Raw genomic sequence first — 70,815 nt, 5'->3', positions numbered from 1 at the left:
TGGGAAGCAGAGACAGGAGGATCGCGCAGGTTCGAAGCCAGCCACGCGCGCTGGCTTAGGAGACCCTGTTTCCAAAAAAAAATGTAAAAATAGGTCTGGGAGTGTAGCCCGGAGGTAGAAGGACTTCCAGGAACCCCAGTACCACCAAAAAAAAAAATTATTTTGTAAGAGGGTCTCACTAGGTTGCTAAGTATCTCACTATTGACGCTGAAACTGCTCTTGTTGTTGAACTCTCCTTGAGCCTGCGATCCCCCTGGCTCAGCCTCCCAAATACTGGGGTTACAAGAGTGCTCCATCATGCCCAGCTATGGTCTTGGGAAAGTTCTTCAGCATACTTTGAGAAGCAAAGAGAAACAAGGAGCAGAGACGAATGATTGAGACCATCCCTGTCTCAGACAGCTTGTGTTCACACCAGACAAGCAGAAGGTGAGGTGGGGCGGGGGGGGAGCATGATTTTGATGGTATCGATTCCTGGCCTAGGAGTTTTGAACCACTTTTTTTTTTTTTTTTTTTTTGGTGGTGCTGGGGGTGGAACCCAGAGGCTTTCTACCTCCGGACTATACTCCCAGACCTATTTTATATTTTTTATTTGGAAACAGGGTTTCACTAAGTTGCTGAGAGCCTCACTCAGTAGCTGAGGCTGGCTTCGAACCTGTGCGATCCTCCTGTCTCAGCCTCCCAAGTGCAGGGATTACAAGTGTGTGCCACCATGCCTGCCTTGAACCACTTAATTTCCCATGTAAGAGAGAGAGAGAGGGAGGGCATGGAGGAAAGGTGGGTCTGGGGGAGGAGGGAGAGAAGGAAGAAGGCTCCCTGGGGCAGGTGTGTCTGTCGTCAGCCCAGACATTTTCCCCTACAACCTTAGATCAGTCAAATGAAGAGGTGGGCCTGTGCTTCAAGCCTGGCAGGTTTAAAGAGTAAAATTTTTTTTTCAGTACTGAGGATGGAACCCAGGATGCATTCTACCTCCAAGCTACACCCTCAGCCCTATTTTTTATTCTTTATTTTGAAACAGGGTCTCACCGAGTTGCAAAGGGCCTAAGTAGCTGAGGCTGTCTGTGAACCGTGACCCTCCTGTCTCAGCCTCCCAAATGCTGGGATTACAAGTGAATTTTTTATTTTTTTATTTTTTTATTTTTTTGGTGGTACTGGGAGTGGAACCCAGAGGCTTTCTACCTCCAGGCTATACTCCTAGACCTATTTTCTATTTTATTTGGAAACAGGGTCTCACTAAGTTGCTGAGAGCCTCACTAAGTAGCTGAGGCTGGCTTTGAACCTGTGCGATCCTCCTGTCTCAGCCTCCCAAGCGTGCGCCACCATGCCCAGCTACAAGTGAATTTTTTTTTAATTTATTTTTTAAATTGGTGCATTGTAGTCATATATCAATAACATTGGAGTACAAGACTTGAGAGGATATACAAGCACACATCATCTGATTAGCCCTCCTCCAGCCCCCATCCCATTCCCTCCCCCTCCCTCCATCCCATGCTTCTTTGGTGATATACTTTGATACATTTTTTTATGTACCTCCTGCGTTTTAAAGAGGCTCCATCCTCCAGTATTGCATACCCTCTGATTGGTCACGTTAGTTGCTTCACTATAGGGCCCTTTCTATAGCTCAACCTCTTCCTGTTGCCCTTTTCCTCCTAGTTATTGCTGATTAAGAGAAGCGTCTGATTTATATTTTCTGCGGTATTTCTCTGTGCATGCTGTGTTGCAAGTACCGATCCCACTCTTGATGGTCCCAGTAGCGGCCTGGCTACTCAGTGGACTGATCCATACCTCGCTGGCTCAAGCTGCGGCCTTGCCTCATGGGAGGCCCCAGTTCTGGTCTCGTTGGCCCCTGCACCGGTCTAACCCCTAAGCTGCCTTTGGTCCCGGCCTAGGAGGCTGCAGGAGTGAACTTGCCTCACGCCAGGCTCCGATGCTGGCCATTGGCCCCTGCACCAGCCTAACCCCTTGGCAGGATTCCAATCCCGTCCTTGGAGGCCCCAGCACCAGCCTAGCCTCACGGCAGGCTCCAATGCCAGCCTCGTTGGCCCCAGCACCGGCCTAACCCCTAGGCAGGTTCCGTTCCCGGGTTAGGAGGCCCCAGCACTGGCCATGTCTCACGGCAGGCTCTGATGCTGGCCTCTCCTCACGACAGGGTCTGATGCCGGCCTTGCTGGCCCCAGCACCGGTCTAGACCTTCGTCAGGTTGTTATCCTGGCCTCGGAGGCCCCAGTAACGGCCTTGCCTCACAGCAGGCTCCGATGCCGGCCTCACTGGCCCCAGCACCGGCCTAAACCCTCGGCAGGCTCTTATCCTGGCCTCGGAGGCCCCAGTACCGGCCTTGCCTCAAGGCAGGCTCCAATCCCGGTCTTGGAGGCCTCAGTACCGGCCTTGCCTCACGGCAGGCTCCAATGCCGGCCTCGCTGGCCCCAGCATCGGCCTCACCCCTCGGCAGGCTCCAATCCTGGCCTCGGAGGCCCCAGTACCGGCCTTGCCTCACGGCAGGCTCTGGTGACGGCCTCGCTGGCCCCAGCACCGGCCTAACCCCTCGGCAGGCTCCGATCCCGGCCTTGGAAGCCCCAGCACTGGTCATGCCTTACGGCAGGCTCCGATGCCGGCCTCGCTGGCCCCAGCACCGGCCTAAACCCTCGGCAGGTTCTTATCTTGGCCTTGAAGGCCCCAGTACCGGCCTTGCCTCACGGCAGGCTCCAATGCCGGCCTCACTGGCCCCAGCACCGGCCTAACCCCTCGGCAGGCTCCGATTCCGGCCTTGGAAGCCCCAGCACTGGTCATGCCTCACGGCAGGCTCCGATGCCGGCCTCGCTGGCCCCAGCACCGGCCTAACCCCTCGGCAGGCTCTTATCTTGGCCTTGAAGGCCCCAGTACCGGCCTTGCCTCACGGCAGGCTCCAATGCCGGCCTCACTGGCCCCAGCACCGGCCTAACCCCTCGGCAGGCTCTTATCTTGGCCTTGAAGGCCCCAGTACCGGCCTTGCCTCACGGCAGGCTCCAATGCCGGCCTCGCTGGCCCCAGCACCGGCCTAACCCCTCGGCAGGCTCTTATCTTGGCCTTGAAGGACCCAGTACCGGCCTTGCCTCACGGCAGGCTCCAATGCCGGCCTCACTGGCCCCAGCACCGGCCTAACCCCTCGGCAGGCTCCGATCCCGGCCTCGGAGGCCCCATCACTGGTCATGCCTCATGGCAGGCTCCGATGCCGGCCTCGCTGGCCCCAGCACCGGCCTAACCCCTCGGCAGGCTCTTGTCTTGGCCTCGGAGGCCCCAGTACCGGCCTTGCCTCAAGGCAGGCTCCGATGCCGGCCTCGCTGGCCCCAGCACCGGCCTAACCCCTCGGCAGGCTCCGATCCCGGCCTCGGAGGCCCTAGCACTGGTCGTGCCTCATTGCAGGCTCCGATGCCGGCCTCGCTGGCCCCAGCACCGGCCTAACCCCTCGGCAGGCTCTTATCCTGGCCTCGAGGCCCCAGTACCGGCCTTGCCTCAAGGCAGGCTCCGATGCCGGCCTCACTGGCCCCAGCACCGGCCTAACCCCTCGGCAGGCTCCGATCCCGGCCTCGGAGGCCCTAGCACTGGTCATGCCTCATTGCAGGCTCCGATGCCGGCCTCGCTGGCCCCAGCACCGGCCTAACCCCTCGGCAGGCTCTTATCTTGGCCTCAGAGGCCCCAGTACCGGCCTTGCCTCACGGCAGGCTCCAATGCCGGCCTCGCTGGCCCCAGCACCGGCCTAACCCCTCGGCAGGCTCTGATCCCGTCCTCGGAGGCCCCAGCACCGGTCTAACTCCTCGGCAGGTTCCAATCCCGACCACAGAGGCCTCAGTAGTGGCCTTGCCTCACAGCAAGCTCCGATGTCGGCCACTGGCCCCTGCGCCCGCCTAACCCCTCAGCAGGTTCCGATCACTGTCTCTGTGGTTATTATTTCAAAGGTTCCAGGTGTAATGTATCAGATCTCTGCCTCCCCTGAGTATTGGCCACTGGCATTGCCACTGCCTCCACCGTTTCAAATCCTTCCCAGGCTCTTTTTCCACTCTGAATGTTGTCCAGTGTTCCTAAGCATGCGTGATGGTAGCATTCGACATTTGGTGCAATTTCTCCAAAAAAATAAAGTTGGTAAGATCCGGTTTCTGCTTCTCCTGAATATAAGTCTCCACCACCATCGCGGAGAACTCTTTCAACTCCGCATTTCTCCTTGGTCTCCGCTAAACTCTCTCCTTACAGGTGATGTCTGAGATTCGTAACAATATAGAGAAATAGCAGTCCTCTTTCACGGTGAATTTTTCCATAAGTTCCAGTGCATTTAGATAAGTTTTGTCTGCATCTCCAGTGTCCTGGCATCCATAACGGCTTTCTTACCTCCTCTCCGATATTTTTCTTTATCTTTTTCTGTTCTGGGTCCAGTTTCTCCAGGGGTCTGGCGTGCTACGTGCAGTTCTGCCCGGGGCCCAGAGTCCCGCAACCCGGGCCCCGCCTGGTGTGCGCCGCGCGCGACCCCCGCCCAGATCCCAGCGTCTTACTGGGTCCGGTTTCTCCAGGGGTCTGGCGTGCTACGCGCAGTTCTGCCCGGGGCCCAGAGTCCCGCGACCCGGGCCCCGCCTGGTGTGCGCCGCGCGCGACCCCCACCCAGATCCCAGCGTCTTACTGGGCCCGGTTTCTCCAGGGGTCTGGCGTGCTATGCGCAGTTCGGCCTGGGGCCCAGAGTCCCGCGACCCGGGCCCCATCTGGCGTGCCCCGCGCGCGACCCCCGCCCAGATCCCAGCGTCTTACTGGGCCCGGTTTCTCCAGGGGTCTGGCGTGCTATGCGCAGTTCGGCCTGGGGCCCAGAGTCCCGCGACCCGGGCCCCATCTGGCGTGCCCCGCGTGCGACCCCCGCCCAGATCCCAGCGTCTTACTGGGTCTGGTTTCTCCAGGGGTCTTACAAGTGAATTTTTAATAACTAAAATCCCATCCGGTGTGGCCAGAAGCCTGAACGTGGCCAGTTCTCGGGTCTGAGGGAGCCGAGGGTCCCCAGCTCCCAGCTTTCCGCTCAGTCCGCATGGGTGCAGCGTGGCCAGCTGCGCCCTCCCCGTGCAGCGCAGAGGCTTCTTGTTGGAAGGCTTCAAGTCCGGTCGAGCAGTTGTGCTACGGCCAAGCTGGGCGGCTTCTGGCTAGTCATTTAACCTCTCTGTGCCTCAGTTTCCTTATTTGTATATAAAATAATACTTTCTCAGCGTGCCCTTAGGAGGGTGCTACAAAAGTACATTTGCCCAGCACAAAGCAAATGCCACCCAGCCATCGTCGTCACCAGGGGCATCGCCACCGCCAACCTGTGGGGATGAGGCAGTGGCTGACCTCTGGCCATAGACTCCCTGAGGGCAAGCGCCACGGGGCCGTCGGATGGCGGGGACAAGAAATCAACAGGCAAAAGGAAACAGACTGGAACCGAAAGGAAAAGCAAAATATAACTTTAACATAAGAACCTGTGGCTAAAGTGCTTCAACCTTTACTCCCCCCAAAACAGTTCTCTTTCCCAGGCCTGTCTCTCTCAACTTTCTGGGAAATCTGTAGATCCTAGAGTTAACGGAAAGAGACTGTCATCGCCCTGTGCATTGTTAACAAGACCGATATGATACCTCGAGAAACACGGAATTTAGAACACCTCCCGGCCTATTAGTTGGATAATAAAGACCTTGATCAGCCTGAGAGGACCCTAAGGATGACCAGGCTGCCAGAAACCTCCTCAGGGCCACCAGCCTGGGATCCCCCCCCCCCCGCACACCTCCCCCGCCCACCCCTCGTGAGAGCCACCTGTAAGAAATGAGCCCTGCACTCCCCAGAATGTCTCTCTCCCTCGGAGGTGGCCCGCGTTCTCCCTTGAGTGTGTATTTCCTACTTTACTAAATAAAACTCTATGTCTCTGGCGCATCCTGAAATTCTTTTCTGCCACGTGAGCCCAGGAAGCCGCTGATGCTGAGTTGCTGAGATGAGAATGGACCCAGGGGAGGAAGGCCCTGGACCGAGGGGGAGGAGCCACATTCTAGAAGAAAGGGTCTGGGACAGGCCATTTGCTGGGATTAAAAAATATTTTAGGACAAAGTTTCTAAATTCACTCCCAATGAATCCTTTCTGTACCCCAGAGCCCGGCACACAGCCTGGCTCTGTGTGGGTGCCCCAGCAGTGACCCATTCTACCCCTGAGCCCATCAACCCAGAGTCCAGTGGGTGTCAGTGCTGTTGGTGGGCAGACGGGCCCGTGTCTCCAAGCCCAGAGCTCGGCAGGGCTCTGGCGGCGCAGGGACAGGGACGGCTCCCCACTGGACGTGCCTTGGTCGATGCACAGACTCTGAGGGCGGACGGCCTGTGTTTCACCTCAGTGTCAGGGAGCTGTTGGACATTAGCAGAGAGGGTCAGCTGGGACTGACAGAAGCAGAGATATGGAGAGGCCAAGCCCACCCGCAGCGGCTCACTTAGACCTCTCCCGGGGGGAAGGGGCAGAGACGACGCGGGCTCACTAAGGGGCGACGCGCAAAAGGCGGTCAACACCCTATGAGGTACGTGTGGGGAAGGAGGTGTCCAGAGGGACAAACCCTGACATGAGGGAAACTCCTGGCCGCTTCCCCAGCTCCAGCGGCTCTAGAGTCCCTCTCTGGAGCGTAACCTTTATCTTAAAGCTTTTTTTTTTTTTTTTTTTTTTTTGGTGGTACTGGGGGTGGAACCCAGGGGCTTTTCTACCTCCGGGCTATACTCCCAGACCTATTTTATATTTTATTTGGAAACAGGGTCTCACTAAATTGCTGAGAGCCTCACTAAGTAGCTGAGGCTGGCTTCGAACCTGTGCGATCCTCCTGTCTCAGCCTCCCAAGCGCGGGGATTACAAGCGTGAGCCACCACGCCCGGCTCCTAAAGCATTTTTCAATAGCAGAAAATGGCCTGTCCCAGACCCCTTCTTCTGGAATGTGGCTCCTCCCCCTTGGCCCAGGGCCTTCCTCCCCTAGTGCCTGTACTTCTCAAAATAAACCTCGTGTATTCCCCACTCCTGCTTTCTGTTTGAATGCTTTTCTTGCAAAAAAGCAAGAATCGAGGTGCTGAAGAATAATATTAAAACCTCCTACCTGGTAACACCAGCAACCATCCCTGTTCAGCTGTGCGGCCTTCTGTGTTTTACTTAACCTCTCTGAGCCTTTTAGTTCACCAGTAAAACAGGGTTAAGGTGAGAGTTGACCATCCCCGGCCTCGGGTTTCTTGTTCTGTCTGCTCAGGCCACTCCCCAGTCTTGGAATAGCTTTCCCTGTCCACACCCCTGCTAACGCCCCTCAGCCTTCAGGACCAGCCTGGGCATGGCCTTCCTCCAGTGGGGTGGGCTCGCCGCCCCTCTCTCTCGATCTATCTCTATCTCTATCTCTATCTCTCTCTCCCTTTCTCTCCCTTTCTCTCTCTCTTTCTTTCTCTCTCTCTCTCTCTCTCTCTCTCTCTCTCTCTCTCTCACACACACACACACACAGTGTTTCTGGAAAGAGGATTCAGCCCCCACTTGTTCTTGCAACGCCTTTGAAGCCTGTTGTAGCTCCAGGTCTCCTGAGAGCTGGCGGTCAGGACACCAGCCTCTCACCCCTCCATCTGGGCTTCCGGGTTGCAGCACCAGCCAGGCGCATGCGGGCTCAGTCAGGAACGGGTCCAGGTCCAAGGGGGTAAACATGGAGATGGGGATGCCGCCGGGCGTGGTGGCGCACGCTGTAATCCCCGCGCTTGGAGGCTGAGACAGGAGGATGGCACAGGTTCGAAGCCAGCCTCAGCTACTTAGTGAGGCTCTCAGCAACTTAGTGAGACCCTGTTTCCAAATAAAGTATTAAAAAAATGGAGAAAGGGAAAGGGCTGTCTGTGAGCTGCCCCCATCGTGGTCCCCAGGCTTGTGGAGCCCTCTGGACGTGAGTCCCCATCACCATGGGGAGCACCTCGTTCTGTGCTGCTCAGGGATCCAGAGGGGCAGAGAGATATGAAACGCTTCTCATCTCCCAGGAGAGAGAGAGAGAGAGAGAGAGAGAGAGAGTGTGTGTGTGTGTGTGTGTGTGTGTGTGTGTGTGTGTGCATAGAGGACCTGGGTGAAAGTGGCAGCTCCGGAGAAATAAGGACTCAGGAATGTCCAGGTCTGTCGCCCAAGGGGTGGGGATGTAACCAATGTGGCTCTGCTAGTAAACTCTCTCAGTGACCTTCAACCAGTCCTTTCCATCTGGGGCCTCGGGTGACCCCCTCTTCAGCCCTGACTCCTCCCTTTTTTGGTGGTACTGGGGATGGAACCCAGGGGCATTCTACCTCCAAGCTACGCCCCCAGCCCTATTTTTATTCTTTATTTGGAAATAGGCTCTCACTGAGTTGCAAAGGACCTAAATAGTAACTGAGGCTGGCCACGAACTGAGATCCTCCTGTCTCAGCCTCCCAAGCACTGGGGTAAGTGTACGCCACAACACCCGACTTCCTTTTTTTTTTTTTTTTTTTTTTTGCAGGCCTGGGGATGGAACCCAGGGGTATTTGACCTCTGAGCTACACCTCCTGCCCTATTTTTTATTCTTTATTTTGAAACCGGGTCTTACTGAGTTGCAGAGGGCCTCCCTAAGTAGCTGAGACTGTCCGCAAACCGCGATCCTCCGGTTTCAGCCTCTCAAATGCTGGGATTACAAGCGTGAGCCACCACGCTTGGCTGACTTCCTTTTTTTTTAAATTTATTTATTTTTTGGTACAAGGGATTGAACCCATGGGGGTATTCTAAATGAGCTGCAGCCCCAGCCCTTTTTATGTTTTCTTTTGAAACAGAGTCTCGCTAAGCTGCTGAAGCTGGCCTCTTGTCTCAGCCTCCCAAGTACCAGGATGACAGGCCTGTGCCTTGGCCGCAACCCTTCTTCCTTTCAAGGCGGTTTCTTACACTAATCAATCGGCCCATGGTAGGAAACTCATTGCCAAGCCTCGGACCTTTGCCACTGTAGGCGAGTTGCATCTACAAATGACAGCTAGCAGAGGCCCAGAGACGCTGAGTAGCCACACAGGCGGATGGATAGCCGCCTGGAGTTGAACGCAGGCTGTGCACACTGAAGGGTTTCACACTCTAAACTGATGACCCCGCCCCGCTCCTCTGCCAAGGCCCCGCCCCCTCAACAAGGGCCCCGCCCCTCTGCCCTGGTCCCGCCCCTAGGAATCCCCCGCTCCGGGGGTGGGTTCCGAGGCCGCCGGGGCCTTCACAGGCCACCACATCCTGTGACGGTTTTCTGGGGAGAGCCGCCTGCTTTCTTCCACCGCTGGGACCCAACGGAAAGCAGCCCCGCCCAGCCCCTCCGCACCCCGAATGGCCAGGCAGGGGCCCCAGATGCCCAGGTGACCCCCTGTCTACCTGCCTCGCCTGCAGCTCCTCCCCGCCCTGCGCAGCGCCCCAACGGGCAGCTCTGAACCCAGGTCCCCGCGATTATCCTGCCTCCAAGCTTTAGGGGCTCAGGTGGGACCCCGTTCCGCGCAGCGCCAGGCCCGTGTGCAGCAGAGCAGGAAGGCTGCACCTGCTGAATACCTGGGGCTCTGGGACTGCAGCTCCGGGTCTCTTTTGCCCGTGTCCCCTGCATTTTTAACAGTGTTGGGCCATAGTAGGTTTTCAAGTTCACTCTGATTGGTGTGCCTAAATGGATAAAAGCCAGCATCTCCATCTCTCTCTCTCTCTCTCTCTCTCTCTCTCTCTCTCTCTCTCTCTCTCTCTCTCACACACACACACACACACACACACACACACACACACACCAGGCCCTGTTGGCGCTCCTCCTGGGCCAATCCCATGGAGACGCTTCTCCTGTTTGCGGCCCCTTCCTCTGGGGTGTGCTCAGCCCCCTTCAAGACAGCTGGAGAGTGCTGGGGATGGGCATGAGGGGCTGGGTGCCCCCCAACCAATGACAGGCAGAGTCAGGTGGACCACTGTCCCAGCTCCCTAGCCCCTGGGGACAATTCTGAGGTGTGTTTCCCAGGGGTCCTGTCCCCTGCAGGACATCGCCCTTTGCCCACAACAGCAGCCTGCTCAACACCAGGCCCGGTCTTGTCCTCCTTGCCCTCTCGTCCTCATTCCCTGCTGCTGTCCCCGGGAGCTTCCCAAATGAAGGGTGTGGGCTTGGCTCCAGGCTGCTGCTGCTGCTGCTGAGGGAACCCGCTCATCGCCTGCACACAGGCATGCAGCCCGGGGCCTATCCGAGTTCAAGGATCTGCTACTCCACGCCCCGGTTTCACTCAGCAATTCAGTTTAATCCTAGGATACCCAGAACAGGACACCCAAGCCTGGCCTGCCCCCGGGTGTCTCTGAGGCTGCACGGACACATTTATGGCTCTGGGTCACATCACAGATTCACACAGTAATCCCTGAAGTGTCCTCATTAATCCCAGGAGACCTTCAGGGACTGGAGGGGGTAGTGAGGCCTCTGGGCTCTTCTTGGCAGATGCCTTTGTACCCTTGCCCCCACAGGGCCTGGCCCTCCAAATCTTTGTAAACCACTACACACTCAGAAGAAAGGCCAGCTGTCCAGGGCTGGTGTCGGCAGAGCAAGTGTGCTCCGTGGTGGGTGGGCTCAGAGGGTCTCTAGGGCAGGACTGGGCTCAGATCCGCTCCTTGGTGGGTGGCTGGCTTGTGCTGGCTGAGAGCTGGTGACCCCCAGGAGGGACAGCCTGGCTCAGTCCACACGGCTTCAGTCGTGGCCTCTCCACATCCCAGCCTGGGACTCTCTGGCAGCGTAGGGATGGACCCCATCTGAGCCTCTCAGTAGCTCTGGACCCCGAGCTGCCTGAGACACCCAAGGGTGGCGGCAGCTTAGGGATCATCCAGGTGACCCCCCGCGGCTGGGGAGGTGGCCCAGGCCCTGGCCGCTCATCTGGGAGAGCGCACATCCTCAGGGCCAGCGCGGCGCTGTTGTTCACCGTGGTGCGGCTGGAGACTGAGGGGCTCCCGGAGAATTTCCTCTGGCTCTCAGAGGGAGGCATCAGCCCCAGGAGGGATGGTGGGACACAGAGAATAGGAAGAACGGGAGGGCAGAGAGAGAGGGAGCCCCCGGGAGCCTTGGCCGGCCCAGGCTAGGCTGCTCCGATGTCGTCATAGTCCTCTTCGCTGGTGGAGTCTGGCTGGGGGCCAGGGGACCCTGTGGGGCCAGGAGCTCGGGTCAGCAGGAGGCTCAGGCCAGCACCCTCCTTGCTCCGTGGAGTGAAGAGGGGGTTCTGAGTCCACACCCCTCTCCCCTGTTTGGAAACCTTATGATGCCAGCCGTCTCAAGGACCGAGTGTCAGCCCTGAGGGCAGGCCCTTGCCCATCTAATTCAGGGCTGTGCCTCCCCACAGCGGCCCAGCCAAGAACCCCTCGGCGACCACTCTCTCCCAGGGGAACTCACTCCTCTCCCAGCAACCTCTTTGGATATTTCTCTATCCCAACTACATCCATTTTTTCATCTTTTTTTTTTGTGTGTGTGTGGTCCTGGGGATGGAACTCAGCGGCCTTCTACCTCTGAGCTATACCCCTAGCCTGACTTTTTTTTTTCTTTCTTTCTTTCTTTCTTTCTTTCTTTCTTTCTTTCTTTCTTTCTTTCTATCTTTCTTTTCTTTCTCCTTCTCCTTTTTGCAGTACTGGGGATGGAACCCAGGAACATTTTACCTCTGAGCTACACCCCAGCCCTACTTTTTTATTATTCTTTTTTTTTTTTTGTGTGTGTGTGTGTGGTACTAGGGGTGGAACCCAGGGGCTTTCTACCTCCGGGCTATACTTCCAGACCTATTTTATACTTTATTTGGAAACAAGGTCTCACTAAGTTGCTGAGAGCCTCACTCAGTAGCTGAGGCTGGCTCTGAACCTGTGCGATCCTCCTGTCCCAGCCTCCCAAGCGCTGGGATTACAAGCATGCACCACCATGCCTGGCATTATTCTTTATTTTGAAACAGGGTCTCACTGAGTTGCAAAGGACCTCACTAAATAGCTGAGGCTGTCCACAAACTGTGATCCTCCTGTCTCAGACTCCCAAATGCTGGAATTACAAGCATGCGCCAACACATCCGGCTAACTTTCCACCTCTTCATAGTCTTTTTTAAAAATTCCTTTCTCCCTTGCTGGGCGTGGTGGCGCACGCTTGTAATCTTCGTGCTTGGGAGGTGGAGACAGGAGGATCACGCAGGTTCAAAGCCAGCCACTCTGGCTTCAGAGACCCTGTTTCCAAATAAAAAGTATAAAAAAAATAGGTCTGGGAGTGTACCCCGGGAGTAGAAGGGCTTCCAGGAACCCCAGTACCATCCAAAAAATTAAAAAAATAAATAAATTCCTTTCTCCCTTTTCACTTGGGGCTCATTATCCAATGAATCCAGAGCCCCCCACCCACTCCCCAGTCACTCTGTCCCTCCTCCCAAGACCCCCTCCCCTGCCCCTGGCACCTGGACATTGGAACTGCTCCCCCGAAGGGAGAGGGGGTGGTGGCTGGAAGTTCTGGTACCAGTCCCCCGACCACTCCCCGGACGAGGTGCTAGAGCTGTGGTCAGCATCAGCCGAGGGCCCCGCTGAAGGCTCCCGGGGCCAGTCACCCTCTGCAGGAAACAGCGGAGCATGAACTGCAGGAGCCCGGAGGCTCTCCGGCCCCCCGCCCCGGCCCACAAATGAAGAAATGAAGGTGGTGGTGGGGAGGACACTTGTCCAAGATCATATTGCGAGTGGCTGCTGATCTGGGATTAGAATCCTGGCTCGGGAGATGCGGGGGCACATCGCTACCTGAAAATGTGGCCTGCGAGCCAGCGAGCTCCAGGTTGGGGGGCTGCTCCAGGAGGGGGCTCCTCTGGGAGTTCCACGGAGGGGGCTTGCTGCTGGGGCTGTTGCAGTAGTCCTCCCCAGAAGATGTGCTGGACCCACTGTTGTTCCTCGGGTGAGACTGGGGACCCAGAGAAGGGGTGTGTGCAATGCAGCGTCCGGGGTTGGCAGCTGGGACATGGGAAGGAGGCGGCTCTTCAGATCCTGGGCCAGGAAAGAAAGAATGGCGAGAGAAACAGAAAGGAGAGGCGACGTGGCCAGAGGGCGTCCAATCAGACTCCAGAAAGAACTTAGCGCCTATAAGAATTGTCAAAGTTAGGAAGTGCCCATTGAGGGAGGTTGCTGCCTGAAGGTCTCAAGGTGAGCAGAGCGATCAAGTCCAGAGGCTGGGCTACATAGCGCATGAGCACCGCACCACCTTATCCACGACCCTCTGGCCTGACTCACCTTCCTCCAAGGGGGGCATCTGGAACCTGCTCTGCTGGACCTCCTCCTCTGTGACCCGGTGCCGCTGAGAATCTGCAAGAAGCAGAGATGGCAGGGTGGGGTAAGGGTCACCTCCCTGGCCTGGGAGCTGGAGGAGAGGGTTGGGGTCTCATCAGATCCCAGGATCCTGTCCTGATCCAGGCAGACTCCTGCACCCCGGAACCAGCACTGAGGCAGGCTGCCCCAGGCCGGGAACCCTAGCGCCCTGCCCCACTGCCACTCCTGCCTCTGAAAGACCTTTGAAGCCTGGGTTCCTGCCTCCTGCCTCACAACCCTGGAAACAGGCTTGTGTTTCCAACATGTTGGCCCATTGTAGGGGCCTTCCCAGAGCGGACTGGAATCGCTGTGTCGTAGGCCCTGTGGCACCGCCAAGTTCCAGAATCAGAGAGACCAAGATTCACAGAGTTGTGAGAATTCGAGTGTCTGGGACCTTGGAGTCAGCTCTGTGGAACCCGGCACCACTGACTCTTGGGTCTCAGTGTCATAGAACTTTGAACTCAGTGTCTCATTTTACATGCTTGGGCTCAGATCCTCAGGTTCTAAGGACTCTTATCTTCATGGCAACCAAACACCGGCACCTGGACCAGCAGAAGTGGAATCCCTGAATCTCACCCCCAGAGGCAGTTGGGGCAGGGCTAGCCAGCTGCTGCCAATATCAGTTCTCCCAATGGCCTGCATCTGGACGCACAGCTGCCCGCCTCCCTTGCAGCTAGCGGGCTTGCTGGGGACACGGAGCGGGAGCGGGAAGGGTGTGGGTATCTCGGTCTCCCACCTCTTCTTCCTGCTGGCTACAATGTGGACATTGGCTGTGAGCCATTGTGGACCATGTGGACCGGGGCAGCATCTTAGAGACTTCACAGCAGCAAGAAAGAACGGGCCCATGGCCCCAGCAACTTCTCAGGACCCTCTCCTATGGGGTCTCTGTCCCATGCAACCAAACTCCAGTTGTACTAGCTATCTAGTAGGTGTGTGTGAGGCTCAGGAATTTTCAACAAGCTCCCAGGTGATTCTGCAAGAGGTGTGGCCTTCCCTGGTCTAGTCCCACCCCTCGGCATTGCCTGGGCTCTGTATATTTTTGTGTGGTACTGGGGATTGAACCCAGAGGCATTCTACCCGAGCCACACTCATACACACACCTTTTTTTTATTTTTTATTTTTGGCAGTACTGGGGATGGAACCCAGCTGCACAAGTCGGCTAAGAGGCTGGAGCTGGCCTGACCATGGAGTGTGCAGGGCGGTGTTGGACACCGAGGTACGAGTGTGCAAGAAACTACCTCACTGGGCACAATGTCACACACTTATAACCTCAGTATTTGGAAGGCTGAGATAGGAGGGTCGCAGGTTCATGGCCAGCCTCAGCAACTTAGCGAGGGTCTGTTTCAAAATAATAATAAAAAAATAATAAACTAGGCATGGTGACACATGTTTGTAATCTCAGTACTTGGGAGGCTGAGACAGGAGGGTCACAGGTTCACGGCCAGCCTCAGCTACTTAGGCCCTCTAAAACTTAGTGAGACCCTGTTTCAAAATAAAGAATAAAAAATAGAGCTGGGGATGTAGCTCAGAGGTAGAATGCCTCTGGTTTCAATCCCCAGTACTACAAATAAATAATAAATAAACAAATAGTTCTGGGGTGTAGTTCAGAGGTAGAATGCTCCTGGGTTTAATCTCCAGTACCATAAAACAACAAAGAATCCTAACTGTCTCTAACCTGGACACCCTCATCTCTTAAGCACACAGTCCTTCCCGGTGAATGTCAAGGGTCTGGTTATGGGCTAAGACCCCACATGGCCAGAGAGAAGCATGGAAGAGCCTGGGGTTAGAGAGAAATGTCTCCAGGGTCACCAAGCGCTTTGAAAACTTCAGTGGAGAGCCTTTTATAGCAGGTCACAAGGGTGGTTCTGCCCGGCCATGGAGAGCAACCTACTGAAGGTCCCTGCCGGCTGGGCCTCCTCTCTGATTTTGGCGGATGGGCCCTGGGGAGCCCGGGCCCGGCACTCACTGTAGAAGGTGGTCAGGGCCACAGGAGGCTGGGCGCTGAAGTCGTAGTGCTCATAGTCTGAGTCTGAGCTGGAGTCCGAGTCGGTGGCGGGTGGGGCCCCCACCTGGATGGGCAGCTGGGGAACTGGGGAGAGAAGTGAGTGGGCCGGGGGTGGGGCAGAAAGATCTAGAGAGGGGGGCCCCAGAGCCTGGGTGGCGCATCTTGTACAGGACCCCCACCCTGGATTTCCAAGATTCTCCCACCCATTTCAAATACAGGGAGCTAAACATTGTTAATTTATGCGGCCAGTGCTATGTGCCAGGCACTATTTTAACATTTCCAAGTATTTTCTCACTTAAGCCTCATAATACCATCTGTGAGCTAGGTACATTATTAGTCCCTTGCTGAGCCTTGGGCAAGACGCTGCATTCCTATCCCCTTCCCACATGCGTGGATGCTGTCTGCAAAGACTTTCTAACGTCTGGCTGAGTTTTGTGTTGGTTTCCATGTCACGGAGCTCTTCTCCATACAGGTGACTGGATATATTCAGGATGCAATGTGATTAAACTCCTTTGCAAGACTTTCAAGAGGTATAAATCCAGCCACCCTCAGGGATGGATGGCTGATGAGACTTTTTTTTTTTTTAACTTTAGAAAACATAAAATTAGGTTCCAGGAGACTCCTGATGGGGCTCTGCAGGGCAGCCGAGTGGGCAGGTCATTGAAAGAGGTGCCAGTAGCATCAACCTGCCGGCCAATTAGCAGGACAGAGCTCTCCTCTGAGAACCAAGGTCCAGAATGCCCTTGGCCTAGATTTGCCTGGAATCCTAGACAGCTGCCCTGGAAGGTCATCTGCCCTTCAGGCCAGACAGGGTCATAGTCTGCTCAAGGTCACAATGCCCAGCTCAGGCTGGCCCAGGTCTCCTCGACAGCCAGGAACTACCGACCCCACAGAAAGCGTACCCCTGTGGTCCTCCCGTCCCTTCCTTCCTTTCCAAGGAAGGATGCTGTCCTACCTTCTTCTTTGGGGATGGTGATGGGGACGGCTTGGTAGCTATTGATTCCCACTGGGATGGTGACAGGAAGGTGCTGGTGGTTCGCAGTAATGGGGAGGGCTGAGGGAGGGCAGGCAGAGATGCCTCAAGTCATATATATATATATATATATATATATATATATATATATATATATATATATTTTTTTTCCTGAGTCTCAGACTACTAGGTTCTGGTCTCCTTGGACCTCCCTCTTCATTCTCCCAACATAACATACACATGTCAGAGTCTGGTCCTCCCAGGGGACCAGACTTGCGCTGGGCATGCTGGGAGAATCCTTCCCATCAGGACATGCTCCCGGGGACCAGGCCTGGTTGGCTACTGCTGGATCATACCATTCCTGCCGGGGCCTGCTGAGGGGCGTGTGCCCCTTGGGTGGCACACCCAAGGTCCTGCTGCTTCTGCTCCCTGCGCCTGACCCCTGGTTCCTGGAACTCTGTACCTACCATATTTTCTTTTGACTTTCAAGAGGAGGAGAGCTATGCAGATGAGAGAGCCGAGCAGGAGAATTCCCAGGACGATGCAGAGGATGAGGAGCATTAGTTCCCGAGAGCCCCGGTCCTCCACCTCCACCATCACAAAAGGCTCTGGAACCAAGAGCTCCAATTCATGAGTAAAAGGAAGGGCACAGACTTCTCTCCACCCCGACCCACCGGCCTTCTCCACCTAGCGCCCTCCTCCTTTCTTCTTCTCCCTCCTGGCATAGACTCGATGCTCAGTGCATCCATACTGAATGAATAATTGACTCAATTAATCTACTGCCCGAATTTTTCCTCTGACTACCAGTGTACAGGGCTCTCTATTTCTTTTAGGCTCAGTATTAGTCTTTGTTCGATAGACAATTATTATTATTATTATTATTATTATTATTATTATTGTTGTTGTTATCATTATTAGTGGTATGGGATGGAACTCAGGGACATTCTATCTCTGAACAACCCTAACCCTATTTTATTTTTTTATTTTATTTATTTTATTTTATTTTTTATTCTGAAACTGGGTCTCACTGAGTTGCAGAGGGCCCCACGAATTTGATGAGACTGGCCTCAAACCTGCAATTCTGTCTCAGCCTCCTAAGTACTGGGATTGCAGGCATTCACCACCAAGCCTGGAGATAATTACTGAATACCTACTGTGTGCCAGGCATTGGACCAGAGGATACCAACAGGGCACTAGTGTCACAGGCCTTGAGAGGCTCTGTCTAGATCCTTCTAGGGTCTCTAAAGGGGAGATCAACAAGTAGACCCGATCCCCCATGGTAAGATGTGACCAAGGTCTGGCCGGGGAGCCTGGGGACCTGATGCCCTACAAGCACCTCATTCTCTATGGGGAAAACCAAGACGATTTCCCAGCAGGGAGACGCTGAGCCACCAGGCAGCTGGATCTCTTCTGTGTTCAGGATTCACCCCCGTGTGGGAAGGGCTGGGGTCTCTGACTGCGGGCCTCCAGCTGCAGTAGCCCCTGCTCTGGTGTGCCCCCTCCCACCCAGCCTCAACCCCGCCCAAGAATGGATGGAGGATGCAGGAGGAGGTCCCGGAGGACCGCGTGGGATGAGAGGCGGGGCTCCTCCTTCCTGTGCACTGCAGGGACCTGGGTTAAGGGCAGCAACAGCAGGGTAGACAGGGGAGAGAACAAGACCATCCTGACCCCTCGCTATGGCTGGCCCATCTCCCCTGGGAGGTGACCCTTTCTGTGTCCTCATCCTCGTATCTCTCTGTCTGTTGAGGGGCAGTTTGGGCTACTGGGGAAAACTGGATTTAGAAACTAGAAGTAGGTGTAAGAAAGAGGCTGGGCTGTGCCCCCCACCCCCCGGGAGCTAAGGGAACATACATATGGATCAGGGGGCCACTATGGTCCTGGGACGCTGGTCTCCCTTTGCTCTCGGGGGAGGCAGCTCCCCACCTGACCTTGGGTGTACTGTGGGTACCATAGGTGCCCGCCCTACAATGCCCAGCATCTAATTCGCTCCCTGTGCCAGGGCCTTCCGCAGAGCTCTGTCTCTTCATTCTCTCCCCAGGTCAAGAAACAGATAAGGGGGATACAGGCTGGCCCCAGCGTACCTGGGGCTGCGAGGGACTCCAGGCCTACACTAAATGATTAGAGAATGGCTGGCGTCCAGCCAGTTCTTCCTCAGACCCTATTCTAAGCACTGTATAAAAATCAATTCACGCAGGGCACAGTGGCGCACGCTTGTCATCCCAGCGTTCGGGAGGCTGAGACAGGAGAATCATGGTTTGAGGACAACCTCAGCTACTTAGTGAGGACCTCTGCAACTCAATGAGACCCTGTTTCAAAATAAAGAATTAAAAAAAATAAGGCTGGGGTGTAGAATGCCTCGGAGGTAGAATGCCCCTGGGTTCCATCCCAGTACTGAAAAAAATAAAAAATAAAAAAATCAATTCACTGGCTCTTGGCTTTAGGCCACCTTCTTAGAAAGGTCTGCTGGTGAAAGCCCAGGCGAGTAGTCTCTGGCTGTGAACTTGGGAGGTGGACGATGGCAGGGAGAGGGAGGTCCCCTAGAGAAAGACGCGAATGTGCAAAATGACCCACATTCGCAGAGGGTCAAGGACGTGAGCGCTGTGAAGGCCAAAGGAGGAGGAATGAGGACTGCCCGAGGCCGGCGGCCCTGGTGCAAGCCGCTGGACTGCGCACTCCTGTCCAGAACTTGTCTCAATGGGTCTGGAACTTCCATCACCACCTGATCCCCAAGACCACCTCGGAGATAGACACCTGCTCCTAAAAACCATCCCCTTGTTGGTCCTTTGTGCTGGACCTTTGGCATTCTGGACCAGTTCCCTCTACTGTGGCTGGGTAGAACGTGTGTACAATAAATCATCTCTTCTTCTTGGCTGAAGAATCAAAAATAAATAAATTCACTGGAGCCTAGGAGAAAGGCACTAGGAGAAAGGCGCTGTGCCTATCAGGCCCACAGTCGAGGAATCTGAGGCTCAGAGAGGCTCAGGGTCGCCCTATGCCACACAGCCAGCAAGAGGCCCTGCTGGGATTTGAGCCCCAGGAGTTCACCCCGATGGTGGTCAAGCTACACACAGTGGGAAGGGGCCCAAGCCTGGGTCTGGGTAGGGCCATAGGTTCAAGTTCCAGCCACACCACCAGATATCACTCAGGCCCGTGAGCCTCCGCTTCTTCCTCGGTGTAAGGGTCGAGACGGCTCCCGTTCAGCTGCCCAGAGGAGTCAAGGTTTGGGTGATAATAGTGACAAGACACGGGGCCAGTGCCCGGGGCCTTATAAACAAACACCCTGGCTGGGCCTGGGGCCCTCAGCATCCTACCACCTGGCTGGACTGCAGCAGCCGGGCTCCTTCCAGCTCCAGCTCTCTGCCCAGCAGCACCTCCCAGCCTGGGAGCGATGGTCTACTTGGCAGAGAGGGCAGACGCCCAGAGAGCCCCCGGGGGCGCACGCGCACACACAGAGGCAGCACTCACCCGTGGCGACTGGCCCAACACTTGTAGTGACTTCAGGAGTAGACAGATTACTCACTCTTTGGGAACCTGTCAGAAAGCACCACCCAGTCACTCAACACATTTCCTGGGCACCTACTCTGTGCTGGGTTTTGTGCTATAAACTGGATGAAACAGATGAGTGACCGGAATGGGGGAGGGGTGTGTTTCCTTCTGGGACACTTGGCTAAGGACCTTGACCCCCCTCCCAACCTCACCCCGCCAGTAAGGATGAGCTTATGGATGCAGGCTGGGGAGATGCTTGCTTAGACTAAGGGGCTAACAGGAGAATTATGCCCTTTTTTGCATAATCTGCTGCGGACAGAAAATCCTTTTTCCATTCAGTCTTTGGCTTGTCCTTGTTGTGGCCTCAGGAGATGGGAGCTGATGTTACCTCTTTACCATAATCGGCACTCCCTGTCTGCTGGGTCTGATTACATGGGAGCCGCTGTTTACCAAGCCCCTTGGCGAATAGATCTGATTTTTCAGGCTCAGCAGCCACAGATTTGGAAAACCAAAGCCTCCCGGCTGACAGATTACAAAACTGAAATTTGTAACGAGGTGTCTGCTTCTACTGTGCTCGCTCAGGTGTAACTCTCTTCTCGTTTTAACACCTCTGGAATCAGAATGAGGCAGCCTTGCTGCATTTGAGAGCATGTCAAGAGTCCATCTGGTAGTATTTGCTTTCTTTACGGTACATAAGATAATAATAGGATGAGTCCTTATCGGCGCCATCTCGGGCCTGGTGAAATACCATAGAACCCAGCTAAGACCATAGGGAGAAGGCTAAGCTGGCATGAGCTGCCTTGTGTTGGCAAGGCCTGGCACATGATCAGGGTTCTAAATGCGGTCACAGATATTTTATCTGTGCTTCCTAATATTAATTTTCCTATGATCACTAGCTCTGGGATAGCAACTGGCTTCTTCTCATGAGCCAACCCCAGTCAACGGGGACCACTGATTCGCACATAATAACGCCATCATAAATATCAGTCATGATTCTGGGGCTGAGCCAGGAATCCATGGTATAGAACATTCTGATGGATTAGCAATGTCTGCCTGGGCATGATAAGGGCAGTGGTCTCTCGTTAGACCAGCACGTGCCATTGCTGACCCGGCCCACGCTGTGGCCCTTGGGCTGCAGTTCTTAGAACAGATTCAGATGGAATTCCTGGTCCAAATCTTGGGGTGGGGGAGTGGGCCGAGGGGTGAGGGGGTACCTTGGCAGAGGACCCTGGCTGCCAGCGACTGGCTACAGAGGTTGGAGTTGTTGAACCGCCAGGAGCAGTCGGACGGCTTGGATTCGTTTCCTTTGCATGAGTAGTACATCCTGCCCGACAGGGAGTGGGGGAGCCCCTTGGGCCGGTTCATCACGGTTCCGCAGCCCAAAGCCCGGCAAAGCACCTGGGCCTCCGGCAGGTACCACTCGCTGTCACACACAGTGCTCCAGACGCCTCGGAAGTAAACCTCCACCTGCCCCTCGCAGGCATCAAGGCCCCCTGTGAGGCGCCAGGACTGGTGCTCTGTCGGGCGGGAGAGGCAGAGTCAAGTCAGGGGCCTGTGGTCAGAATCGCTGCTGCTCAGGCCCCCCTGGCCCCATGCAGAGATGAAGGCAGCCAATCCACGTGCAGACCTTGTGGACCCCCTCCTGCATCTCTGTCCTTTCTCACCTGCCCATCTTCTCTAGCTGACCCTGTGCAGGGGCCCGGGATGCTGGCTGCCCAAAGTGTAGTCTGTGGACCAGCTGCATCGTTAAAAATGCAGGATCTCAGCCAGGCGTGGTGGCACACGCTTGTAACCCCAGCATTCGGTAGGCTAAAACCGGAGGATCGCGGTTCAGAGACAGCCTCAGTTACTTAGTGAAGTCCTTTGCAACTCAGTGAGACCCGGTTTCAAAATAAAGAATAAAAAATAGGGCCGGGGCCCGGTGTGGTGGCGCATGCTTGTAATCCCAGCATTCGGGAGGCTGAGACCAGAGGATCGCGCTTCACGGGTAGCTTCAGCTACTTAGTGAGGCCCTCTGCAACTCAGTGAGACCTTGTTTCAAAATAAAAAATAAAAAATAAAAAATAGGGCAGGGGTGTAGCTCGGAGGTAGAATGACCCTGGGTTCCATCCCCAGTACTGCAAAAAAAAAAAAAAAAAGAAAGAAAGAAAGAAAGAAAAAGAAAGAAAAGAAAAGAAAAGAAAAAAAAGAAATGCAGAATTTCCAGCTCTGCCCCAAGCCTGAACTGATATCTCTACTTAATCCCCCCCATTCTTGTGCATATGAATGAGAAGTCCTGGCTGTACCACAACCTGTGGGCTCGCCTGCTGGCCTCCCTGCCTGCAGTCCATTCCCTGGCCAAACCAGGTGACCAAGTCTCGATGCGTTAGAGCCCCACCAATAATGTCACCTCCTCCGGAAGGTGGACAGGCTCAGGACTGCAGTAGCCTCTAAACACCACCCGACTCACTGGTTCTCCCCTGAATGATCTCTGTCTGGGTCTCCCCGCCTGGACTGTGGCCTTCCAAGGACACCGACCATCTCCCTGGCCCCCGCTCAGGCCCGGGGCCCAGCAGGCCTACAGCAGGTGTTGGGGGTGACGGGCACCACGATGTGGCCACTGACCTGAGCACACCACGCCCGCGTCCTCCTTGTGGCCACAGTACTGCAATCCGGGCGTCCCCGGGCAGTCCCACAAGTAGGCCTCGGCTCCGGAGCAGTTGACCTGGTCGCGGTGGATGCGCCCTCGGCCTGGGGCGAAGTGCAAGCCAGGCAGGGCCTGGACTGCCCAGCCGCATCTCAGCTGCCGGCACACCACGTGGGCATCCTCTAGGTCCCAGGTGTCATCGCACACGGTGCCCCACTCGCCCTGCTCCCGCATCTCCACGCGGCCGGCGCAGGGCCCGTCACCGTCCACCAACCTCAGCTCTTGGTTCTCTGAGGGTGGGAGGGTTTGAGGGGGTGGGCGTGAGGCCAGAAGTGTGCACTGGGCTGGGCTGCGGACTTGGGGGGCTGTAACCTGGAGCCGCGTGGGGGGCAGGAGGGCCTCTGCGCTAAGGAGCCTGGGAACCTGGCATAGTTATGACTATTGCACCAGGGGCAGAGAGAGAGGTCCCCATTTGGAAGAGGGCAGAAATGGGCTGGACCAGTAACTGAGCTATAGGCCGGGTTAGGGTGGGGATCTAGCAGGGGAGGGGCTGTGAGTCCAGAGCTGAGGAAATGGCGAATGTGTTCTCCAGGTTGGCTTCGTGTTGGTGGCAGCAGGGTGCCAGAGAGAAGCTGGAGTCCAGCTGTTGCAGCCAGCCAGGGACAGTGGCTGCAGGCCTGAGCAGGGCGGGGGGCGCTCCTACCTGCACAGGTGACCCAGGCCGGCAGCAGTTTGTGGGCGCACACTTGCTCCACCACCTTGCAGAGCTTCCAGTCGGCGCCAGTGCACAGGATGGTGGGCGCCAGGGCCCGCTTGGCGTCGGGCTTTCCGCTGGTGTTCCCAGCCCAGGGTCCAGGCTCCGGCTCCCGCTCGGGCTTCGGGATGGGCTGAACCGGCCCGGTGGGTTCCCCCGCCGCGCCACAGCCCAGCGCACGGCACACGGCCTCGGCAGTGAGGTTGTCCCGGACATCATAGCACGCCGGCTCCCAGGACGCCCCCAGCTGGACCTCCATTACCCCGCTGCAGCGGCTGCTCCCATTCACCAGGCGGACCCCCAGCGGCTTCCCTGCAAGGGTCGGGGCAAGCTCAGAGCTCATCCAAATCCGACTCCACAGTCCAGGGGTGGGAGTGAGGTGGGCAGATGCCCCCACTTGGCCGTGACCCCGTGTGACCTTGGCCAGCGCCCTGCCCCAGCCTCTGAGCCTCAGCCTTCCAGTCTGCAGAAGATGACCCCACTGAGGCCTGACCCTCTGTTTCTCCTTAGAGTCAGGACAGGCTCAGGAGCAGATCAGGCCTGGGGGACTGAGAGCCAGAAACCAGGCCCACAGTCAGTGCCTGTTTGCCTCTGTGTCCAGGGACACCCTTTGGTAACAGAAGCAGAGTTGTGGCTCAGGGGCCTGGCCTGGTGGGGGCCCTGTGTCCCTTCTGGGCCCCACCTGCCCCCGGGAGGCTGCTTTGAAGGTACTATGCTCTGAAGGTACTATGCTGGCAGTGGCCACAGAACCCAAAGCCCTGGACTGACGTGGGGTCGGCCACCAGCTGGATGATACGTGGCTGCAGGGAAGTCTGTCTTCCCTTCTCCAGGGCCCTTTCTTGAACCACCTGCCCATTTTGCCCAGGACCACATCCCAGTGTTAACACACAGCTTTGCACACGGTGGGTCTGAGATGGGGACTTGGGGGTAAAGGAAGAAAAATCACCGAGTCTCCAAGGAGAAGCACCCACAAACTACTGGAACGGTAAGTGGCCTGGGCTGTGTCCTGGTGCCCACTCTCTTGCCAGCAGAACGTGGCATGGGGCCAGGGCGGAGCGCAAGCGCAGGGAAAACTGCCAGAGAACTGTGTGATTCCGCCCTGAGCCCGCCCAGGTCAGCCTCCGGCTACTGTACTTGACCCATGAAAACCCCACCAAGGCTGGTTTCCCACCCTTCGGATAGTCTGCACTCTGTCTTTCCTGCCATGTGTGTTTATTCTTTTCTTAAATAAGCCTCTATTGTGCCACTATCTGACATAGCCTTAAATTCTTTTCTGTGACATTCGCCAAGAAGGGTGTGGTGGTGCACACTTTTAATCCAAGCATTCGGGAGGCTGAGACTGGCGGTTTGTGGACAGCCTCAGTGACTGAGGCCCTTCCCAACTCAGTGAGATTCTCCGCAAATCTGTTTAAAAAAAAAAAAAAAAAAAAGACTAGCCGGGCGTGGTGGCGCACGCTTGTAATCCCCGCGCTTGGGAGGCAGAGACAGGAGGATCGCGCAGGTTCGAAGCCAGCCGCGCACCCTGGCTTAGGAGACCCTGTTTTCAAATATAAAAAAAAAAAATGTAAAAATAGGTCTGGGAGTGTAGCCCGGAGGTAGAAGGGCTTCCAGGAACCCCAGTACCACCAAAAAAAAAAAAAAAAAAAGACTAAAAAATAGGGCTGGGGGTGTATCTTGGAGGTGCAGTGCCCCTAAGTTCTATCCCCAGTACTGCAAAAAAAAAAAAAAAAGAGGTGCACCTGTGTGAAGCTGAGGCCTTCCTCTCTGGGGCCTCTTCCGAACCACCTCTTGTGGCAGGTCCTTAATAAACATGTGCTTGGTAAATTGAAAACGCATGCGGGGGCCGGGTGTGGTGGAACACGTCGTATAATCCCAGCACTTGGGAGGCTGAGACGGGATGATCACAAGTTCAAAGCCAGCCTTGGCAACTTAGCAAGACTCTCGGCAACCTACTGAGAACCTATTGCCAAAATAAGAAATAAAATTGGGCTGAGAGTGAGGCTCAAAGGTAGAATGCCCCTGGGTTCAACCCCCAGTGCCAAAGCAGAAGAAAAATAGAACTAATGTGGGGGTACCCCATCACCCCAACCATTTGCTCTTTAGCCCCCCTCCCACAAGCGCCTAAAGTGCTCAATGCATGTCTTGCGGTGTGCTTGTGACTTCTCCGTGGCTGTTCAGAGATGATAGTTCTCAGATCTCAAGGTAAATCTAATGGTGGAACTCCAGCCCGGGGGGCCAGGAAGGAGCTGTATTCTCTGAAGTCAGAGGCCTTGACCTCAAAGTCTTCTTCCCTTTTGTTACCCCAGGAAACCACCTGTTTAGTCTCAGAAAGCCGACTATGCCCCAGAGAGATTGTGAGCTCACCTGTCTCCAAGGGCTTGCTCTCTGCGCTGCTGGTGTTGAGCTGGCCAGGTGGGGCTGGAGACGGAAGACCTGAAATCAACCAGTCACAGTCACGATGGGTTCACGAGCTCAGGCACGGAGGTCACACCGGTGCCTGATGGCTGGGGGCACTTTCTGGGGCCCTCTGTGGCTGCCTGAGGCCCTTGGGAAGAACGTGGTCCTGGGTCCCTTTGCCCCCCTTCAGGGCAGGGCAAATGCGCGAGCCTTGGAGCCGCGGTTAGAGGCTGTGAGTTGTACACACAGCTCAGAAGTAAGAGCAAAGCCGGGTGTGTGATCCCAGCATTCGGGAGGCTGAGACGGGAGGATCAAGGTTCGCAGCCAGCCTCAGCTACTTAGGCCCTCTGCAACTCAGTGAGACCCTGTTTCAAAATAAAGAATAAAAAATAGGGCTGGGGTGAAGCTCGGAGGTAGAACACCTTTGGGTTCCACCCCCAGTACTACAAGGAAAAAGAAGAAGAAGAAATTCAGACGGGGAGGAACGGCAGCAGACTCTGGGACCAGACCCACTTGCTGGCTCTGTGGCCGTGAATGGGTGACGTCACCTCTCTCTCTGCCAGTCCTGATTTGTTGGCAGAAATACTCAGGAAAGTATTGTGAGGCTGAAATGAGACCATCTGTAAAATACTTGACATATGGAAGAAGCTTGAGGATAGATGTTTTAAGAAAAATATTGTGTGTGTGTGTGTGTGTGTGTGTGTGTGTGTGTGTAGAATTTGTTAATTTTATACCAGATTTTAGGATAATTGGCCCATTCTGGCCTGAGAAATACCGGAGTCCAGACACCGAGAAACTGACCTTTGCTAAGGGCCGTCTTTATGTGCAGTATTACATTTACTTTCAACAACAATGGCAAGGTAGGTGTCAGCAATCCTATTTTTACAGATTAGGAAGGAGAGAATCGAATGGTAAAAATGAATCTCCCAGCTGCGTGGTGGCGCAAGCTTGTAATCCCAGCATTTGGGAAGCTGAGACAAGAGGATCGTGGTTCGCAGCCAGCCTCAACTACTTAGTGAGGCCCTCTGCAACTCAGTGAGACCCTGTTTCAAAATAAACAATAAAAACAGGGCTGGGGTGTAGGTGGCAGGTAGAATTCCCCTGGGTTCCATCCCCAGTACCGAAAAGAAAAAAGAAAAAAATCTCCCATCCAGACAGAGGCTGCAGCCCTAGGACGCTGATCTCAACATCTTCCGAGGCCTTCGGCTTCCGTTGGGTACCAAGCACGAAGAAAGGGCTGTGGCCGGGACTCTGTGCTCCAAAAGCAAGCCCTCTGGCTTTCCTGTTTCTCACACACTCAGGTTTGGGCCATTAAAGTCTAAGAAGAGCAGCATATGACCATGTCTGGGCAGAGGCAGGGCAGAAGAGGTGAGTCTCCTCCATTAGATGGGCTATGAGACAGATCCAGCTCACGTTTTGTGTAAACCTTTGAGCCAGGAAGATTTGGGGCCGTGCTTGTTACCGCAGCCTGGCTGATACACAGACAAAAGAGCCCAGCATGCCTGCTGCACATTCTCACAGTTTTATCTGAAAAGATTCCATGGACTCATACCCCATGAGCATGTAATGCACGTACACACGTGCACGTGTGCGCGCGCACGCGCACACACACACACACACACACACACACACACACACCTCTGCAAACCCGGCCCTCCTACGAGCATCCGTCTGGGCCCCTCCATCACCCCGACAGAAAGTAATCAGGCCTCTAATTGCCCATCTTCACCGACTCCCTGGTTGGCTGCCCAGCCTGACCCCTGGAGGGGAAATGCCTCAGAATTCAGAGCACAGAGTCTGCAGTGAATGTAATATTTAGAGCAAGAATTCAGAGGCCCATCAGTTAGAATTTCAGAATCCTGGTTCCCACGGCAACGTTCTTGGTGGTCCTGTGTAGTTTTCAATATCCTCCCATGTGCAGGGGGAGGGAGCAGGAGGGAGGATTGGGGCGCCGGCTACATCATGTATGTGTATGTGTTGGTATGGGATGTGACCGTGTGTGCGTGTGTGTGAGAGCGTGTGTGAGCATATGCGGCTGTGGGGCTCTAGATCCGTTTTGCATCCCTGTCTGTGTCTGGGGTGTCTGTCACTCGTGCATGTGGTGTCCAGCACATTATTTGTGAATCGACTGAATGAATGAAAAAAGAAGCCGGGGGCTGCCAGCTCTGAGGACTATTGTCAACTGCCGTTAAGGCAGTTTATTGAGGTCATTTATACTCAAGCGCTCTGGGCTTTGTGTCCCAGGCATTTTCCAGTTCCTCGTCCTAAGAAAGAGCCTTGGCCTTTGTGTTCTCCGATTTCTGTGCTGTAGGAACACAAAGCAAGCCTCCCCGAGCCCTCCTTTCATGCAGGCCTCTGTTCACAAAGGTCCCGGGCCGCGCGGTCCTTCCCCGAGCCCTCCTTTCATGCAGGCCTCTGTTCACAAAGGTCCCGGGCCGCGCGGTCCTTCCAAGCATCGCTTGCTGCTTTGCCTGGCCCCGTGCGCCACGGTTCACTGTTTTGATGCAATGAAATTTATTTGAAAAGGAGCCTTTGCCCTTTCCTGTGAAATTGCTTTACCGCATTACAAAGCCTGGATATAAAAATGTTCAGCGCAGTTTTTCGAACACCAAGGAAATTGGGAATGGAGTGAAGGCCCGTCCATGGGGGGAGGCTGAATACACTGTGGCTCGTTTCCAGCGTGTTATTTTATGCAGCTCTTATGAAGGAAGGAAGAGACCACACGGGTGGAGGAAGTTTTGCACTGAGTAAGGAAATCAAGATGTCCAGAGGACCGCGATGAAAGAAAAAGATTTTAAAAAGAAGCTATCCTTTGAGAAATCGTACAGGACGCGATTCCGTTTATGTAAAACGCGTTACATGGGCCAACATGCAAAAAGCTAGAAACTATTACAACATAAAGAGACTTTTTCTTTTCTTTTCTTTTCTTTTTTTTTTTTTGGTGGTACTGGGGTTCCTGGAAGCCCTTCTACCTCCGGGCTACACTCCCAGACCTATTTTTTATATTTTTATTTGGAAACAGGGTCTCCTAAGCCAGCGCGCGCGGCTGGCTTCGAACCTGCGCGATCCTCCTGTCTCTGCCTCTCAAGCGCGGGGATTACAAGCGTGCGCCACCACGCCCGGCGTTAAAGGGACTTTTTCTATGGCACGCCTGAAATAGATGGTAATTACTAAAATAAACACACTAAAAATAAAGCCGTGTTGGAAATGTTAAAAGACACACCATCATGAAATAGACTGGTTCTTTGATGGAATCAGAAGGAACGGTAGCGCACCGAAATAAAATAATCATTTAAATTTGCTTTACCACATGATTCAGCATTCTTTAACACTAAGTTCCTTCGCTGCCTGAGATTTTCCTAAATGCTCCTGAAAATCATCTCAAGTTTCCCCCCGCAATTTGGAAAGAGATGGACCAAGAAGAAAGAGGAGAGAGAGAAAGAGAGAGAGAGAGAGAGAGAGAGAGAGAGAGAGAGAGTGTGTGTGTGTGTGTGTGTGTGTGTGTATGTGTTGGGAGAGTGACCTCAGCTTAGCCTAGGAAAGTGGCTTTTTTCAAGCAGAAGCCCTGGTGTGGGACAAGCCTTCGGACAGGGTGAACCTGCAGGGAATCCCCAAAGAAGAAGCAGGAAAGGGGGGCTCTGAGCACAGTAAGGAGAATGCCAAAGGCCTCCTAGTCTAGGGTCTGAAGAAATGGGGCTCTGCTATGTCTCCTGACACTCAGCCCGTGGACATCTGAAGAATTTGGGGCAAGAATTGGCACTGACACTGGTCAGGAGCCGCCCTGGACAGACTAGGCTCTAGGTGTCAGGTGAGCGCCAGCTGTGAATCAGGGCACCTGCTGCCCTTTGGCTCCATTGGATGGGCTGAGGGAGAAAAGAAAAAGCAGGTGCATAATAAATGCTAGCCGAGTGGATGATGGATGGAGAGACTGCAGAGGCAGGGCGGGAAGGAAGGCTACAGAAATATGGAGGTGGAATCCACAAAAAGAACCAGAGTGGGAAGTGTGGCACGTGTCACCTGCTAGAAACACATTTTAAAAACAAGTATCGAGGTAAAAAGGGTTCACAAGTACGTATGTCAACCGTCTTAACAACAGCAATAACAGTGAGCCAGCCCTGCGCATCCAGTATTTCCACTTCTGGGAATGTATCTCAAAGAAAGGGCCCTGGATGCCATTCTCCAAGAATTCAGAGACCATGGGTGGTCATGATCCCTTTTCCCAGCTGAGCTCCTGTCTGACTGCACAAACCACCGAGCTTCTCCCAGCCTCAGGGAGCCCTCTGTGAACTGGGAATAGTGTCCCCAGGCTGCAGGCGGTGGTGAGGATGCAGCTGGGGGACCTCTCGTCACCGCGGAGCCAGTAGGGTAGCAGAGGGTGCTCAGGTGCTCCACGCCTAGAGACAGACGCTCTGGGCAGCAGCAGCTCTCATGGTAAAACGACAAAACTGAAACCAAGCAAACGACAAGAGCCTCAAGCTGGAGACAACCAAATTGTCTAAAAGGGAAGGCAGAGATCCGTGAGAAAAACGCAGAATATTACAAATAGTTGCTAAAAATGACTTACAAAGACTTTGCAATGAGGTAGAGGAAAATTTAAATCCAAATGCAAGCTTAAGTATGTCTGATGAAATTTTGTGTCCAAATGGAGATGTACTTTAAGTGAAATTACACACAGTATTTTTTTTGTGTGTGTTTGTGTGTGTGTGTGGGGGTCTGGGGATGGAACCAAGGGACATTCGACCTCCGAGCTACACCCCCTGCCCTATTTTTTATTCTTTATTTTGAAACAGGGTCTCGCTAAGTTGAAAAGGGCCTCACTAAGTAGCTGAGGCTGTCCGTGAACCGCCATCCTCCAGTGTCAGCCTCCCGAATGCTGGGATTACAAGCGTGCGCCACCATGCTCAGCGTTACACACGGTGTTTTGAAGACTTACTGAAGAAAAAGAAAAAAGACTGTAGTGACACTGTAGTAATTATTTTATTGACAGCATGTTGAAATGGTAGTATTTTAATTCTAGTGGGTTAAATAAAATGTATTAATAAGCCAAGCATGGTGTGCATGCCTGTAATCATAGTACTTGGGAGGCTGAGACAGGAGGATCACAGATTCAAGGTAACTTAGCAAGACCCTGTTTTAAAATAAAAAGGACTGGAGGTTTAGCTCGGAGGTAAAAATACTCCAGGGTTCACCGGGCGTGGTGGTGCACGCTTGTAATCCCCGCGCTTGGGAGGCGGAGACAGGAGAATCACGCAGGGTCGAAGCCAGGCTTAAAAGACCCTGTTTCCAAATAAAAATATAAAAATAGGTCTGGGAGTATAGCCCAGAGGTAGAAGGGGTTCCAAGAACCCCAGTACCACCAAACCAAACCAAACAAAACAAAAACAAAAAACAACACAAAACAAAAACCTCCAGGGTTCAATTCCCAATGCCAAAAATAAATATTAACTTTACCTATTTCATTTTACCTTTTTATAGAGTGACTACTAGAAAAATTTAAATTGCAGGGACTGGGGAGTGTAGTTCAGTGGTAGAGCCTTTGCTTAGCATGCCCAAGGCCGTGAGTTCAATCCCTGGCACCCAAATAAACAAGAACCAAGTCTGGCTCACATTATATTTGTATCAGACAGCACAATATGAGGGAAAGAACATGAACGAGAGTGGGGTGATAGCAGCTGCCATATACCGGGCCCCAAGCACTTCACATCTATCATCCGTGCACCTCAGAGAAACCCCCTGTGGCCTGTGATGGCGCCCAGTGCCCGGGGAACGCCGGGATCCATTGGCTTTGCATTCAACGCTTGGGCTAGAGTCTAGCTCTGTCCCTTGGTGGCTGAGTGGCTTTGCGGGTCACTCCCAGTCTCAGCCCTAATCTCTCTGACACAAGGCGGAGTTAGTAACGCTTTTCTCTGAAGGCTTTTTGTGAGCAAGTGCTCTGCAAGCTGTCGACACCACACAGACATGGTTACTATCGCTTCCCAGCTCAACGATCTTGTGAACTGAGGCGCAGGGGACGCCCACCCCAAGGCCTGCACTCCCGGCGCGGCGCTCTCTCCACTGGCCCAGCTGCTGCTGTGGGCGCTGCTGGGGCGGGGGTGGGGAGTGTGCCCCTCTGCAGTCCTCGGGAAAGGCACGGGCCCTGGAAAGCACCGTGCATCTGATGCATGCAGGCCGGCCTTATGAGACGTCAGCCTCTGGGTATTCAAAGCAGCGGCGCTGGTTCACAGAGCCCTGCTGCCCCGGGCTCCGAGTTTCAGTGGGTGGGCGGACGAGCTCATGTTCCCAGTCTGCAGGAGGATATCTGAGAGGCAGTCAGCTCCTACTAGGCTCCTTTCACCCTCTTTGATGGAAGCAGTTACCTATCCTGGACATGCCAAGTCCCAGGGGCAGGGAGACAAGGGAAGGAGGTCGTGATGATTTCCAGTGTTTTCAAGGGGAAAAGGGGCTACCAAGGCATGTCAGATACCTGCCACAGACCTGGCACTGCCTAGCAGTGACCGCTGGCACTTCTTCAGTACTTTTTACACACCAAGTCCCTCATTATTATTATTATTATTAATTATTAATTATTATTATTGTTATTATTATTACTACTACTACTACTATTATTTTGTTTTTTGTTTTGTTTTGTTTTTGGTGGTACTGGGGTTCCTGGAAGCCCTTCTACCTCCGGGCTACACTCCCAGACCTATTTTATATTTTTGAAACAGGGTCTCTTAAGTCAGCGCGGCTGGCTTCGAACCTGCGCGATCCTCCTGTCTCCGCCTCCCAAGCGCGGGGATTACAAGCGTGCGCCACCACACCCGGCACTACTATTATTTTGGTGGTGTGGAGATTGAGCCCAAGGGCATTCTACCTCTGAGCTACACACTCAGCTTGATTTCCTTTTTTTTTTTTTTAACTTTGAAACAGGGTCTTGCTAAGATGCCATGAGTCTTTCTAAATTGCTGAGGCTGGCCTCAGACCTGTGATCCTCTTGTCTCAGTCTCCTAACTTCTGGAATTATAGGCATGTACCACTGTGCCTGGCCTATACAGCAAGCTCTTTACAGAATCCTTTGGAGGAGCCGGTTGTGGTGGCGCACACTTGTAATCCCAGCATTTGGGAGGCAGAGACAAGAGGATCGCAGTTCGCAGACAGCCTCGGCTAACTTAGTGAGGCCCTTTGCAATTCAGTAAGACCCTATTTCAAAATAAAGGGGAAAAAACAGGGCTGGGCATTAGCTCGGAGGTAGGATGCCCCTGGGTTCCATCCCAGTACCACACACACATACAAAAAAAAAAAAAAAAAAACTTTGGACAAATGAGCCAATTTGATTCTCAGAGCAAGTCTCTCAGGTGGGGAAATAGGCAGAGAGAGGTTAGGAATTTGCTTAAGATTATACAGCTAGAAAAAGAGAGAGCTGGGATTTGAACCGGTATTGTTTTGTTCCAGAGCCCACATCCTTAACCACTTCACCTCGTGGGATTGGAAATCAACATACTGATTTCTGCTTCTGACCATGCCAAGGGTGTAAGGCAGAGGACCGTGATGATCCCGGGTGGTCCCCCAAGTGCCTCTGGATGCCGTGTTCAACCAGCCATGAGCCACTTTCTTATGTACTGTATTTATAAGAATATGACCATCCTGCATACTTAGTTTGTAATCTGCCTTTCCCACCGGCCCTACGTTACATGTACACACACGGCTATCATATATTATGTGCCTCTTTTCTTTTGGTGGTGGTACTGAGGATTAAACCAAGGGACACTTTACCTCGGAGCTACCTCTTATCACCCCCAGGCCTATTTAAAAAGGATTAAAAAAAAACCCAGTGCTCCTACCACATACTATGTGCTCGCTGCCGCAGCCAAACTATGCCAGCTTGGAGACTACACGGGGTCCCTGACTCCAAAGACAAAAATAAGGAGGAAGGCTGGGCGTGCTGGTGCACACTTGGAATCCCAGCACTCGGGAGGCCGAGATGGGAGGATCGTGGTTCGCAGCCAGCCTCGGCTACTTAGTGAGGCCCTTTGCAACTCAGTGAGACCCTGTCTCAAAAAAAAAAAAAAAAAAAAAAAGAATAAAAAATAGGGCTGGGGGGTGTAGTTTGGAGGTAGAATGCCCCTGGATTCCATTCCCAGTACCGCGAAAACAAAAACAAAAAGCAGAAACAGGTCCAGCGCCAGCTCAGAGGATGTCGGCGATAATTATATCGGATTCTCTCTGTGCGCGAGTGTTGAGGGACTCCAGGCCTGCGCTACGTGACTAGAGAATGGCTGCCGCCAGCCAGTTCTTCCTCAGACCCTGTTCTAGGCACTTTATAAAAATCAGTTCACGCAGGGCGTGGCGGCGCACGCTCGTCATCCCAGCATTCGGGAGTCTGAGACGGTAGGATCGTGGTTTGAGAACAACCTCAGCTGCTTAGTGAGGCTCTTTGCAAGTCAGAGAGACCCTGTTTCAAAATAAAGAATAAAAAATAGGGCTGAAGATGTAGCTCGGAGGTAGAACGCCCCTGGGTTCCATCCCCAGTGCCGCAAACAAAGGAAGAGCTCCTCCTGCGCAGGGCGGGGCTCCCTGGAGGCGTCTGCCCCACAGCCCTCCAATGGGGGGGGGGGGTTCAGCCACAAGCTGCCCCAGGCCTCCCCCCAGATGACTCCATCACTATCTAAATTCCCTCGTTTTGATCCTGAAGTCAGAGAGACCAGCCAGTTGGAAAGGGAAAGTCGACAGCCCCAAGACCATGTACTTGAGGGAAAGGAGCCCTGAGCAGGAGGGTGCTGGACTTTTGTAACTGTTTTTTTTTAAAATTCACTTGAGCAGGGCATGGTGGTGAATACTTGTGTGTGATACCAATACTCGGGAGGCTGAGACAGGAGGATCGCAAGTTTGAGGTCAAGCTCAGCAAATTAGGGAGGTCCTCAACAACATATTTGAGACCCTGTTCAAAGACAAAATAGGAAGCCAGGCGTGGTGGTGCACACTTGTAATCCTGGTATTTGGGAGGCAGAGACAGGAAGATCACGGTTAGGTTTGCGGACAGCCTCAGCTACTTAGGGAGGCCCTTCGCAACTCAATGAGACCCTGTTTCAGAAAATAAAAAGACTAAAATATAGGACTGGGGGTGTAGCTCGGAGGTAAAATGCCTCTGGATTCCATCCCCAGTACCGCAAAAATAAAAATAAAAATAAGGCCGGGTGTGGTGGTGCACGCTTGTAATCCCCGCGCTTGGGAGGCGGAGACAGGAGGATCGCGCAGGTTCGAAGCCAGCCGCGCTGACTTAAGAGTGTTTCCAAACTTAAAAAAAAAAGCATAAAAATAGATCTGGGAGTGTAGCCTGGAGGTAGAAGGGTTTCCAGGAACCCCAGTACTACCAAAATAAATAAATAAATAAATAAATAAATAAATAAAATAATAATAATAAATAAATAAACAAGAAGCCAGGAATGGTGGTGCATGCTTGTGATTCAAGCCCCTGGGAGGTTGAGACAGGAGGATCACAGGTTTGTAGCCAGCTTCTGCAATTTAGCAAGGCCCTCCACAACTTAGTAAGATCCTGTTTCCAAATAAGAAATAAAATCATGCTGGGGGTATAACTTGGAGGTAGAATGCCCCTGGGTTCAACCCCCGTACCACACACACACACACACACACACACACACACACACACACACACATACACACATAACCAGCTCTAGTGACTAGATCAATCTTTCCCCGTGGTGTCCACACCCAGGAAGGGGCCGCTTCTGTCCCCTGGGGGCCCTAGGGAAAGCCCGCACTTTGGTGTGTGATATAATTTTACAAGACTTTTCTTTGTCATGTAGAAAAGAAAACTAGAGAAAACTACACACCTGCGATCCTTCTGTCTCAGCTTCCCCAGGACTGGGATTACAGACCTGCACCACCATGGCCGGCTGCACCTCACTGACAGATGGCAAAGGCTCAGGAGGCTCAGGCCCAAAGGCCGGCAGCCACCCAGGGCCTTTTAAAACGTTGTCGACCAGGTCACCATACGCATCTACTATGCGTGCCTGGATTTTAACCTCGACCTCCAAGTCCAGGCAGAAGCAGAGGCCCATTCCTAGTTGCTGCTGCGAGCAAGCAAGCAAGATCAGATCAACGCCACGCGATAGGCTCTGGGGTATGTTTGATTTCTGGAACTCACCCCACCTTGCCCGAGAAAGCGAGAGCATGCGAGCCACGTTCTCCTGAAAGCTGAGAAATGAGTCTGCTGTGGCCTGCGTTCAATTCCATTAACATTTGCTGAACTTGCTCGGCGTGCTGGGAGCTGGGGCGGTGTTTGGGCGGTAAGTGTCGGTGGAATGATCCGGAGAGTAGGGGAGGCGCCATCTCCCCCAGGCACCAGTTCACCTGTGTCACAGCACAGGGACTTTGGGGACAGACAAAAACAGCCGTCTGAACCATCTCTGCCCATCATAAGCTGTGTGACGTTGGGAAAGTCACTAAGCCCTGCTCTAATCCAGCACTGGACACTACATATGGACCACACAGGATCCCTGTGAAGAGTGCATGGGTAGTAGGCAGAAAGTGCCTGGGACTTGGTATAGGGCAGCGGCTACTGTTATTGTTCCCCGTGCTGAGGCTCTGCCTCCTTTCTGCAGCTCAGCCCTTAGAGGATGTCAGCGGGCAGCCGCCCATGGACTAGGCGTTCATTCTAGGCATCCGGATAGTTCTGGGTCTTCGCCTCTGCAAAGGGACAAGCCCAGTTTCTGCAAAGCTGCACTCTTTCCTCCTCCCTCCCCCACCTTTCTTCGGAACCTCACCAGGGCAGCCTCTCAGTCTCTCACAACTTGGCTCCTGGCTCTTCTGGCTCTGCTAGCATGGCCGCGGCTCCCAGGGAGGCGGTGTGGGCTGCAGTTGCCATGACAACAGAAGTGTCTCTAAAAGAAGAGGCTCCGTCTTGGCCTCACGACTTGCTCAGGATGGACCTTCTTTGCAGCTACCAAATGGTAAGGTGAGGCACCACCACACAGGGGGCCGCGAGCACCTCCACAAAATCCCATAAAAGGGATCTGGTTCCAAGAGAGACCCACAGGACAGAAACACTGGCCTTTCGTGGGCCCCATCTTCCTGATTTCTCATGAGAATGCAGACTGCCGAGAGGGAGGGGAAGATGCCCAGGTCCTTCCTCTAGAGTTCCATGCACAGGGAGGTCTTGGATGGAGCCCTAACATCTGGTTGGGGGGAAATCATCTACCAGGTTTTAGGCAGCAGAAGGAGCTCTGGCCTGGAATCAAACCCCTGTGGGTTCAAAACACAGCTTCCTCCTTTACGTGATGTGACCTTGAGCATGTCTCTTCAGACACCCGCCCGTCTTATCTCCATCAGCTCATGGGTAGAGAAACCCCACAGGACTGATATGAGAGCACAAGAAAACCCAGCTCCCATTCCTCCATGAGCACCCAAGAAGATCTTGTTGAATCAATAAATACAAATCGCAGAGTATGTGATGGGTGTTTGTGCCCACATATGTATGGTAGGCGGAAAAAGCAGATTACACACTAAATTTACAGATGACGATATCTTTGTAAATATAGTGCATGAAAAGTCGCTGCTGATACCTCAATAAAATTCAAGATTTTTTACTCCCAAACTTTGCTTTTAAGTATATATCCTAGGTAATTTTTTTTTTTTTTTTGCACTGGGGATTGAATCCAGGGGCATTCTACCGCTGAACTACACCCCCAGCTCTTTTCATTTATTTTTAATTTTTGAAACAGGGTCCCGCTAAGTAGCTGAGGGTTTCGCTAAGTTGCAGAGGCTGGCCTCCGAGCTGCAATCCTCCTGTCTCTGACAGCGGTGATCCTCCTGTCTCTGCCATGTATGTGTTTTCATTACCATGGAAACATGGAAGGCAAGGATGCTCGTGCCACACTCTGCAGTGTGGTCTCTGGGTGGGGAAGGATGAGGAACCAATTCAACTTTCTGCATGATTTTTCTTCTTATTAATTATTTCCTTGCTAGAGCTGAGCAAATACAGTGAAAATGTAAATATTTCTTAAATTTGGAGGGTTTGGTTTGGGTGCCTGGGATTTTTTTAAATGGCTACAGTACATCTCATAGGATGTCCTGAAGATTCTATAACAACAGCTATCTTCTAAGGTAGCATGATTAGGTTTCTTTTTTTTTCTAACTCTTTTTTTTTGTCTTTCTATATTTTCTAAGTTCTATAACATTTTATTCTACACAATTTTAGTGATCAAAATAAAAAATAATTTTTAGCCAGACAGGGTATGCCTGTAATCCCAGCACTTGGGAGGCTGAGATGGGAGCTCAAGTCCAGTCTCGGCAATTTACCTACACTCTCAGCAACTCAGCAAGACCCTGTTTCCAAATAAAAAGTAAAATGGGGCTGGGGGTATAGCTTGGAGGTAGAATGCCCTGGGATTCGATCCCCAGCACCACACACACATACACACGAAAAAGAATAATTTTATAAATGAAAACATAAATGAAAAGAGATTTGATAATTGTCCGAGTGGTATGGAGGTGCCGGGCCAGCGATCCCGTGCTCTTCTGTGGGTGGGAGGCCGTGGGGCTCTGGGCTCAATTTTACAGATGAAGAACTTGAGGATTCAAGAGCTCGAGGAACTTTCTGGAATACTAGCGCTCCTAAGAGGCACAGCAAAGATCTGAGCCCAAACCAAGGTTCTCCTGAGCTCCCTTAATCATAAGCACTCGATCACGTCAGGGTGAAGGTAAGCATACACAAATCCCAGTTACCCATCTTGCAGATGGAAGTCTCTAGAACTCCCCTCACTTCCCCCAGAGTTTCTGGAGTCAATGCCCAGGGCCAGGCCCCGCTTTTCTGAGAGAGCTGGAGGTGTGAGAGCCCCTGGCTGCCTTCTGCCCCGTGTCCAGCCAGGAGGTCCAGGCATCAAAATCTGACTTTCAGCGTGTCCATGGGTGGCGGCTGTGCAGAGCCTTGAATGCTGCACCCCCAAGAAACCCAGAGGAGAGCGGGGCCTGCTCTGACCAGGCGGGTGGCCAGTGCGCCCAGGAAGTTATCACAGCAGAGGTGACCTTTGGGCCAGGGTCTGACCTTGTCACTGAGCAAGGGGAGCAGAGGCACATTGACCAAGGACTTCCTCTGTGACCCGTATTCGTTATAATCTACGCGGAAGTGCTGTCAGGAACCCCATTTTACTGACAAAGCAGCTCAGAGAAATTAAGTTACCAGCCCAAGCTCCTGCCGCTTGGAGTCCACGCAGCCGGGATTCGAATCCAAATTTGTTCCCTGGATTCGGGTATGTCTCATTCCACTGCAGCAGGCGGCCTCAACCAGCGAGCTGGGGTAGGAGGAGGGTGTGCTGGGCAGAGGGCGTGGCGTGCACCCAGGCCTGGAGGCAGGACGGAGCCTAGCGTGTCAGCCCGGAGACGCAAGAGACTAAACTCGAGAATAAAATCCCCCCGAGCTGGGTTTCGCAGGCTGGGAGAAGGGGAGGCTGAAGCTGCTGGGCCGAGCGTGATTTCCCAGGGGCCTGCCCCCACCCACTGGCTCTCGGGGGGCCCTGCCTCTCGTCTCCCAGAGTGAATGAAGCCTGAGTGTGGGCCAAGCATGAAAACTGTCCTTCCTCGGGGTAGGAGGGAGACCTCTCTGAGGTGACCTAAAATCTCTAAGAGAAAGTCACCTTGCAATCGGGTGTCCAGAAGCCCCATAAGTCACGGCTTCTTTCCTTGAGAGGAAGGGCTGCTTTTCCAAACAGCAGGAATATAGATGGGGCTAGAACCAAAGTGCACCCCGGGGCATCTGGGACCAGCCCCAGGTTCACCGGGCGCGGCTCCTGTGCCCATCAGCTTCACACTCCGACACCCCTCCTGACCACCCCCCACCTTCTCTCTTTCAATAAACCCAGGTTTCAAGAGGAGCTGGGGAAGGCATGGAGGACATCCCGCCCCAGGCTTCGTGGCCACTGTGTGTTGATAAGAGCTGGGGCCACAGTGGCCAATGGCCGCGTGGATCCGTATGGTTCAGGGTCCAGCTGGAACCAGGGGTTCAACATAAACGACATAAACATGGTTCCCCGGCGAAGGAAGCGTCTAATGTTCCTCGTGCACTTACTATGCACAGCACACGTTCTCTTACTAATTTCTGTAAGAAGCCTGTGAAAATGTTCTTCAGAATGAGGAAACTGAAGCTTGGCATCTTGAAACAAGCCCCCCAAGGTCACGGTCACTGAGAATTGGACCCTGGATTTAACTTCTGGCCTGTCTATCTCCAAACTCATACTCTTAGCTGCCGGGCCATCTGATTGTCCCGAGCCCTCCTCTGCAAGTCGCACCTCAGGCGCCTCCAAGGCCGCTCAGAGTCCTCCCGGTTCTCACTTCTCTGAACTCTTGGCTAGGGAGTCGCCACGCCTGCCTTTCTTCATCGATTCCTTACTCTCTGCTAGCTCCGTGACAGGCCCTTGGCTGCGAACTTGCAATCCTCCTGTCTCAGCCACAAGCATGCCCCACCATGCCCGCCCGGCTTGGGAGAGAATCATTTTAACTTCGAAGAGCAGAGGACAAATGGGAGGGGCCTTACGGGATGAGTAGGAGCTCGCCAGGATGAGAATGTCATGGAGAGAAGTGAGTATCCAGGCCTTTGACCAGCGACCTGCACTAACATGTATCTTCCTAGAGGCTGAGGGCCAAGGAGCTGCGATCATGCAGGGCGGTGACTACTGCAGTCTATGTACCCTGCACACCGCATACATTTGTCCCCATCAGCAGCCTGGCATCATGGGATCCCTCATACTTACTTATTTTTGTGGTACTGGGTATTAAACCCAGGGGCATTCTACCTCTAAGCTACACCCCCAGCCCTAATTTTTATTCTTTATTTTGGAAAAGGGTCTTTCTAAGTTATGGAGGGCCTCACTAAGTATCTGAAGCAGGCCACTAACCTATTTCAGCCATCTGAGCCTCCCATCTCAGCCTCCCAAGTATTGGGATTACAAGTACACACCACCATGCCTGGTTCCCCAGGCTTCTTGCAAAGGCACTGAGGCCCTGACTTTAAAGCCAGGAATGCATCGTCTCTTGACCCCAGAATGTCCTTGGCGAATGCTCTTCCCCATGGTGCGCAGTCTACGGACCTTCAGCCTGGGGCCAGGAGAGACCTGGAAGGACCAGTGGTCAGTGCCAGTGTTTGATGAAAACTTGGAGACTTTTGAAGAGGGCTGAGGGGAGCACCCCAGGCTCTGGCAACCGGCACTCACTGTTCTGGGGTGCAGACCTGGCTCAGCCAGCTCGCCTACTCATATCCAATCTATTCCTCTGGCTGATGACTCTCTTTCCAAACTCTGGAGCTCTGGGGAGCAGAGAAACCAGCTCCAGAGAGTTAAAAATGGGTGGGCTTTGCAGTAAGACAAGTGTGGGTCAAGTACCTCTCTTAGAGCCAGACGTGGAGGCGCACGCTTGTAATCCCAGCATTCAGGAGGCTGAAACAGGAGGATCGCGGTTCACAGACAGCCTCAGCTGCTACTTAGTGAGGCCCTTTGCAAGTCAGTGAGACCCTGTTTCAAAATAAAGAATAAAAAATAGGGCTGGGGTGTAGCTAGGAGGTACAATGGCCCTGGGTTCCATCCCCAGTACCACAAAAATAAGAAAGAAAGAAAGAAAGAAAGAAAGAAAGAAAGAAAGAAAGAAAGAAAGAAAGAGAAAAGAAAGGAAAAAAAAAGAAAAAATAAACAAAACCCGCCCCTCTCTTTTGCAAAGGTACTGGGGATGGAACCCAGGACCATTGTACCTCCCAACTACACTCCCAGCTCTATTTTTCAGTTTCTTTATTTTTGAAATAGGGTGTCACTGAGTTATGAAGGGCCTTGCTAAGTAGCCGAGGCTGTCCTCGAACCGTGGTCCTCTGGTCTCAGCCTCCCGAATGAATGCTGGGATTACAAGCGTGCGCCACCACGCCCGTACCTCTTTTTTTTTTTTTTTTTTTTTTAATGTGTGTGGTATTGGAGATTGAATCCAGGAATATCCTATCTGAGCTACACCTCCAGCCCTATTTTATTTTATTTTGAAACTGGGTTCACATTGCTGAGGGTCTTACTAAGTTGCTGAGGCTGGCCTCAAACCTGAAATCATTCTTTCTCAGCCTCCCAAGGACTGGGACTACAGGTGTGCACCACCATACTTTTCTGTATTTCTGTGCCTCTTTGAGCATCGGTGGCCTTTGTCAACATACCCAGTGCTATCATATCAACCCCCAGGGGTGCTAGGAGGCCTCACTCAGTAGCCACTCTGGGGACACGCTCACACACCCCCTTGGCTGCCAAGCTGAAGCCCCAGGGCCTCCCAGACTGAAGGTGTTTCCCTAACTCTGTGGGTGGCAAGACTAGACCTGAACTCCTACAAGGCCAATTACAGCCTTTACTTATTCCCCGTGGAAAACCATACATTTTGCTACAAAATCCTGAACGTGTTTGATTACAGTGGCTGACAGCCCCCCACCCCAGATGTTACAGAATGCACAATAACTGTATCCCCGTTGCCTTTTTAAATCCAAACCTCTCTCCATTCTGCCTTGCCCCCGGCCAACAGATTCCTGAAAGACTGTGGGCCCGAAATAGCTCCCGGTGTCTCCCTTGGAGGAGAACCCAGAATGAGTATTTCTCCACTAAAATGGGAAGCCAGAACCGGACATGGCGGCACACGCCTGTAATCCCAGTACTTGGGAGGTCGAGACAGTAGGATCACAGGTTCGAGGCCAGTCTTGACAACTTAGTGAGGCCCTCAGTAACTTAGCAAGACCTGTTTAAAAAAAGAAATAAACCAGGTGCGATGGGACATGTGTGTAATCCCAGTACTTGGGAGGCTGGGACAGAAGGATGAGACAGAAGGATCACAGGTTGGAAGACAGCCTCAGCAAGTAGTGAGACTGTTTCAAAATAAAAATAAAATAGGACTGGGGTATAACTGGGAGGTATAATGCACCTGGATTTAATCCCCAGTACCAAAAAATAATAATATAAAATAGCTCTGAGGTGTAGCTCAGTGACAGAATGCTTCTGACTTCATCCATAGCACCACCTCTCCACCCCCACCACCCCACACACAGAAGGCAGAGGTCGAAATGATGTTTTTACAAGCCAAAGGATCACCAAGGACAGCCAGGAGGCCATCAGAAGCTAGAAGGAGGCAGGGAACAGAAGCTTCCTCATGGCCTTGAGAAGGAGCCAGTCTTGCAGACGCCTCCATCTTGGACCTCTAGCCTCCAGAACCGTGTGAAAATAAATTTAGTCTGTTCATGCCACCCATCTGTGACGCTTTGTTATGGCATCCCTAGGGAAGGAGATTACCCACATCTCCACACGTACAAGCAACAGAAGTTGCTTCCAGAGACAGGAGCCGGGGAAAGCCCAGAGAAGCTTCTAGAGAATTCTGGGAGGGAGGAGAGGAACGAGGAAGATGGAGAGAGGTGCCATCCTTCACTTCCGTATGCCTGTGGAGTCTATAAGTCCAAAAGTACTTTGCAGGGCTCCGTTTTGAGGCCATATTGAGGTGGCTAAGACTGAGACAACCTGCAAGGGTGCCGGTGAATAAGAGTTCTCCACAGACGTCTGCGGGGAGCTGCAGGGTCTATCACAGCACACGGGCCCAGGGGCTGACCTCTGGGTTGTACTCGGTGTACCTCAGAGAGGTTAGGAACCTGCCCAAATTCTCAGAGGAAGTGAGAGTCGACACTAGTCTCACGTGATTCACAGCCACGGGACAGATACTGATCAAAACCCACCCGGTGGCCATCAGCACGCCCACACTGGTGCTGAGGACACTAAATGCCCCCGACACTCCGAGACTTAAAAACTCCCTGCTTCAAAAATGAAAGACTGCCCGCTGCGCAGTCTTTCATTTTTCTCTCTTTGCATTTTTCTCTCTTGGCATTCCTTTTAATGTGGTCGTTACAACGTTTTCACGGTAAGGATGACTAATGTTTACATCACGTCTACATTTTCATCTAGAGTTGGGTGGGAGTCATGTGAGTTGGTCGTACTGAGGACCCCTTTCCAGGGCCTCAGTTTCTCCACGGTCCCAGGGTGGGTCTGACTGCAGGAGTCGAGGGCTCGCTCCCACTCAGTACTACGATTTCAGACTGCGCTCCCCCCCACCCACAACATAGGCCTCTAATGTCCCCACCACCTCTGCCCATACACTGCTTCTACCAACTGGTGACATATTCTTCATAGCAGGCTTGGTCCCGAAGACGATTTAAAATATAAGATTCAGGCCGGGCGTGGTGGCGCACGCTTATAATCCCCGCGCTTGGGAGGCGGAGACAGGAGGATCGCGCTGGTTCAGAGCCAGCCTCGCTGGCTTAAGAGACTCTGTTTCCGCATAAAAATGTTAAAAAATAGGTCTGGGAGTGTATCCCATGGGAGTGTATACCGGAGGTAGAAGGGCTTCCAGGAACCCCAGTACCACCAAAAATAAAAAGTAAAAATAAAAAAAGAAAATAAAGAAAATATAAGATTCAGCCAGGCGTGGTGGCGCACACTTGTAATCCCCAGGCTTGGGAGGTGGAGACAGGAGGATCACGCAGGTTTAGGAGACCCTGTTTCCAAATAAAAAAAATATAAAAATAGGTCCGGGAGTGTAACCCGGAGGTAGAAGGGTTTCCAGGAACCCCAGTACCACCAAATAAATAAATAAATAAATAAATAAATAAATAAATAAATAAATAAAAAATATAAGATTCAATAGCATTAAATTGCCCAGTAAGCAAATTATGCTTTTCCATTTCTTCAGTCCTTCAGAAAATCTCAGTGTGGTGCTACTTAGTTTTAATTTCTAATACGTGTGTGTGTGTGTGTGTGTGTGTGTGTGTGTGTGTGTGTTACTGGGGATTAAGCCCAGGGGCATTTTACCTCTGAACTAGAACTCCAACTCTCTTTTATTTTTTATTTTGAGACAGGGTCTTACTATGTTGCAGAGACTGGTCTCAAACCTGCAATCCTCCTGTTTCAGCCTACCGAGCACTGAGATTATAGGCATGTGTCACCACACCTGGCTAAAACCTAACAGTTTTTAACAGAGAGATGGCTCCCACAGGCTTGGACAGGTAGGCTCTGTTCTGACATTTTCGTTTTCCTTGTTTTATTTGTATATATAAATATAGCCAACTCACTGATGTAATATCGGTTTGAGTCATGAGGTAATAATAGGGGATTTCTAGATTTAAATAAATTTACTTAGATTTAATATAGGAGTTTATGTAAAAAGTATATTTGTTATGTAATTGTGTCTGCAGAAAGGGAAAATCAGATCACATCTTCCTGAACTTAAAACTCTCCAATGAAGCCGGGCGTGGTGGCGCACGCTTGTAATCCCCGCGCTTGGGAGGCGGAGACAGGAGGATCGCGCAGGTTCGAAGCCAGCCGCGTGCACTGGCTTAGGAGACCCTGTTTCCAAATAAAAATGTAAAATAAATAGGTCTGGGAGTGTAGCCCGGAGGTAGAAGGGCTTCCAGGAACCCCAGTACCACCAAAAAAAAAAACAAACTCTCCAATGAGCCGGGTATGGTGGCGCACACTTGTAATCCCAGCATTCGGGAGGCTGAGACTGGAGGGCTGCAGTTCATGGACAGCCTCAGCGACTTAGCTAGGCCCTTTGCAACTCGGTGAGACCCTGTTTCAAAAATACAAAGAATAAAAAATAGGACTGGGGGTGTGGCTCGGAGGTACAATGCCCCTGGAATAAATCCCCACTACCACAAAAAATAATAATAAAAAAAAATAAAACCCTCCAATGGCTGGGTGTCATGGCACACACTTATAATCCCAGGACTTGGGAAGTTGAGACAGGAGGATCACAGGTTCAAGGACAGCCTCAAGAACTTAGTGAGACTCTCAACAACCTAGTAAAACCCTGTTTCAAAACAAAAAATAAAAAGGGCTTGGGGTGTGTCTGGGTACTACAAAAAAGAAAGAGAAAGAAAGAAAATCGGAGAAATTGCTCTAGGTTAAAAGAGAATAATGAGACATGATAACTAAATGCAGCATTAAACAGAATTTCTTTTGTTTAAAGGGTATTATTGGAATGATTGGCAAACTCTGAACAAAGTCTATAGACTACCTAATAGTAGTGAACTGATGTGCATGTCTTGACTTTGTAAGTATGCTGTGGTTTTGTAAGAAGATGTCCTAGTTTCTTTTTTTTTTCCTTTTCTTTTTTTCCCCTGTACTGGGTATTAAACCTAGGTGCATTCTACTCCTAAGCTACACCCCCGGCCCTATTTTTTATTCTTTATTTTGAAATGGTCTTACTAAGTTTCAGAGGGTCTCACTAAGTAGCTGAGGCTGACTGTGAACCTGCGATCCTCCTGTCTCAGCCTCCCAGGTACTGGGATTACAAGTGTACACCACCACACCTGGGTGAAAATGTTCTTATTTTATTTTATTTATTATTATTATTATTATTATTATTATTATTATTATTATTATTATTATTAGTGGTACTGGGGTTCCTGGAAGCCCTTCTACCTCCGGGCTACACTCCCAGACCTATTTTATTTTTGGAAACAGGGTCTCTTAAACCAGCACGATTGGCTTTGAACCCTTGCGATCCTCCTGTCTCTGCCTCCCAAGTGCAGGGATTACAAGCGTGCGCCACCACGCCCGGCAAAATGTTCTTATTTTAAAAATAAAACACAGGCGGGCACGGTGGCATACGCCTGTAGTCCCGGTTTCTTGGGTGGCTGAGGCAGGAGGGTCACTTGAGCTCACCAGTTTAAGTCCAACCTGGGCAACATAACAAAACTGAGAATCTGTCTCAACAACAAAAACAAAAGCTGGGGTTGCACATCCGTAATCCCAGTGCTTGGGCGGCTGAGACGAGAGGATTGAGGGTTCAAGGCCAGCCTCAGCAACTTAGTGAGACCCTGTTTCAAAATAAAAATAATAAAGTAAAATAAAATAGGGCTGGGGGTGTATGTAGCTCAGAGGTAAAATGTCCCTGGGTCATTCCTCAGTACCATAAAACAACAACAACAACAACAACAACAACAGCTACAAGAAAAAACCAAAACACATTGAAATATTTAGGAGAAAGGAACCTTATGTCTACAACCTGGTTCAGGAAAAAAAGTAACAGGTAACAGAAAAAGAAACATTAAAAGAAAATAATAAAGCAAACAGAGAGAGCGTAGCAGCTGGGAGCCAGAGTGAGCTGCATCAGGAAATTACTCGTATTAATCCCACGACTTCTCAGTAAGTCTGAAATTATATTGAAATAAAGTCCCACTGAGACCCTCAGCCTTTTCTTTTGACAGAAGGGAGGAGCTGACTGGCAGCTCGCTGGGGTTTCCTCCAGCTGAGATACGGTGAGATTTCTACAATTCCGTCTGAGCCAGCCAGCACATTTCTCCAAGAAGCTTAATTCACCTGGAGAGTGGTTAGTTCCTGGGCGAGAAGGGAAGGGCCTCTGCAATCCAGCTGTGCAGCCCACCTCTGCCCGCCCCCAGGAGCCCCTCCCGGAAGAGGTGAACACCCTAACACCCGAGCGAAGCTAGGCTGACATGCAGATAAAATCCTCTCTGCTAAATCCAGTGAGAAGGGGTGGCTGGCGCTGGGTGTCCCGGCACAACCCTGTATTCCCAGTCCTTGGGTGGTTGAGACAGGAGAAAGGCAGATTCCAGACCAGCCTGAGCAACTTAGCGAGACCCCTTGTTTCAAAATAAAAAAAAAAATGAAATAGAGGTAGGGGTGTAGCTCGGAGATAGAACACTCCTGGGTTCAATTCCCAGGACCACCACACACACACACACACACACACACACACACACACACACACAAAGGGGGGGGGGGGATCTGGGCGTGGTGGCGCACACTTGAAATCCCAGCATTTGGGAGGCTGAAACAGGAGGATCGCGGTTCATGGACAGCCTCAGCTACTTAGTGAGGCCCTCTGCAACTCAGTGAGACCCTGTTTCAAAATAAAGAATAAAAAATAGGGCGGGGGGTGTAGCTCGGAGGTAGATTGGCCCTGGGTTCCATCCCCAGTATGGCAAAAAAAGAAAGAAAGAAAGAAAAGAAAAGAGAAAAAGAAAGAAAAAGAACGAGAGAGAGAAAGAAAGAAAGGAAACCAAAGAAGTAGTTGGTAGGATGGGTCCGTGGCCCTGGCCCCAGGTCCGTGGGCGGCTGGCAGCCTTGCTCTAGCTCTCTGGGCTCAGTTCACTCCTCTGTAAAACGGGCAGAGCCGAGTTCCGCTTTGTCTCTGCCTCTGACTTCTGGGTTGAAAGTGGGGTGCTCGGATGGGTCCCCTCCAGCTCTGAGACCCCTTTCACAGCCAGCTTCCCCACGCAGATTCCCTGTTGGCACCACCCAGAGCCCCAGCCGGGCCTGGCTCCTGATGGAGGTCAGGGGTGGCCTGGACCTAATAAGCCCCCACCCCTGATGCGTGCTGGAGGCCCAGGGGCACCGTCCTTGGCAAACGAAAGCTCGGGGTCACTTGCCCGCGGTGAGACCCTGTCCAAAATCTCCCCAGAACTGGGGCCCTAGTCCTGCAGCCTCTCTTGAGCGCCATTGTGAATTCGCAGGAGCCTGCAACGAGCGGGCAGAAACCTGGGGTTTTCTCTTCTCCCGCCGCCGCCCCGGCCCCAGCTCAGCAGAATTGTGGCCGCGGGGCTCTCCCAGCTCCCCACAAAGCCCAGTGCTTCTTTCTCCCAGTCCGTCAGAGCCAGCATCTCCAGGAGCCCCAACCCAGCCCTGGACGATGGAGATTGCTGTACAGCTGGGGAAACTCCGAGTGACCCCTCGGCCGGGAAGCGGTAGGGCCCCTAGGTTCCATCCTCAGACTCACTAAATAAATAAATAAATAAATAAATAAATAAATCACCTTGGTGAGCTGGAGGATTTTTTTTTTTTCAGCACTAGGGATTAAACCCAGGGGCATTCTACCCTATTTTATTTTTATTTGAAAACAGGGTCTCACTCAGTTGATGAGAGCCTTCCTACTTGCTGAGACTGTCCTCGAACCTGTGATCCTTCTGTCTCAGCCTCCCAAGTACTGGGTATACAATCATGTGCCACCACACTCAGCGTGAGCTGAGAGATTCTATCTCTAATGTGCGCGCACAGAAATAACCCTGGGATTCTGCAGAGCTGGAGCTGGGAACCCAAGCCTGCCCGACCCACTGTGGTTCCCACTGGGTTCCCACTGTGCCCACCAAGGGCAAGTTTCCCTAGGCTGGGTCTTTGCTTCTCATAGCCAGCTGTCCTGCTCCACACCTGACAAGCCCCCAGGATTATACTTACAAGCTCAAATATTTAGGGGCAGCATCCTTAAAGGCTCATTTTACCTGTTTTTCCAGGGAAGAAACTAGGGCCAGAGAAAGGGAGACACTTGCCCAGGATGACCTTGCTAGTCTGGGGGCCCTCTCTAACGTTCGGGCTTCCCAGGGAAATTCAGGGGCTTCCAGGGTGCCTGATCTGGGGTCCTCCAACCCCAGAATGTCCCCAGGCACCAGAACAGGCAGCTTTCCGGGGGGGCCCAGTACTATAGTGGGTGGGGCAGGGTGGGGAGGCAGAGTGCCCTTTGTCCTGTCTCTGGATACACATCTGAAGGTTTATGTGGACGTTCATATGGCGTGTACAATATCACATAAGGTAGGTGATGGGCAGGTGATGCCCTCTATTTCCATCTCAACCATTCTGGTTGCTTAGAGAGAAGCCTCTCACAAAGCAAATGGTTAATGCCTTGCTGATACCCACCACCTTCCCTTTCCAGCAAAGGGGCATTATCTAGAACAGAGGCCCGCAGGGCCAGGGAGGCTGCTGCTGAGCATGGGTGGCACTGCCAGGCCGGGGAAGGAGGTGGGACTGGGGACAGGAGTCTGCTCCTTGCAGGCCCACTCCTGAGTAGCTGCTTTGCTGTCTGTGGTCCAGGCTGTGGGAGAATGGCTGATACCCGGGTGGTCTTCCAACCAGGCAGTTCTTGCAGACCCTCCTGTAAGAACCTCCTGTCCTGCGACCTCAGTGGGCCACCTGCTTATTCCTACTTGTCCCAGGAAGAAGTGTGGTTCCTCAGCCTCAGAATCCAGCAGCTGGGCCCAGAGGAATTCCTCAAGTTTCCTATCAGGAAATGGGGCTGGCGAGGTCATTAAAGATAGCCACACTAGAGCTGGGCGTGGTGGCGCACGCGTGTAATCCCAGCATTTGGGAGGTTGAGACAGGAGGATCTTGGTTCGTGGACAGCCTCAGCTACTTAGTGAGGCCCTTTGCAACTCAGTGAGAGCCTGTTTCAAAATAAAGAATAAAAAACAGAGCTGAAGGTGTATCTCGGAGGTAGAATGCCCCTGGGTTCCATCCCCAGTACTGAAAAAAAAAAAAAAAAAAAAGCAAAGAAAAAGAAAGGAAAGAAAAGAAGAAGGAAGGAAGGAAAAAAGAAAGAAAGAAAAAGAAAAAAAGAAAGACAGAATGATAGATAGCCTGCCTGGAGTGAGGGCCTCTCCGTATTCCTCCACATCTGGCTAAATGAGCCAGCCCCGACGCCCCAGGATGGCCACTGCCGAAACAGCCATGCTAACTGTATTCATCATTCGTTGTTCTGCAGCCAGACGGCCACCGTAAGCTGAAAAGACGCAGCAGCTTGTCCTGTAGTTGATATGTCTGGGAGATACAGTCTTGCGGGCAGAAGGAATAGGAAAAGAAATTAGAATAGAAAATAAATGTGTGTGTTTCGTCCCATCACGTGGAGGAGCCCTCTGGGTGAAGAGTCCCCTGCAGAGGGCTGGGTTAGCATCACTCAGTGCTGAGGTTGGGAGTGGAGGAGCCCAGCGGAGGGCACGAGCCGTCCACAGGTGCACACCGCGCCTGCTGGCTGCCCAGGAGGGCTGCTGCTTATAGGTTAGCAAGACGGCCGTCGAAACCGACCCCAGCTCAGTCTGCTGAAACGGACAGTTCCAGCTTGGAATAACCCGTCACGTGGAATGGTCCAACTGTTTTCTCCTTCATAAGTAGCTTTTAGCGACGGGGAAGGTTGGAATTTAGAAAACCGAGAGGATTAAATAAACAAAGCCTCTGACATTTGCAATAAGTGTAAGTCGGGTCGAGTTGTGTGTTGGCGCAGGAAGTCCTGTGTTTGTGGTGTTTCCGAACATGCAGCCGTTAGAGCGTCTCACGAATGTGATGCAGGAATCGACTTCGATTCGGATTGTAAGTTTAAAACTTGAGGGAATTTGACAATGCCTGTAAACACCGTTTGAATATTTAAGAGAACCGAACAGTCACTTTGTTTTATATATATATATGGAATTAAATTTTAGGGCATTCTACTTCTGAGCTATACCCTCAGCCCTTTTTATTTTTAATTTTGCAACAGGGTCTTGCTAAATTGCTGAGGTTGGCCTTGAACTTGCAACACTCCTGTACCAGCCCCCCAGGTACTGGGATTACAGACATGTGCCACCACGCCCGGCTAATAGTCACTTCATTTATGTTAGGTTTTTAGGTCTCAACACATTGTCTAGAAATCCTTGGGATTTCTTTCTTTCTTTCCTTTCTTTTCCTTTTTCCTTCCTTCCTTCCTTCCTTCCTTCCTTTCTTTTTTGCAGTGTGAAGATGGAATCCAAAACCTCTCTTATTCTCCTACTACTGAGCTCACCGCTAGCCCTATAAATCATATTTTCTTATAAATTATAAAACAAAGGTCTGGGGGCATAGGTCAGTGAGTACTTCTTTAGCATGCGTGAAGGCCTGGGTTCAATCTCTAGGACTGCCAAAAGGAAAAAAAAAAAAGAAAGAGAGAAGAAAATGTATAAAGTAATTTTGAATATCAAAGGCAGTGCTCTCCAATATAAATAAAATGCGAACTATATGTATAATTTAAATTGTTCAATGCCGGGCATGGTGGCACATGATTGTAATCCCGGTACTTGGGAGGCTGAGACAGTAGGGTCACAGGTTCTCCACAAGTCTCAGCTACTTGTGAGGCCCTCCACAACTTCGTGAGACTCTGTTTTAAAATAAAGGATAAATTAGGAGTATAGCTCTAAGGCAGAATGCCCCTGGATTCCATCCCCAGTACCACACACACACACACACACACACACACACACACACACACACACACTAGAAGCCATATTTTTATTTATTTTTTTTTATTTTATTTTTTTGGTGGTACTGGGGTTCCTGGAAGCCCTTCTACCTCCGGGCTACACTCCCCAGACCTATTTTTACATTTTTATTTGGAAACAGGGTCTCCTAAGCCAGCGCGCGTGGCTGGCTTCGAACCTGCGCGATCCTCCTGTCTCCGCCTCCCAAGCGCGGGGATGACAAGCGTGCGCCACCACGCCCGGCCAGACCTATTTTTTAACTTTATGTGGAAACAGGGTCTCTTAAGCCAGCGAGGCTGGCTCCGAACCAGCGCGATCCTCCTGTCTCCGCCTCCCAAGCGCGGGGATCACAAGCGTGCGCCACCACGCCCGGCTTAGAAGCCATATTTAAAGTAAAAAGGAATAAGTAAATTTAATTCTAATAATAGAATTTATTTAATACTACATATCTAAAATCTTATTATTTCAAAATGTAACTTAGAGCCGGGCGTGGTGGCGCCCACTTGCAATCCCAGCATTTGGGAGGCTGAGACAGGAGGATTGCAGGTTCGCAGCCAGCCTCGGCTACTTAGTGAGGCCCTGTTTCAAATTAAAGAATACAAAATACAAAACAGAGCTGGAGGCACAGCTCACAAATGGAATGCTCCTGAGTTCAATCCCTAGTACCGCAAAAAAAAAAAAATAATAATAATCAAAATAATTTAGAAACAGATTTTCTTTCTTTTCTTTTATCTTCTTTTTTTCTTTCTTTTTTTACGGTATTAGGGATTTAATCGACGGGCTTTCTACCTCTGAGTCTCCCTCCTTGTCCTATTTTATTTTTTATTTTGAAACAAGGTCTCACTAAGTTGCTGAGGCTGGCCTTAAACCTGTGATCCTCCTGTCTTGGCCTCCCAAATAATGGACAAACAATTTATTAATGAGCTGTATCACACCTTTTTGTTTTCCTTTTTTCTTTTTTGAGGTACTTGATAGTGAACTCAATGTCTCATACTTGCTAGGCAAGCACTCTACCACTGAACTACATCCCTAGTATTTTACTTTTTTTTTTTTTTTTTTTGAGACAGAGTCTCTCTAATTTGCTGAAGCTGACCTAGAATTTTCCATCCTCCTGCCTAAACCTCCCAAGCATCTGGGATTACAGGTTAAATCCTGTTGTTGTTGTTTTTTAAAATACGTCTTCAGAACTACTCCCTGGCCCCGGTCCTGGGGATTGAGCCCGGGGGCTCTCTACCACTGAGCTACCCCGCCCCAACTCTTTTTATTTTTATTTTTATTTTTTTATTTTGAGACCAGTTCGCACTAAATTGTCCAAACTGGCCTTGAAATGGCAATCCTCTTGTTTCAGCCTCTCAGGTTGCCGGGATTACAAGTGTGGGCCATTTGGCTCTCCCGTAATGACCACATTTTAAACGCGTGTTTCTAGAGGTTTCCTTGTTGCACACATGGATCTAAGGGAATTCACTAGCTATATACCAGGGGTATTATTTTAAAAACTTACTCTGTTCACCTTGATTGGCTCAGTATCAAAGGCCCCTTAAAAGTCACTGTTAAAAATGATGTGGCTTAGCCGGGCGCGGTGGTGCACGCTTGTAATCCCCGTGCTTGGGAGGCTGAGACAGGGGGATCGCATGGGTTCGAAGCCAGCCTCAGCTACTTAGTGAGGCTCTCAGCAACTTAGTGAGACCCTGTTTCCAAATAAAATATAAAATAGGTCTGGGAGTACAGCCCAGAGGTAGAAAGCCTCTGGGTTCTACCCCCAGTACCACCAAGAAAAAAAGAAATTATGTGGCTTATAGGTAAGTGATATGGCATGTTGAATTTATGAGTTAAGGGAAAAATTATTCTTACATTTTTAAATTAAAGATATTCTTTTGCTCTTTCCCTCTTTCTTCTTCCTTTCTTTCTCTCTTTCTTTCTTTTTTTCTTTTTTCTTTTCTTTTCTTTTCTTTTCTTTTCTTTCTTTTCATGCCGGGGATGAGACTTACTTTCTCCCTTTCTGTCTCTCTCTGTCTCTTTCTTTCTTAAAGATATTCTTTTGCTCTTTCCCTCTTTCCCCCTTTCTTTCTTTCTTTCTTTCTTTCTTTCTTTCTTTCTTTCTTTCTTTCTTTCTTTCTCATGCCGGGGATGAGACTTTCTTTCTCCCTTCTGTCTCTGTCTCTTTCTTTCTTAAAGATATTCTTTTGCTCTTTCCCTCTTTCCCCCTTTCTTTCTTTCTTTCTTTCTTTCTTTCTTTCTTTCTTTCTTTCTTTCTTTCTTTCTTTCTTTCTTTCTTTCTTTCTCATGCCGGGGATGAGACTTTCTTTCTCCCTTCTGTCTCTGTCTTTTTCTTTCTTAAAGATATTCTTTTGCTCTTTCCCTCTTTCTCTTTCTTTCCTCTTTTCATGCTGGGGATAGAACTCTTTCTTTCTTTCTCTCTCCCTTTCTCTCCCTCCTTCCTTCTTTCTTTCTCGCTGTGCTGGGGATGGAATCCAGGGTCTTGCGCGTGCTCGCCAGGCACTCTACCACTGACTCCGCTCCCAGCCCCAAACATTGTTGTAATTAAATTAAGCACACACTGCCTTTTCAGGACACAAAAACAGCTCTTGAGAACCTTACCAAGCACAGAATAAATAAAATCAGAGCCACGGGCCTCTGCCCTGCTCTGCCAGGAGGGCCTGGATCCGTGTGGCCGCGAGAGAGTGTCAGATCTGAGGGGCCCTTAGGGATTGCTGCCTAAAACAGTCCCGTTCCATCACAGAGGGAACAGGTCCAGAGAAGAAAATCAGGACAGCCACGTGGCGGATCGGAGGCAGAACTGGGGCCAAACCTCAGGTCTCTTGTGCCGCCGCCGCCCTCCCTAGTCAAGAACTTCTAGTTCATTCTCTCTGGCCCACTCCCCCCTAGCTGGCTGATAAAAAAAAAACAAAAACAAAAACAAAAACAGAACAAAACAAAACAAAAATCCCAGGCACAAAGTTGGAGGGTCCTGGACCTAGGTCTCCAGGAAGCCCCAACAGCAAGTCAAAGGACCTGGCTCTCGTCTCACTCTCTAAGCCCTGGTTTACCCATTGTTATAAAGGCCCTGGCAGTGGCCAGCCCAGAACCCAGCCACCTGGGCAAAGAAAGTGCTGTGTGAGGCCCTGGGGCCGGGGAGGGGTGGGAGAGGGGCTCTGCCAGCGCCCAGGAGGGCCGCCTCTGCGGGGTCTAGCAGGCTGCGGTCCCCAGGGCCCAGCCAGGCAGCCCACTCCGGCTTGAGATGCAGCTCTAGCGTCCAAGGTCCTGGAGCTCCTCAAGACCCTTCTTTCTTCCCTCTAGCCCACCATTTTTTTCCTGTCCTTTTCTTTTTCTCCTCAGAAACCCTAATCCCTTTCCCCCAACATGGCTGGCGTAACACGGACCTCCCAGGAGCAGATGAGGGTCAGTGTGGAGACAGAGGCGTGCTCAGACAGGCCTGAGGGCGGCTCGGCCCCCTTCACGTCGCTCTGAAGCAGGGACATGAGGCTGCCTCGGGGAGAGCAGTCGATTTTCCTTCTGCCTGGGAACCCTTCTGACGGCCATGTTTCTCAGCAGGAGGACCTAGGCCATGGATGACCCTGACCAAGTTTCACAAAGCAGCACCGAAGGCCAGTAAATCACCGCGGGGAAGTTCTTCCCCGTCAGAGCCTCCGGCCCTTCTGAGGAGTCCAGAAGAAAAATGACAAGTCGGGGTCTGGGCGTCTTTATCACCGCCCCGTCCCCTTCTTTAACAAGGAGCGTGGGCCTTGGCTTCGGGCTCCAGGGCCCTGACACGCTTTCAATTTTTGGCTAGAATGTAACAGAAATTGTGGGGTTTTTTTTTTTCTGCTGTTGTTTTCTGATTTGTTTGGTTTTCTGGTCCTGGGAGTCGAACCCAGGGATGCCTTATCACTGAGCTACATCCCCAACCCCTTTTTGAGAGAGGATCTTGATAAATCATCCGGGCTGGCCTCTGACCTGTGATCCTCCGGCCTCAGCCTCCCCAAGTCGCTAGAAATCGGGTGTGTGCCGCCACTTAATTTTACACTTTCCTTTACCTTGTATTTATGGCAGATGACGTGGGCTTTCCACTTAAAACAGTGACATACAGTTTCCTTTTAAAGCCAGACTTGCATTAGTAACAGAAAAGGAGGAGACTGAACATCAACGCTGTTTCAAGAAAAATGAAGGAGCCCAGGGTGCCAGGGATATGATGGGTGGGGCAGGGGTCATCAGGGTAAGACAAACACAGAAAAATGGGGAGCCCATTCTAGGGGCCCCTTCCCTTGACACCCCCAGCTCTCCCAGGCCCCCGAGGGCCCATTTCCCTTCAGGCTTGTTCCCTCCAGCCCCCCGGGAGGCTGTGGGAAGAGTGTGCTTAGGTCCCCTGGAGGCAGCCACAGACCTCACCCTGAACCATGGCCGGGCCTCCTCTGGGGAGGTGGCGGCTCTGGTGGAGAAGTACAAGGAAGCCTGGCATGTCATGGGCTCTCAGCCCAGCCGAGGCCCCAGATAAGAACAGAAAGAAGAGACCCCCTGAGCTCCCTGCACGCTCCCAGGCCCCCAGCCAGCTTGTTGCCCCTGCCCGACCAGGCCCTGAGCCTCCCTCCCACGAACTAAAAGCATCTGCCTACCACGGGACCTGCTCCCCACACTCAGAGCTCCGACTCCATGCTGGCCCGCCACCCTGAGTGAGACACGCCAGCGGCGCAGGCCTCCGCACCTCAGCCCTGCCCAGCTCTGCCCGTGTGGACTCTGTAGGCACCTGGTGAGCACAGCCCTGGCCCAGGTGGTGGGGGAGGGTGCCAGCACTTGGGGCAGCTCAGAATGCCGGGGGGTGGTCCTCCAGCGCCATCCTGCTCTTTTCTGCCTAAGCTACCCCACAGGTTGTACAGAAGCCACTAGCGCCTGGCTGTCGGGAGCGCCTCTGTCCTCACGGTTCTGGTAAACAACCTAGTAAACCCTGGGTCTTAGCTTCGGCGTTGCAAAGATGACTACCAGGTTCCTTCCTGGGAGATGGCAAAAAAATAAGGAAGGGGGTCCCCAAGCCTATGGGCTAAGGGGTGTGCCCCCTTGCACAGACCCCAGAGCCCACTGCTAAGATATGAAACATTGTCTCGCTCCCAGGAGGCCTCTTAGGTCAGGAGCACTGCCAGCCGGAGGCCTGGCACCTCTAGTGGGTTCCCGTGGCCATCACAGCAGGGCCTCCTGGCGCCCCGGAGTAGGCTTAGCTAAAAGCTCCCAGAATGATAGTCACAAGGAAATAATCAGATAGGGCCCAAGAGGGTAGGACCAGGTCCTCCAAAAAAGCAGCTACCTACCTGAGAGCGCTGCCGTCAGCAGTCCAGCCATCCCGATGAAGAGCCACATGTCTGCAGCTGTCTCTGACCACTTCGTGTGCCGGCCGGTGGGACGCGCCATGCCGGGCAGGGCCGGGCCCGGGGTGGACACTGTGCCCGTCGCCTGCGCGGCCCTCTCTGCCACTCTCTCCTACAGGCAGGCGACCAAACCAGCTGCAGTCTCTCACACCTCCCCGTTCTGCTTGTGGTTTTGGTCTCCAGGAAGCTAGGCTGGTATTGCAGGGGCTGGTGGGGGAGCCCCAACTGCCTGCCGTAAGCCCACCAGACCCACCTGAACCCGGAGAGTCACAGAGTGCCACGCAGACACATACACAGCTTGAACTGCCCCAGGGTCTTCGCGGGAAGGAGAGGGGCCGGGAAGGGTCCGTGCCTCATTCATCCCTGGTAGGCATCAGGAGTCGCGGGCACAGACCTCCGCTGAATCCATGCCGGCTGGCAGGGTGAGTGATCACCCACTCTGGCCCATGCCACGGAATCCAGCTCCCATGGATTCAGCCTCAAGGTTGACCTGGTCCTTGGGGGCCAATGGTGGCTGGGAAGCAGGAGTGTGTGGTCACGATGCTAAGTCAATCATAGATTAACCAAGAAAGATAAAGATTGCAAAGACCTTCTGAGAGAAGACCTTCCCCCACTGCCCTCTGCAGAGAGGAGAGCCCAGGCCGAGCTGGGATCTGCCCCCTGCGACGAGCAGAAGGACCCAGCTCCCCCACCTCGGGGTACAGGCTGGGATGCCTCGGTGGGAGTGGGGCATGGGAGCTGGGCTGGGGAGGGGGCAGAGTTCAACAGGCAGCAATCCGGCAGGCCTGTGGGCCAAAGGAACAGCAGGAGAAAAGGGCTCAAGGAAGGAGGCCGGGAGCTGTCCAGGAAATGTTGGGTTGACCAGAGACAGCAGCTGACAGATGCCCTAAGGACCAGGGCAGGGAAATGTGTCTGATTCACTCCATACTCTCTATGGAGTATGTAGTAGGTGCTGAATAAACGTTCAGTGAATGAGTAAAGGTGAAGATAATTTAGCTGTCCAAGCAGAACCCTGGGGCCCAGAAAGCCCAGCCCAGCTCTGTCCCACGCCATCTTAGGGCAACCTCTTTGACCTTCCACTTCCTGCGTCTTTGCTCGTCTTCATTTCTCCACCTGTGGAACGGTGAGGAGTTCTCCTCCACTGGATCCCGGCTGAGGGATCTTTTGACCTGGAGGATTTGGGAGCCGCCCAGGACTGCCCCTTGGGGAGTGGGGGCTGGGTGGCCCCGCAGAGCCTGCCCTCTAGTGGAGAGTCGCTGGCAGCACAGGCTGGCGCAGCGCAGGTCGAGCTCCTGGATTCATTTCCCACAAGGAGCCTGCAGTTCACGAACACAGGAGACAGACCACAGGCCAGGTGGAGGTGAACGAGGGCCTCGCAAGGTCTCCTGGGCCTGAGAGAGGCATGTTTGAAATGGACCAATAAGGAGGGCCCGGCTTCCGTTTCTGACCATACAGAGGACAGATTATGCCGAGAAATTCTCCCGATACACCAGAAAAAATAATCTTAGCGATTTGTAAATGTTTGTTTGTTTATAGGTACTGAGGATTGACCCCATGGACATTCTTTCTCTGATATATACCCCCAGCCTTATTATTATTATTATTATTATTATTATTATTATTATTATTATTTATTTTGGTGGTACTGGGAAGCCCTTTCCTGGAAGCCCTTCTACCTCCGGGCTACACTCCCAGACATATTTTTACATTTTTATTTGGAAACAGGGTCTCCTAAGCCAGAGCGCGCGGCTGGCTTTGAACCTGCGCGATCCTCCTGTCTCTGCCTCCCAAGCGCGGGGATTACAAGCGTGCGCCACCACGCCCGGCTTATTATGATTTTTTGAAACAGGGTCTTACTACATTGCAGAGGGCCTTGCGAAATTGCTGAGCCTAATTTCAAACTCACAATCCTCCTGTCTCAGCTTCCCAAGTACTGGGATTCCAGGCCTGTGCCACCATGCCTTGTTTAAACCATTTTTAAAAGGCACAGTTGAGGTGGTGAGCAACAGAGGGAAGTCACCAGAGGCTAAAACATCAAAGCAACAAAAACAAAGTTGCCCTGGGGCATCTGCTGGTTCAGGAAGCCGGGAATGTTAGAGCGGAAAGAACCTGGACCCCACAGAGAGCCTGGGCAAAGCAAAGAACAATGTCAGAGCCCTCCGTCTAAAGACCAGAGCCGCAAAGGTTAATACCCGCAGTAGTGAACTTGGAAGGTATTATAGAGAAAATGTTCCCCAAAGCCAGGCGTGGTGGCGCACACTTGTAATCCCAGCATTCAGGAGGCTGAGATCAGAGGATCCCGGTTCACGGACAGCTTCAGCTACTTAGCGAGGCCCTTTGCTACTCAGTGAGACCCTGTTTCAAAAAATTTTTAAAAGAATAAAAAACAGGGCTGGGGGTGTAGCTTGGAGGTAGAGTGCCCCTGAGTTCCATCCCTAGTACTGAATAATAATAAAAAAAAAAGTTCCCTAAAGAGTTCACTTAATGTTTGGAGCTGATATAATTGAGCCCTGAGGGCTGTAATAACAGAAGTGGATAAACCCACCGTGGTACCCATGGGGTGTGGCCTGAGATGGGTCCCTGGGGGGTGTCCTTGGGATTATATAAAAGGATTCTCCTCACTCTGCTGCCTTTTCTCCTGCTCTCTCACTGTCTCGCTGTCTCCTCTCTGGCTTTCTCGCTTCAGGCCTCCATGATGTAAAAAACACAGCCCATGCGCTCTCTCTCCACCTCGCCGCCATGTCCTGAGATCTGTGATCCCCAGCCTCACATGGACTGAGCCTGAAATCATAAGAAGATCATTCTTCCTCTAAGTTATGTGGCTGCCAGAACGCGGACAGGTACAGAAGGCAAGCTCCTCGCAGGGCGATGACACGCAGCTGGCCTGGCTCGGCATTACCTCCAGCGGGAAGAAAAAGGAACATCAGCCCTGACTGCTCCTGGCCACCCGCTGGCCCAGGAATGGTCTTATAGAGGGATGCCCAGCGGGTGTGTGCAGCAGCAACACCACCACCACCAAACAGCAATGTGCCTGGCATGGTGGCACACACCTGTAATCTCAGTATTTGGGTGGCTGAGACAGAAGGACTGTAGGTGTGAGGTCAGCCCCAGCAACTTAGCAAAATCCTATTTCAAAGTAAAACATAAACCGGGCGTGGGGATGCATGCTTGTAATCCCAGTACTTGGGAGGCTGAGACAGAAGGATCACAGGTTTGTGGCCAGCCTCAGCTCCTAGAAGCTGGGCCTGGTGGCGCATGCTTGTAATCCCAGCATTTGACAGGCTGGGATAGGAGGATCACAGTTCGCAGACAGCCTCAGCTACTTAGTGAGGCCCTTTGCAACTCAGTGAGACCCTGTTTCAAAATAAAGAATAAAAAATAGGTTGGGGGTGTCACTCAGAGGTAGAATGCCCCTGGGTCCATTCCCAGTACCACACACACACACACACACACACACACACACACACACACACACACTGAAGCATATATGTATATATGTATATATATATATATATATGTATATATATGGCTGGGATGTGGCTTGGAGGTAGAATGCCCCTGGGTTCAATACCTAGTTCTGAAAAAAATAGAAATGAAAATAAAAAGGCCTGTGGATGTAGCTCAGAGATAAAATATCCCTGGGTTCAATTCCCAGTATCAAAAAAAGAAAGGAAGGAAGGAAGGAAAGAAGGAAGGAAGGACCAATAACATAAGAATTTAGAGTAGACAGTAGTCGTGCAGACCCTTGGCAGGAACAGACAGTAAAAACCCTCTTTGGAGTAATTCACCTTAAACTCAGGCCTCAAAGAATTCCCACAGAAAAAGTTCCAAGGAACATGAGCTCACATAGGGAATAAAACCATAAAACATGGGGAAAAGCACTTGAAGTGAGCGTGCCACAAAGCGCTTTACAATATACTCAGAGCTTCGAAAATTTGAGATAATAGTATCGATGTATGCAGTATAAAATATGGATGTTTAATATGCTTCAAGAAACAAATGCTGGTAATTGAAGGTATATAGAAGTAACAAGAGACTATTAAGAATGACCAGAGAGATTGTGGGGGGAATCGGGTAGTACTCATATAAATAAAAAAGATAATCTTTGGAACTAGAATCCCAGTAGATTAAATAACAGATAAATATAGCTGAACAGAGACTTAGGGAGCTGGATGCCTGATCTGAAGAACTTACCCAGATCTTGCCCACAAAAAGATAAAGAGATGGAAAATAGGAAACAGGCTCAGAGGATGAGGCGAGGACTTGAATATGTTGAGCGTTCCAGAGGAAAATGGAAAATTTCCAGAACTGATGATAAATACTCTTCTCAGACCCTGGAGAGCCCCCCCCCAACCCATGCATGACAAAAACAAATCCATACCTGATACTTTTGGTAGCAAAAGTATTGCTGAACACTAGGGAGAAGGTAGATGAACAGTGGAGTAGCCTGGCGGTTAGCTTCTCAAAATCAACAACAGAAGCCAGAAGACAGCCAAACAGCATCTCAAGGTGCTAAGAAAACAGCTGTCAACCTTAAACATCTTTCAAGAATGAGCTGGAAAAGATATCGCTACGGTTTGAATGTGTCCCCCTCTCCCACAACTGATGTATTGGAAACAATCTCCAAATTGCTATGTTCGTGGTATTTGGAGCAGGAGCCTTTGGGAAGTAATTGGGGTTAGATGAGGCCGTGTGGGCGGGGTCCATGGTGGGATTAGTGGTTTTATAGGAAGAGGAAGAGAGACGGGTGCTCGCGTGCTCTTGTGTCCCCGGACCTCATGGGATGCCCTCCGCCTAGGTCACAATGAAGCAAAAAGAAAACCCTTCCCAGTTCTGGCACCCTGAATTTGGACTTTCTAGCTTCCAGAACCATGGAAAATAAGTTTGGTTTTTGTCTGTTTGTTTGTTTTTTTTTTAACCAGTCTGGTATTTTGTAATAACAACATAAAATGGACTAATATACATATCCTTTCAGATAAAAATTGAGAGCATTTACTACTAATAGAACCTCACCTAAGAAATTCTAGAGGATGTTTTTCAAGAACAACAACAAAAAAAAAAAAAAAAAAACAAGCCGAGCCTGGTGGCTAACGCCTAGAATCCCAGTGCTTGGGAGGCTGAGACAGGAGAATGGCAGGTTTGAAGCCAGCTTCAGCAACTTAGCAAAATCCTCTTTCAAAATAAAAAATAAAATAGGGCTAGGGTGTAGCTCGGTGGTAGAGCACTTGCCTAGCATGTGTGAGCCCCTGGGTTCAATCCCTAGGACCACACACACAAAAAAAAGCAAATAAAATAATCCCAGAAAGAAAGTCTAAGATTCCAGTAGGAATGGTAGCAAAGAAATAGGTGGAGAGGCAGATTAAGAATATTGATTGTATAAAATAATTATAATAATATCTAACTTATTGTGTTAAAAAACAAGTAAACTGAAAGAACCAGGAAACTATAATATATGGATTGATAAGAAGCAATCAAGCCTCACCTAAGGGAATTCTAGAGAATGTTCTTCAAGAACAAGAAAAATAAGCCAAGCAGGGGGGCACGTGCTTGTAATCCCAGGTCTTGGGAGGCTGAGACAGGAGGATCACAGATTCTCAGCCAGCCTCGGCTCTTAGGCCCCCGAAACTTAGTGAGACCCCGTTTCAAAATAAAGACTAAAAAATAGGTGTGGGAGTGTAGCTCTTGGAGGTAGATTGCCCCTGGGTTCCATCCCCAGTACTACAAGAAAAAAAGAAAGAGAAGTAATCAGGGTTAGAAAGCTGTATTATTTGTTGGGAAGGAAAAATATTAGCTAGCTTTTGACTTTTGTTAAGAAAAATGTACACCTTAAACTAGTAGAGCAATAAAGTGGGAGCCGGGCGTGGTGGCGCACGCTTGTCATCCCAGCGTTCGGGAGGCTGAGACAGGAGGATCACGGTTCATGGACAGCCTCAGCTACTTAGTGAGGCCCTCTGCAACTCAGTGAGACCCTGTTTCAAAACAAAGAATAAAAAATAGGGCAGGGGGTGTAGCTCAGAGGTTGAATGCCCCTGGATTCCATCCCCAGAACCGCAAAAAAATGAAAGAAAGAAAGAGGAAAAAGCAAGAAAGAAGAAAGAAAGAAAGAAAGAAAGAAAGAAAGAAAGAAAGAAAGAAAGAAAGAAAGAAAGAAAGTAGAGTGGGGAGGAAGCCTGCTATAAGCCCAAAAGAACGCAGGAGAGGTGAAAACATAAAATAGAGAGCGGATGCACCCAAGCATGGGCAGGTTTCGGTGGTGGACGGGGTGTGAGTGTTGGGCGGGCGTTCCTGGCAGGGGATTCTGGGTACGTGGGGCAGCAGGGTGTGAGTGTTCCTTGGGCTAGAATGACATGCTACACCCCAAGCAGCCCGTGTTTCATGCACACGAAGCCTTTGAACAGGAAGCTGAGAGTGTACCCAGCTGGGTCCCAAAATCAATGAGCTCATATTTATTTATAACTCTGGGAACCAGGGCCTTTTGATCTTGGTTTACAAGGGGCTCCATCCCTGGAGGGTCTGAGCACGGTTTGGCAGACTTTCTCTCCCCTGACCTTGGCCCTGCCAAATAGAATGAGTCACGTTTCTGAGAAAAGTCTGGGTCTCTAGGCAGAAGGACATAGAACCACCTACCCCCTTCTATGTGGTATAGAAAGTGGTTCTCAGGACTGCGCCCCACCCACACCCCTCTGCAGCATAGACAAGAGGCCTTTGTCTATGATCTTCCAGTCTTGCTCCTTCTGGGCCCCTGCCCAGGAGCCCCTGGATGTCCGTACCCCAAGCCACTCGCCCTTCCATCTGCACCAGGTGAGCGAAGGTGCCCTTACATCTGCCCATCACGAGGATTTCCTTTTGCAGGTGTCTGAGACAGTACTCTCTCCATGAGGCTGTGGTCCAGCTTCCTTCCGATTCTGGTTGCCCCCTTTGTGAACCAGGCCTGAGTGTTCCCTGCTCCATCAAGGGGAGCTCCTTCCAGGCCACAGGCATGAGTTGAGGGGGTAAGATAACTACGGCAAAGGCCGATGCCGTGAGTCTCCGTAACTTGCTTGTGTCCTCTGGGTCGGCCAGCTCCCTCTCTACCCCAACCTTGTAACCTGGTGAGTTTGATGATAGATACCCAGCTCACATCAGGTCCTCAGCCGCCTAGTCATTGGTGAATCCTCATCAGGCACAATCTCCCAGGGCCCAAAAGGACCCAGGAGGTGACTTTCAGATGACCAGTGGTCCTCTGCCGCAGGAGCCATGGGTTTGGTCCAGGGCTCCACAGGTTTGGGCTGCAGATCTTCTTCCAGTGGAACCTTCCAGAGACTCAGCACAGCATCATTTTCCATCTGAACGTCTGTGGTCCGACTGGGCCTTATGGGTCTGATATATGACACAGGAGCTCACACCACTGCCCAGCCCTGTTGCAGAGCCTTCTCTTGCTCAGAACTGGCCGCCCCCCGAGTCACATGATAAATGGGCCAGACCGAGTTCCCCAGGATGAAACATGCTCCAAAACCCATAGGGACCCACTGTCTTAGTCTTTTTTTGTGTTACTTAACTGAATACCAGAGACTAGTGACTTATAAACCATAGAGATTTATTTAGCTCACCATCTGGGATGCCAGGAAATCAAAAAACATAGTGTTGACCTAGGGCCATTCGGAGGGCATCTCATGGTGATACCGAGTCAAAGCACAAGGCACTGCCTCTTCTTATAAAGCTTCTCATGCCACCAGGGGGCCCCATGCTCAAGACGGTGTCTAACCCTAATCACCTCCCGAAGGCCTGACTTCCAAACACATGGCTTTGGAGACTGGACTTACAACACACCCACTTTTGAGGGGCACACTCAAATCACTGCACCTCCGCCACACTGTGTCTTGTCCTAGTGGTAGGGGTTGTATTGCAGCTTAGATCTTTAATGTTTCGTGAGGTTCATGTGTGGACAGCATAATCCTCACTGCTGCACGGTTCAGAGGTGGGCTTTTGGGCAGTGATTGGATGGAGGACTCTGGCCTCTTTAGGATTAATCCATTGATAACTGGATGGACTACTGACAGGTGGGACCTAGTTAGAGAAAGTAGGTCCCTAGGGGCGTGCCCTTGGGGACCGTATCTCTTCCTCTGCCATCCTTCTGCGGAGGTGTCCTGCCTCACCTCAGGTCCAGAGCAATGGAGCCAGCCCACCCTGGACTGAGCCCTCTGAAACCATGACCAGAATTAACTTTCCTCCTCTGAGCTGTTCTTTTCAAATATTTTGGTCACGGGGACAAAAAGCCACTTAACACAGGATATACCTGCAGGAGCTTATTCCGCATTGACCCTAGAGGCAAGGTCCTGGCAAGCCCCAGATCTGGGTTACCTAATATCTTCCCCCAGTTTACATGCAGCCACACAAACCATTGTGGGGTTTGTCTCCCACCTTTTAGCACATAGAGGGCAGCAATTCCTAAACATTTTTTTTTTAATCACAAGACCCTTTCTATGTTTAAAAAGCATCAGAGAAGCCAGGTGTGGTGGCACAAGATTGTAATCCCAGCATTTGGGAGGTTGAAACAGGAGGATCGTGGTTTATGGACAGCCTCAGCTACTTAGTGAGGCCCTCTGCAACTCAGTGAGACTGGGGGTGGAGCCCGGAGGTAGTCCTGGGCTCCATTCCTGGTATTGCAAAAAATAGAAAATAAAATTAAAAAATTAAAATGATCAAAGAGCTGAAGAACATTTGTTGAGAGGGTCATATCTGTTGATTTTTATCATATTAAAAAATTAAAACTGGGAAATTTAAAATGTTTATTTATTTATGTATTTATTTATTATTTTGGTAATAATACTAAGGATTGAACTCAAGGATATACTACCTCCGAGCTACACCCCTCAAGTCGATTTTATTATTTATTTATTTATTTATTTATTCATTTAATTCTAGGGATGGAACCCAGGGGCATTCTACCTCCGAGCTTCACCCTCAGCCCTATTTTTTATTCTTTATTTTGAAACAGGGTCTCACTGCGTTGTAGAGGGCCTCACAAGTTGCTGAGGTTGTCCTCGAACCACGATCCTCCTGTCTCAGCCTCCCAAGTACTGAGATCACAAGTGTGTACCACCACGCCTGGCTTATTTTTTATTTTGAAACAGGGTCTCACAAGGTTGCTGAGGACATCTGCAAACCTGAGATCTTCCTGTCTCAGCCTCCCAAGTACAGAAATTACAAGCACGTGCCACTGTGCCCAGCTTAAAATGTTTAATTTTTTTTAAAGTCACTGGGAGCCAGGCATGGTGGCGCAAGCTTATAATCCCAGTACTTGGGAGGCTGAGATGGGAGGATCGCTGGTTCAAAGCCAGCCTTACCAGCTTAGTGAGAGTGTAGCCTGGAGGTAGAAGTCTCCTGGGTTTCATTCCCAGTACCACACACAAAAAAGTCACTGGGGGACATAGCTCAGTGACAGAGCGCTAGGCTAGCATACCCTGGGTTGGTTTGTTTGTTATGTGGTAATGGAGATTGAAGCCAGGGGCATTCTACCTCCAAGCTACACCTCCAGCTCTATTTCATTATTTTATTTTGAAGCGGGGTCTTGCTAGGCTGATGAGAGCCTCACTGCTTGCTGAGGCTGTTCTCGAGCCTGCGATCCTCCTGTCTCAGCCTCCCAAGTACTGGGATTAAAGGCGTGCACCATCATGCCCAGTTTGAGGCCCTGGGTTTGACGCCAGAACCAAAAAGAAAGAAAGGAACAAACTCCTTTCTAAACTATTAGGAATAGTGATATTATTTTACACATTTACTGCTCTCTTGAATGTCTGACTTTGGAGAAACCAGCTGGATTTGCATATCTGCTTTTTCATTTAATCTACTGAGATATGTTGTTTTAGTTCAAGTATATGGGGAAATAAAATCTAGTAAACCATATTTGCTAATATCACCTCTGATCCCATCAAAAAACTAAGCATTAGCTGGGCGTGGTGGCGCACGCTTGTCATCCCAGCATTCGGGAGGCTGAGACCGAAGGATCGCAGTTTGTGGACAGCCTCATCTACTTAGCGAGGCCCTCTGCAACTCAGTGAGACCCTGTTTCAAAACAAAGAATAAAAAACAGGGCTGAGGGTGTAGCTTGGAGGTTGAATGTCCCTGGGTTCCATCCCCAGACCCGCAAAAACAACAACAACAAACAAACAGACAAAAAAAAAAAAAAACCCACTAAGCATGGAAAAGCTGTCAATATCACAGTGACAGGGTTTTCTAAAATTCAAATTCACTGAAAGCCTCAGTTGTCTTTGCTGGCAACCAGTACTGTCAGTGGTTCTCTTTGAAGGGATGAGCTTGCATTGTTTACTTAAAAAGAAAAAAAAAAAAAGCCTGCCAAGTCCTTAAGTCTGCCTAACCAGTTTCCAATAAATATGGTGTTCCAAGAAAAAAAAAAAAGCCGGGTCTCACGATATGCAATGGGTAACAGGAGGGCTATTTCAATAGGCTGTTTGGATAATTGTACGTATTTTCCTCTGATGCTACAACAAAACTCAGTAAGGAATAATTTCTAAAAGTGAGTTGCAACGTGAAATGTGAAATCACATCAATGTCTTTTTCTTTCTCTTATTTTTTTTTTAATGGTGCTGGGGGTCAAACCCAGGGCCTCACACATGCCAGGCAAGTTACATCCCCAGCCCTTTTTCTTTTATCCGGAGGCAGGGTCTTCCTAAGTTGCTGAGGCTGTCCTCGAACTTGTGATCCTCCTATCTCACTCGCCCCAGCAGCTCAGATTATAGCTGTGCACCGTACATTCGGCTTCAGTGGCCTTCTGTAGACTGTTAAATTAAAGTTGATTGGACTTCCTGATACTTTGAATGGCTCTCTTATCCATGTGTGATTTTGTAGGAGCGTGTGTTGGTCATTTTGGAACATACTAGTTCACAGTTATACAGCAAATGTTGACATAGTCATTACATAACATGTGGTGTGGTGTGGTGACGCACGCCTGTAATCCCTGTATTTGCGAGGCTGAGACAGGAGGATCGTAGGTTCAAGGACAGCCTCAGCAAGTAGTGAGATTCTCATCAACCTAGCAAGACCCTCTTTCTAAATAAGAAATAAAATTGGGCTGGGGAGTGTAGATCAAAAGTAGAACTCCTGTGGGTTCAATCCCCAGTACCACACACACACATACACACACACACATACCAAAAAAAACCCCATATTTGCTAATATCACTTCCGATTCTGTCAAAACACTGAGCACTGAAAAGCTGTCAATATCACAATGACAGTTTTCTAAAATTCAAATTCACTGAAAGCCTCCAGTTTTCTTTGCTGGCAACCAGTACTGTCAGTGGTTCTCCTTGAAGTGATGAGCTTGCTTTGTTCACTTAAAAAGAAAAAAAAAAAAAAAAGCCTGCCAAATCCTTAAGTCTGCCTAACCAGTTTCCAGTAAATATGGTATTCCATGAAAAAAAAAAAAAAATCCAGCTAGTTCAGCTGGAAAATCAGAGAACAGCAAATTCCAATGCCCTTCCCAGAGGCAAACGTTACCCAGTGGTATGCAGCAACACATCACTCTTCATTTTGTCACACGGAATATTAAAAAGATGAGCACGATGTTAACTGCTTCGTGGAGGACATTCTTTAATAATACCAGCAACTTGGCTCCCTAATTTTACTCTGAGCGCAAAGAGGTGAAGTGACGATTAGCACAGTTTGGTACCACCAGTTTGGTTCATGGAGGGACATTGGAGACATTACCACCATTGCTTTTGACCCAGGAAATTGCGTGCGTGTGTGTGTCTGTGTGTGTGTCTGTGTGTGTGTGTTACTGGAGATTGAACCCAGGAGCATTCTACCTCTAAGCTACACCCCCAGCCCTACATTTTATTATTTAATTTTGAAACAGGGTCTCACTAAGTTGCAGAAGAGCCTCACTAAGTAGTTGAGGCTGGCTGCAAACCTGCGATCCTACTGTCTCAGCCTCCCAAGCACTGGGATTATAAGAATGCGCCACCACGCCCGGCTGGCCCAGGAAATTTATGTCAGTGAAAAAGGAAAATTATGTCTTAATACTGTTATGAAAATAATTTTGAGTCAGGCACAGTGGCACATGCCTGTAATCTCAGAACGTGGGCGGTTGAGAGAGGAGGATCGCAGGTTTAAGGCCAGCCTCGGCAACTTAGCAAGATCCTGTTTCAAAATGAAATAAAAGGGGCTGAGGGGTGCAGTTCAGAGGTAAAACACCCTAGATTCAATGCCCAGTACCAAAAAAAAAGAAAGAAAGAAAGAAAGAAAGAAAGAAGGAAGGAAGGAAGGGAGGAAGGAAGGAAGGAAGGAAAAGAAAGAAAGAAAGAAAAGAAAGAAAGAAAGAAAGAAAGAAAGAAAGAAAGAAAGAAAGAAAGGAATTTTGACCTCATGAACCTTCAAAAGAGTCTCAGGCACACGCTTGTAATCCTAGTACTTGGGAGCCTGAGACAAGAGGATCACAGGTTCGCAGCCAGCCTCAGCAACTTAGTGAGATCCTATTCAAAAATAAAAAATAAAATGGGACTGGGGGTGTAGCTCATTGGTAGAATGCCCCTGGGTTCAATCCCCAGTATCAAAAACAAAGGAAAAGATGTCTCAGATTGCCAGGCATGGTGATGTATACCTGTAATCCCAGTAGTTGGAAGGCCAAGACAGGAGAATTGGCAGATTCAAAGCCAGAAATTTTGTGAGCCACTCAGCAACTTAGTGAGACTCTGTTTTCAAATAAAAAGTAAGCCGGGCGTGGTGGCGCACGCTTGTAATCCCCGTGCTCGGGAGGCTGAGACAGGAGGATTGATTCTCCAGCCTCAGCTACTTAGTGAGGCTCTCAGCAACTTAGTGAGACCCTGTTTCCAAATAAAATATAAAATGGGTCTGGGAGTATAGCCTGGAGGTAGAAAGCCTCTGGGTTCCACCCCTAGTACCACCAAAAAAATAAAATAAAATAAAATAAAAAGTAAAATACGGCTAAGGGTATCGCTCAGAGGTAGGATGCCCTTGGGATCAATCCCTAGCCACACACACACACACACACACACACACACACACACACACACACACGGCCTCAGGGATCCTCTGAGGACCACTGATTCCAAGGTGGTCAGAGATGAAAGCTAGCATCTCAGATACACTAGTTCCTCCCCGAAGCTTTGCCAGAGACACGTAAATCCTGTTTGAGGGGCACCCAGTGTCGCTTCCCTCCCACGGGGCGGGGTCCCAGGGCCCTTCTCCCTCCTGATCGCTCCCCGCACGGTGCCCTCTGAAGCCCACCATTTGTGCGGGGCCCGAGCAGCCTGGGTCAAGCAGAGTGACAGCTGCAATGGCTTGACCTTTGTCTAACAGCCGAAGCCTCAGAACCGCAGCAGAGGAACCCTGAAAAGTGAGGGAAAGGAAAAAGTCAGCAAAAGTCACAACACCTCGGCAACCACTGTCTTGTCGCGGCCTCGGGTGGCCCCAGCAGTGGTGACGCAGCTTGAATTTACATAGACGAAAATCCCCAAGACTTTTTTATTATTGTTGTTCTGCTGCTGCTAAGCCACATCGCCCCGACCTTTCCATGTGAGTCTGAGGGCCCAGAGAGGAGGACTTGGTGTTCAGACCTGCCCACTTCGTCCACACAGAGCCACTCCGTCAACATCTGGGGTCTGGAGCCCATTGGCCAAAGTTTTGGTGTTGGGGGAGGTGTACTGGAGATCGAATTCAGACTCATTTTTACCTACAACCTACTTCTCCTGGCCCTTTTTATTTTGAAACAGGGAAGGTCTTTCTAAGTTGTTGAGGACCTTGCTAAGTAGCTGAGGCTGGCCTCAAACTTCTGATCCTCTTGTCTCAGCCTCCCAAGTACTGGGACTACAGGTGTGCACCATCATGCCCGGTCAGCCACTGTTTCCTTTAAGCCTTCCAATTTTGTGTGCTCTGTGC

At 51.2% G+C, this 70,815-nt stretch overlaps 1 protein-coding gene across 1 annotated transcript; it reads right to left on the bottom strand.

Moving 5' to 3' along the window:
- Positions 1–11,063: 11,063 nt before the first annotated feature.
- Positions 11,064–56,912, bottom strand: CD6 (CD6 molecule; the record flags this gene model as incomplete). The annotated part of the gene is made up of 13 exons (XM_080700949.1): positions 11,064–11,128; positions 12,402–12,524; positions 12,733–12,939; positions 13,216–13,287; positions 15,257–15,379; positions 16,251–16,349; positions 16,736–16,876; positions 19,734–19,799; positions 20,969–21,271; positions 22,359–22,670; positions 23,084–23,446; positions 25,499–25,567; positions 56,864–56,912. 13 exons carry the CDS (start codon positions 56,910–56,912, stop codon positions 11,064–11,066), a joined length of 1,992 nt encoding a protein of 663 aa, XP_080557075.1.
- Positions 56,913–70,815: the final 13,903 nt, after the last annotated feature.

This window comes from Muscardinus avellanarius (assembly GCF_963383645.1).
Source record: "Muscardinus avellanarius genome assembly, chromosome: 1".
NCBI lineage: Eukaryota > Metazoa > Chordata > Mammalia > Rodentia > Gliridae > Muscardinus > Muscardinus avellanarius.
The sequence above is the reverse complement of the archived record's forward strand: the minus strand, read 5'-3'. Positions and strand labels throughout refer to the sequence as shown.